General features: G+C 42.7%; 2 protein-coding genes, 1 long non-coding RNA gene and 2 pseudogenes across 4 annotated transcripts; 3 read left to right on the forward strand and 2 right to left on the reverse strand.

Annotated features, from left to right (window-relative positions):
* The first annotated feature begins 6713 nt into the window (after positions 1–6713).
* On the forward strand, positions 6714–20247 carry LOC120457603. 2 transcript variants are annotated; one of them, XR_005617046.1, is made up of 4 exons: positions 6714–6775; positions 6840–7051; positions 7108–7121; positions 18963–20247. It is a non-coding gene; the product is annotated as an uncharacterized LOC120457603 (long non-coding RNA). The 2 variants fall into 2 exon arrangements; XR_005617045.1 differs by lacking the exon at positions 7108–7121.
* A 2313-nt stretch (positions 20248–22560) lies between these two features.
* On the forward strand, positions 22561–23329 carry LOC120457602. Its single transcript, XM_039645114.2, has 2 exons — positions 22561–23124; positions 23189–23329. The coding sequence occupies exons 1-2, from the start codon at positions 22561–22563 to the stop codon at positions 23327–23329; spliced, it is 705 nt and encodes a 234-aa protein (XP_039501048.1).
* Positions 23330–50149: 26820 nt separating this feature from the next.
* On the reverse strand, positions 50150–54852 carry LOC122756592 (annotated as a pseudogene).
* Positions 54853–58129: 3277 nt separating this feature from the next.
* Positions 58130–63099, reverse strand: LOC122756593 (annotated as a pseudogene).
* Positions 63100–68577: 5478 nt separating this feature from the next.
* On the forward strand, positions 68578–70177 carry LOC122756598. Its single transcript, XM_044006688.1, has 3 exons — positions 68578–68596; positions 68675–68900; positions 69941–70177. Exons 1-3 carry the CDS (start codon positions 68578–68580, stop codon positions 70023–70025), a joined length of 330 nt encoding a protein of 109 aa, XP_043862623.1. The 3' UTR covers positions 70026–70177.
* The last annotated feature ends 1912 nt before the right edge of the window (positions 70178–72089 follow it).

Here is a 72089-nt window from a genome sequence, read left to right on the forward strand (position 1 = left end):
TGAAATGTTATCAAAGTTGTTTGAGTTGATTGATATTATGCATACCGCCCTGCTTTTCAAGCCTTTGGAAAAATTGACCTAAGTCAATTTTAATATACATTAATATACAAATCTTCAACATTGTATCTTGCAGTAATTTTTCTTCCATGTTTAAAAAAAAAAACATCATATTATTTGCATGCAATGTCTCTACTTTGCGTACTTCGTCATTATAAATAATTCCGTATACTTTGGGCTTAGAAGGTTCTTGAGTAGTTTGCTTAGGAAATTCTACTTTACCATTATTTCCTTTTCCTGCGCAGGATTTCTGTCTACTTTGATTTCTTGTAGTGACTTTAAGTACTTGCTTGGATATATTTTTTAGTTGGTAGATGGTTATTCTTGATTACGGATCTGCAACATAATTGTCTTTTCCCTTAAGATATTCCACAGTAAATTCATAATTCTCTTCATCAAGCCTCATTCTGTTCAGTTTTGAATTTGGATTAACCTTCGAGAACAGGTATGTTAATGGTCTGTGATCTGTTTTGACAGTGAAGTGTCTACCATATATATATGGTATAAAATGATTTATTGCCCAATGACAACTCTTGCTCTTTTGTTGACTTGCTGCTCTCACCTTTAGTGAAACTGCGGGATGCATAAGCTACTGGCAAGTGGAGACCATTATAGTCTCTGTTATCTATTATATATCATCTGTTATGATACAGAACTCTTTGCTAAAGTCAGGGTATTTCAGCAAAGTGGGATTCATTAGTTCTTTTTTAAGGTGTTCGAAGGCATTCTGACAATCAGCTGTCCATTCGAACTTTACATCTTTCTTACATAATCTTGTTTTGTGACGGGAATAATCTGCGAAATTTTTTATAAAACGTCTATAATAGTTACAAAATGCTATGAATCTTATGGCACTGTCTGCGTCAGTAGGAACTGGATATCTCTGTATAGCATCATATTTAGTATCGTCAGGCAATATGCCTTTATCAGTACATTTGTATCCAAGAAAAGTGACTTCATTCATGAAAAATTAAGTCATCCATGTACAGAAATGCTTGAGATGGTTCCAGACCTGTAAATGACATTGTCATCTTTCGTTGAAAGAAATTTGGAGCTATTTTTAATCCGTATGGTAGTCGAGTGAAGCGATAACAGCCACTGCTCGTAGAAAAGGATGTTATATTTTGAGAGTCGTCATCTAGCTCTATTTGATGGAATCCAGACATAATTGATCAAGTATGTCATCTATTCTTGGCAAGGGGAACTTGTCAGCCAACAACTTTTTATTTATTTGACGATAGCCATTTCTTTTTTTTTGAATCCGATAAGGATTTCTTTTTAACTAGTAATAATGGGCTATTATATTCAGATACAGCTGGTTCTACTATCTTGTCTTCTAATAATTTAGTTACCTGTCTCGATATTTCGGCTTGTTGTGAATGGGGTGTTCTATAGTTCTTAATATAGCTAGGTTCATAATCTCTCAATCCTATCTCTTGTAGTTATGTTTCTTTTGTAGTTAGTTAATGGTTCGAAATTGATTTTGCTAACGTTCAAAATTTTATTGCTGTTAGTTGTGTTTAGTATTCGGATGTATGTGTTTTTTGAATCTGATATCGAATTTCCCACATATACACCATCTTCTATTTCCTGATTAGGTATTAGAATTTGGTTATCCACCAATCTTACGTTAATTCGCCTGATAACCTCACAACGAGATGGTATGGTTATCTCAGTGTTATCAATATTATGAAAAATTGGTATTTGTTTTGATTGTTTAATATTATTTGGTCTTAGAATGAAAAAATCACTTTCTGTAGTAAAATCTAATTGGCAATTGAATGTTTTTATGAAGTCGATTCCAACTATTCCGTCACCAGGGATCGGAAAATTGTCGTCCGCAACATGAAAATTGTGCGGTACTATATAGTTACCGGTTGTCATCTCGAGAAATGTTAAACCTATTGAATTTATTAAACCCTTTCCAATTCCTGTAATTTGTGTTATATTATATTATTATGATCAACATTCAAAAGTTCATCTGAATTTTTTTTATTGACTGATATATCGGCGCCTGTGTCTACTAGAAATGTAAGTATCCTATCTGTGTGTTCATTTTGTACTTTAATGAAAATATTTAGATTGAGATTGATTGATTTTGTTTTACTGTTGCTTTCCTAAGGGAGCCTGCTGGTTTTCCGACGTGCTTTGTGCATGTCTGACATTACCATTTTGGGTATAATTTGAGAAATTGCGGTTTTGGTTGTTATAGTTAACACCACCTCTGTTCTGGTAGTTATTTCCCCTATATCCTCCACGTCCTCTGCCATTGCCATTGTTATTATTATTATAACGGGTGTTTTTTTTAGAGGTATAGAACTTTAAGTTGGCATTACTGTTCAAGATGGCGACCGATTTAACAGCTGTCAAGTGATTTATTCTCAGTTTGGTTTGGCAATTCGTCATGCGTGCTTACAAAATCCAACTCGTGCAAGAATTGAAACCAAACGATCATCAAGCAAGGCGTAGATTCGTCGAATGGGCCCAAAACGAGATTGCTGTTGTTCCCGATTTTCATAAGCCTCCAAGATCTTGTGATTTAACACCGCTAGACTACTTTTTGTGGGGCTATGTAAAGTCATTGGTCTATGCGGATAAGCCACAAACGCTAAACCATTTGGAAGACAACATTCGCCGTGTTATTGCCGATATACGGCCAAATATTGGAAAAAGTCATTGCAAATTGGACGTCCAGATTGGACTACATCCGAGCCAGCCGTGGCGGTCATATGCCAGAAATCATATTTAAAATGTAATGCCACAAGATTATCTTTCATGTCAATAAAATTCATGTCAATCGAATAATCCATCGTTGTTTTATTGCAATTTAAAGTTCTATACCTCTAAAAAAAACACCCTATAGTTGTTGTATTTGCCATTATTGTGGTTATAATTATTTCTATAATTACCACCTCGACCAATTCCTCGTCCTCGGTAGTTACCTCTGTTGTAACTTCCTTGTCCTCTCTTGTAAAACAAAACGGAACTTGCACTTCCTGTCATCTCAGTGCTGCAATGGATGTATTTACTTATAGCTTCGTCCATTGTCTTAAATGTTCCTGCCTCTAGAGTTGTTTTTAGTTTTCCATGATCGCAATTCTTTGTCATTGTATTGATTGCTTCCTTTGTGCTAAATTTGATAGCATGTTCTGGTTACAATCCTTCATCTATATATGAAGTCTCAAGAGACTTTCGTACATTTTCAATTTCATTTGTAAATTGTGTGGCTGTTTTACCTTTTTGGTAAACATTTGTCATTTTTGCTCTTACTACGTCCGTTATTTCTTCTACGACCACTTCTTCTAGTTTCCTGATTATGGCATTAATTGTAACTTCATTTTGGACTCTATAGAGTGTCGTTCCGATTATTTTCGATTTTATCACTTCAATGGCAATAGCTTCATGTGGCCCCTTAGTTAGGTTAACCAACTTGATTGCCGTGATAAATCTACGCAAATTGATCTTTTTACCGTCAAATTCCGGAATCGCCGTTGAAATGTCTTTTATGTATGCCCTCTGGGCAGTTGCTTCGTTTACCATGACGACAGATTTTGTTTATATTTCGTCTATGTCTGACTTAGCCAATTCTTGCTCCGTCAATTCAGCTAGCGTTAATATAGTTTCTGTTTCTGACTTGAAAGAATCTTTTTTTAAATCTGTTTCAGGTTGTTCGTCTGATTCTATTCTTATTGGTTAATTTAAAATGGTTGGTATTGATATATCCAAACCAAGTTTCAATTTTATAGATAACAAGTTCGATCTAAGTTTTATGAGAACTTTTGATACCTGAGACCAATGATCTGGATTTAGTTTTTCCTTGTTATTATACAATAGTATAAAGGAATTTACCAGAATATTCGCATGTTTCTTTATTGTCGATCCCTGAATAGGTCTGTTTTGTGACAAACAAATATGCGATTTTTCAAATTCGTTTCTTATTTTCGTTATGTTTTTACATAACTCGTTCCATTCCATACTATTTTAAATAATCATACTTCATTGGTATATACTTATATACGCATTCTTTATTTTTTTTTTGTTCGATTTTTTTTTCAGTTTCAGTTTTTGTTTTTTTATGATAATATATGTGTATATATTTTTTGTTTGTATAGCTTATTATTTTTTTGTTTAAACCCTGTCTAGATTGTTCGCCCTACTCATATATTTTCTTTTTAATATTTTGTTATGTTGATGTTACTGGTAATTGTCAAAATTAGGAGTAAAACCCACAGTGCTTGAATATCTTCTGTGTGATCTACAATTTTTACGTTGTTCACGACATTAGCCGTGTTGTCTCTGGTCTGACTATCGTCAGATCCAAATCAAGCCATATTTGTTAATTAAACGATTATCTGTTATTGTTATTAAAAATTTTTTTGCTATGATTTCTTCCTACACGTATGTCTGTACAAGAAAAAATTAGTTAGAGGGCATGTGTATGGTTTACAATGTTTTGCTCTATATAATTCAATATCATACACATGATTTTAGTAAAAGCCTAACAGAGACTAGTATTTTTCAAGCTGCGTTTTCACGCATCGGCTTGAAGATTTTACTCCTAATATTAATGCAGATTGGGGCATTGGTAGTAAATACAGCCTCAACTGCGTTATTGCGCACCACTGCGCAATTTGGCTTCAATTGCTTCCAGATTTTTGGTTTGGCTGGTTTTTTCTTCCTCTGTTGTTGCCGTTTTTATGAGGTCCTTTATTAATCTTCTTTGCTGTAGCAACTTTATCCTTTTGCCGCTTCTCTTCTTGATTTTTGGTTTTGGCTGTCTTCTTGCCCTATACTCAGCTATTGTGAGTGGGCGTGGTCCATCGTTTGGATACACCTCTAGTGCCTCTTTTAGAGTAGGTGCTTCCCTTTGCTCGATAGGAGCAGAGTCCTTCAGTTTGCTGCTGCTGTTGTCGTCCGGGTTTGATCAATTAAAATTTTTTTAATAGCATTTTTCCCATACAGAATCTACATTTCTCAATTTTCTCCATTTTTCGAATGGTCATTTTTTTTTTGCATTTTATTTTATTGTCGTTTTGCAGGCTTATGTAACCATGTCACGGTCGCCATGTAATTATTATTTCCCATCATCCTTAGATCCAGTGAATAGTCATATGTATTTTCAGGAGTGATCAATATCTTTATTTGATTTTTAATGCTTCACAATGTATTTTATCATTGATCAAAGACTGATGACTCATTAAAGACTGACTTGTACTTGGTCTTGAAGAGTCCAAGCTAGCCAAATGCAATCCGTCTGCGCCGGCAGAGAAGCCGTCGGCAGAGACGTTGCTTTGTTCTTATGTACTTAACTTAGGCAGCGAAAGCTCCGCTGTTTGAGAGAGTCATGTGCACATAAAGATCGAGCAGTCGCGCATGTTAATTATGCCGACTCTGCACTTCTGGTCTGAATAGCATTCTTGTGTGGTCAGATTACTGAGCACTCGAGATATGCTTGGAAATTGAATAGTCTTACATAAACATTGGTGCAAAAGTGCTACAATGTATATATGCACATTATAGAGCGACTCCTCCAAATCTGTTTGTGGCGGTGTTTTTATGATAGATAGTGTAGTTGATTGGAATAGGTATATTTTGAGTAGAGTTTAGGTGTGTTTCTTGTATGGACATTATCTAAGGGTTGTGTTTTTTTTATAATAATTTGAAATTGGTTGTAGTTGTTAATGTAACCGTTCATGTTCCACTGTATGACTTTAAGCACTTTTTGAGATTGGTTTTTAATTTATTCAGGAACTAAGGGCAATTTATCTGTTTTAATGTGTAATTGCAAAATATATATATATATTTTTTTTTTAGATACTGTCGCTGTTAAGTAGAGGGTTTTTGTTCTTTTCTTTTTTTTATTTTGTTGGTGTTTGTTGGTGTAGATTCTTAGTTTTAGGTCTTCGTGTATGGAGGAGCTCAGTGGTGATGTAGTCAGTCGGGTGATGGACAAGGGACTAACGTGTAGTTTCAGGCTTGCTAGTAGAACGCGACTATACTCTACACGCGAGGGCGGCTGGAAACAGGTCCCCTGGCAAGGTTATGTCCCTGGGGCGTCCCGGGCTTGACTAAGGTGTCACTCGACCCGTGCCTAGAGTCAGCCTGACTGAGGGCCGGGTCACAAAATAGCACAGTCTCAAACGGAGGGCTCAGGGTACCTGGCGATCCCCTGTTCTAAGAAGCCTTACCCGGGCGTCCCGGATCTCCGCCCAGTTGGACCATCCCTTTCTCCGCAACTTGTGGAAATCACATGGAGTCTATAAACAAAAATAAAAAGGAGTCAGGATCTCCCAAAAAACCTACCCAAACAGCAGTGACAACTGAGTCTGGCCGAACAACCTTTAAGGCAGCGAAGTTGGCGAGTGAGCCCACCTGCCTGGCCTCCACCACAGGATCGGGTTCGGGTTCGGAAGCCGAGGACGGCTCCGACCGATGCCTCAATCCTCCGCAGCCTTGCAAATATGGGTCCAATGACTGACCTAGACACATCGGACGAGGAGGGAGCCGATACTACCGTGGTGGAGATGCCCACAGCAGATGTCCGTGAGGCTTCTGCAAATAAACCTGCACCACAGTAAGGCAGCTTCCGCTGCTCTTCAACTCCATCTGGCTGAGGATGGAGTCGACATAGTCCTGATCCAGGAACCTTGGATAGTGGGAGGAAAGGTTTCAGGATTGGGGACTAAGGAATATAAGCTTCTAACAGCTCATAGCGAAGGTAAAGTAACGGCCTGCATCTTATCCAAAAAGCACCTTAGCATTTTTCTGCTCCATAATTACAGCGATGCAGATACCGCGGCAGCCATCGTGGAGAGTCAGCCAACTCCGTTCCGAGTGCTGTCATCGTACATGGCCTACGAAAGGCAAGAACCGCCGGATGAGCTGGTAAGAAGACTGGTACAAGACAGCGAAAAACAAAACATAGGCCTCCTAGTAGGCTGTGACGCAAACGCCCACCACACACAATGGGAAAGTACAAACACAAACGACCGCGGTGAGTCTCTTTTCAACGTTATCGTTCAAAAGTAATGACCCCACCTTTATCATTAGGAACCAAAAGAGAGGTAATAGACCTAACTCTCGTCTCTAAGCCACTATCAGAGTAACTCACTGGAGGGTGCTAGATAAGCACTCTTTCTTGGACCACAGATATATAGAAATGACCCGCACAACCAACCCCTCAAAACTAGCAGTTTTCTCAAGCCCAAGGAAAACATACTGGCAAAAATACAAAAATATTTTAAGCGAAAAAATCTCAACAGATCCCCCTTCATACCCTCAAACAATTTCTAGTCTAGTTTAAATTTTTACAGAAACCTGCCACTATGCATAAAAAAATGCTTGCCCAAATAGCAAGCCCAAAAGAAAAAGAAAACCTCCCTAGTGGCCCTGTGGAGCAAAGCGATCCTCGTGGAATTCCTTCTGTTCAGAAATGGAAAATACAATGGAAGCAGCCAGACCTAGAAAAATCCTCTCCCAATCGGCCACAACCTTAGGCTACCTTAAAAGAGCAGATGGCTCCTGGACCTCGTGCTGGTGAGGAATCTCTGGAGATACTTCTACACACTCACTTTCCAGGAAACAGCCAAAACGCTCTCACCTCCCAACAAAGGTCCTCCATTGGGCCATACGCACCTTTAAACCATAAAAATCTGCGGGTCCAGACAAAATCATACCCGCACAAATCCAACATGCGGAAATAATTTCCATAAACTGGCTTCTAGACATTTTTAAAAGGTCCCTACTTCTTGGACACCTACCGCAATCGTGGCCGAATTGTCTTCATCTCAAAAGCAGGGAAACCATTACACAAGACGCCCATGGATTTCAGACCAATTAGTCTGTCATCCTTCCTACTAAAGACCCTTGAAAGAATCATCGGCCTGCATCTGAGATCAACTCTCAATCCAAGTCTCATAATAGACACACAACAGGCCTACAAGAAAGGGAAATCGACAGAGACTGCACTCAATCAATGTCCCAAAAAGAATAAGTATGTACTGGTAGCCTTCCTGGATATAGAAGAGGCTTTTAACAATGTCATCCCAACGGCGATTACCGGAGCCCTGACAGACCTTGGAGTGGAACGCCACTTGGTGGGACTCATAAACCAACTGCTCACCTGCAGGAAGGTTATGTCTTTACTAGGCGCGTCAACCCTCACTAGGCACGTCAGCAGAGGCACTCCGCAAGGAGACGTCTTCTCCCCACTTCTATGGAACATAGCAGTCAACTCGATACTATGCGACATGGAAGGGGGGGCTGCAGGATAAAAGCCGATGCGGACGACCTTGCTATTATCTTCACAGGTAAATACCTGTTACGCTATGCGATTTCATGAGCGAAAAAGTCAGTGTTTTGTCCAGCTGAACCAAAAATAGCGGACTAGGAATTAACCCTTCAAAGACCGAGCTGGTTCTCTTCACCAAGAAGTATAATATACCAGACTTAGTCCCACCTATCCTCAACAATGAAAGACTTTCCTTCAGTAGCAGCGCAACGTACCTCGGCGTAATACTTGACAGGAAACTAAACTGGAACTTGAACCTCACAGGCAGATACAAAAAAGCTTCAATAGCACTCTTCACGTGCAAAAAAACAATAGGGCTCAAATGGGGCATAACCTATATAGTAAACTGGATATATACGGCCATCGTCAGACCAATACTACTGTATGGGGTCGTGGTATGGTGGCCGGCCCTGAAAAAAAAATCCAGCATAAAAATGCTAGCAAAGATGCAAAGAGCCTCGGCACTCTGCATCAGCAGTGCTTTACGCACCACCCCAAACGAAGCCCTAAATGCCATTCTCAACCTCTCAAGCCCAGAACTAGCTGGCATGAAACAGGCTACAGTAGGCACTCAGGCTTAGAGATACCAAACAGTGGAACCCACAAGAAGCGGGTCCCTCATGTAGCCTAAAACACATTCAAATAGTCCCCTCCAGGACAGACTACTGCACTCCAACGGAGTACATACAATTATCCCAGTGAGGGACGAGTGGAACTCACAGACACCTGGCCCCCAGAATGCTATCTGCTTCTATATGGACGGGTCAAAACTACAGAACAGAGTAGGAGGTGCAGTTTTCACCGAACAGCTATGCTTACGCATCTCGCTTAGACTCCCCGATCATTGCAGCGTCTTCCAATCTGAAATAGCAGCAATAAGGGAGGCCCTAAAACATTTAAAGGCACTAAAACCGGAAAGCTCACACGTAAACATTTTCAGTGATAGCCAAGCAGCTATCAAATCGATTGGCTCAATCTCAAGCCACTCAAAAACAGTATCGAATTGCCGCTCATCTTTACACGAGATAACACAACAATTCGTAATCAGCCTTATATGGGTACCCGGACACAGGGACATAGAAGGCAACTCCATCGCAGATGAACTAGCTCGAGAAGGCACGGAAGAAATTAAATGAAATAATTTTTTCTAAAGTAACTTGTGCCTTCTGAACTCAAATATGCTATTAAAAATAACGCTGAAGCATTCAGCATGCATTTTGTCTGTGATGTTCTCGCACCTTGCTGCAGCTGAAATTTCACACGCGGCGTAACACATGTTCTGCGCAAATGTAAATAAAAAGTACCGTTAAATGCTTCTGAAAGCTTGCAAAGCATGGTGGTTATGCAAAACCGGCCTGAAGTGTGCACTGTCACTGCTAGTACAAGTCATCATGCCCAATTCCCTAAATCATCTCTTCCAAAATTTAGTGGCAAGCATTCCGCTTAAAGGAATTTTAGGTTATCAAAGGTAGAAACCATTTCAATTGTCAGACACTAATTATCAAAAGGCTTTCATGCTGCTTATGATAATAAATGCGTCATTGTTTTTTATACTGTGTGTCAATTGTTTGAATTGCCAAGCATGACCAAGGCATCTTCAGGAGGTCTGCGATCAATTGTTGACACGGTTTCTGCCATTTATTCGTCGCTGTTGCCGCAACTGAAAGGGACATTGCCAAAGCTATGATTATCCATATGGTCATGTCTAAGGTGAACCAAGCGAATAAGTCTAGATACGAAGAACAGCTTGATTACGACTAGCTGCCTTCCTGGTCTGATTGCGCCACTCATTTAAATAAGAGCTATCAATATCAAGCAGCAGAAGAGTATGGTTTCAAATTGCAAAGCTTCGAAGTGTCGGATGTGAACAACGATATGAGTCAAGATATGAGTCAAAAGCTCAACAAATTTCTAGTGTCGCATACACAGGTCACGTGCTTAGCACTGACCAAGTTATTTTAGAGACGGCGAGTGTTGAGGTCAAGGATCGATTTGGCCAAGTTTAAGTGGCTAAAGCCTTATCGCAAATTAATTTTATGTCTTATGCAAAAATTGTGAAAAACAAAAACAAGGTTGTTGAGGCACTAATTGATTTGGGCCTAGGGAGAGCAATAATAAACAACATTTTGTAGAAGTCACTTTATTTTTATTTAATTTATTTTAGCAAAGCGAGCAGCTTTTAAAAACTTTGTTTTTTCTCCATCGCCAGTGTTTCCTGAAGTGTCGTACAAGTGTTGCCCTATCCAATAACCGCAGATCATGGGTAACACTTTTACCAAAGGTTTTCAGGGTTACGCCTTTTTCGCCTAGTTGGCGGTTGCATTTAAATTACGGCGGTAACCGACGTCCAGGATAGCAATCTTGGCCACTGGGTGGACCATGATGCCTTTTGGTGTCCATATTGTAGCTCTGCGTACTTGTTCATCTTTGGCCATCAATACGTCAGTAATACGTCCTTTTGGCCACATGTTCCTCGGCAGTTGATCGTCGACAACGATAACGACATCACCGATAGCTATTGGGGAACGTTTGGTGAACCACTTGCTGCGTCTGGTTAAACTTGGGGTAAATTCCTTAACCCAGCGATTCCAGAATTTGTCTGCGAATAACTGAGTTTGTTGCCAACGCAGCCTTAGATCGGTATTGCCATCTGCCATACACTTATAGCCGTTCGTCGATCCCAGAAGTAAATGATTCGGGGTGAGTGCTTCGTCGTCGGCTGAATCTAAAGAGACAAAGGTTAGTGGTCTGAAATTGATGATACTTTCCGCTTCCATAAGGGCGGTTTGAAGAGTTTCGTCGTTAAAGTTGTTTGTTGGGCAGATTGTTTTCAAAACAGTTTTGACCGATCGGACTAGTCGTTCCCATGCGCCTCCCATATGAGGTGCTGCAGGCGGGTTGAAGTGCCACTTAATTGCTTCGTATTTTATGGTGATTTCATCAAAGTCGATCTTTTGTAGTTCTTCTTTCACCATTTTCTCCGTCGCTTTAAAGTTTGTGCCATTGTCAGAAAAGATTTCTTTTGGAGTCCCGCGACGTGTCATAAAATTTCGCAGACACATAATGCCTGAGCTTACATTGAGTTTGTGGGCTACTTCTATGTGTACGGCTCTCAGCGTCAGGCAGATGAAGAGGAATCCCCACTGTTTTTCCTTGTGTCTGCCAACGTTGACCAGTATGGGACCGAAGTAGTCGACTCCCGTGTATGTAAAGGGCCTCTCAAAGCAGGCTAGTCGGGCGACTGGTAATGGAGCCATTTGAGGTACATCGGGGCCTTTCGAACTGTTTTATACAGCACTTGTAGACGGGGTACGTAGAAGTCGCTTCGAATACGATTTATCGTTGACTCGTGCATCATGTGATGTGATTTTTCATGGTAATATTTTGTAATTAAAAATGCGATTTGGGAGTTCTTTGACAGAACGATGGCGTTGTCAGAATTTTGGTTATCGTTTCTTCCCTGAATGCGTAGTACGCCGTCTTCGTTCAGGTAAACGTTCAGGGCAATCAACGAGCTTGACTTGTCAATGGCTGAATTATTTTTTAGAGCGGTTACTTCAGCTGAATACACCCTGGATTGCGCCTGTTTATATAGCCACGATTTTGCTCTATTTATGATTTCCGGGTCTAACGTTTTCGGTAGTTGATTTCCGAGACATTTGGCACGTACTCTTTGAATGTATAGCACGAATGTTGCTACAGCTCTGTATAGGCGTCTCCAATCAAAGAAGTAGTCTTCTGCAAAATCAAAACACTTTAGTTTGTTTACAACGAAGATATGCTTACGTAGTTCACACGGCTCGCTGTTATCGAGAATAATGTCTTGAAGTGGACATTCGCTTTCTGGCTTGACTAGGAAGTGAGGGCCTTTTAACCAGCGATTAGCGTCAGGAGTTTTGATGAATTTGGTAGCTGAGTCTGCAACGTTTTGCTTTGTGGGAATCCATCGCCTTTGGTTTCGAGTTGTGTTATCGATTGGTGAACCACTTGCTGCGTCTGGTTAAACTTGGGGTAAATTCCTTAACCCAGCGATTCCAGAATTTGTCTGCGAATTACTGAGTTTGTTGCCAACGCAGCCTTAGATCGGTATTGCCATCTGCCATACTCTTATAGCTGTTCGTCGATCCCAGAAGTAAATGATTCGGGGTGAGTGCTTCGTCGTCGGCTGAATCTAAAGAGACAAAAGTTAGTGGTCTGGAATGGATGATACTTTCCGCTTCCATAAGGGCGGTATGAAGAGTTTCGTCGTTTAAGTTGTTTGTTGGGCAGATTGTTTTCAAAACAGTTTTGACCGATCGGACTAGTCGTTCCTATGCGCCTCCCATATGAGGTGCTGCAGGCGGGCTGAAGTGCCACTTAATTGCTTCGTATTTTATGGTGATTTCATCAAAGTCGATCTTTTGTAGTTCTTCTTTCACCATTTTCTCCGTGGCTTTAAAGTTTGTGCCATTGTCAGAAAAGATTTCTTTTGGAGTCCCGCGACGTGTCATAAAATTTCGCAGACACATAATGCCTGAGCTTACATTGAGTTTGTGGGCTACTTCTATGTGTACGGCTCTCAGCGTCAGGCAGATGAAGAGGAATCCCCACCGTTTTTCCTTGTGTCTGCCAACGTTGACCAGTATGGGACCGAAGTAGTCGACTCCCGTGTATGTAAAGGGCCTCTCGAAGCAGGCTAGTCGGGCGACTGGTAATGGAGCCATTTGAGGTACTTCGGGGCTGGCGGTGGAAATTTTGCACAGTTGACAGGCCTTTCGAACTGTTTTATACAGCACTCGTAGACGGGGTACGTAGAAGTCGCTTCGAATACGATTTATCGTTGACTCGTGCATCATGTGATGTGATTTTTCATGGTAATATTTTGTAATTAAAAAGGCGATTTTGGAGTTCTTTGACAGAACGATGGCGTTGTCAGGATTTTTGTTATCGTTTCTTCCCTGAATGCGTAGTACGCCGTCTTCGTTCAGGTAAACGTTCAGGGCAATCAACGAGCTTGACTTGTCAATGGCTGAATTATTTTTTAGAGCGGTTATTTCAGCTGAATACACCCTGGATTGTGCCTGTTTATATAGCCACGATTTTGCTCTATTTATGATTTCCGGGTCTAACGTTTTCGGTAGTTGATTTCCGAGACATTTGGCACGTACTCTTTGAATGTATAGCACAAATGTTGCCACAGCTCTGTATAGGCGTCTCCAATCAAAGAAGTAGTCTACTGCAAAACAAAACACTTTATTTTGTTTACAACGAAGATATGCTTACGTAGTTCACACGGCTCGCTGTTATCGAGAATAATGTCTTGAAGTGGACATTCGCTTTCTGGCTTGACTAGGAAGTGAGGGCCTTTTAACCAGCGATTAGCGTCAGGAGTTTTGATGAATTTGGTAGCTGAGTCCGCAACGTTTTGCTTTGTGGGAATCCATCGCCAATTGTTTCGACTTGTGTTATCGATTATCTCCCCAACTCTATGCATAACGAAGGCTTGATATTTCCGTGGGTCCATATCAAGCCACTGTAGAACGGTCTTAGAGTCTGTCCAGTATGTACTTGAATTGATGTTGAGCCTTCTAACATTCATGGCCTTTTTGGCGAGGCCCACTCCAATTACAGCGGCCAGTAGTTCCATGCGTGGTATTGAGACTGGTTTTAGTGGGGCGACCTTACATTTGGCTGCTACCAGTACTGTGTCGACGTTTGCTCCTCGCTTGATACGAAGATATGTGACTGCTGCGTAGGCGTACGAGCTCGCGTCTACAAACGTGTGTAGATCAATCTGGTCGGCATTCGTCAGCGAAGTGGAGTAGAAGCGAGGAAATTCCAAGCAGGAAGCAGGACCGTTTTCCATTGTTGCCATGACGTGAACAGGGCGTCGGGCAGTTCTTCGTCCCAGTCTATGCCTGCTCGCTATACTTTTTGCAGTAGCATTTTAAGGCCGATCGTGTAGCAGGATAACAGGCCCAAGGGATCAAAAATCGACATTAATACTTGTAGGGCTTCTCGTTTTGTTGCTATGGATTCTCCATTTAAGACGTCTCTTTTAAGTCTCGCGAATCTAAAAGTATACTTAAAAACGTCGTTTGAGGGTTCCCAATACATACCAAGAACCTTCTCCGGGCCACCAAGTTCTTTGGGATGTTGTTCGGCTATTTGGCGCTCTCCAAAATGTTTGAGGATAGCGGTAGAGTTTGAGATCCAATTTCTTATAGTGAATCCTCCCTCAGCATGAATGTCTCAGACTTTTGATGTTACTGCGATCGCCGCAGAGTCGTCGGTGTAGCTGTCTATAAGGTCGTCCACATAATGAGCCTTTGAAATTGACTCGAAAGCTCGGGGACATTGATCCTTAAACTCCTGTGCGTTTTTGTCCCGCACATGGTGAGCAATACAGGGCGCGGGCAAATTCCAAATGTCATTGCCCGCATGACGAATGTGCGGGGAGTTTTGTTGCCCTTGTTAAGCCACAGAAATCGTTGAACATGCATGTCGCTTTGCTGGATTGTTATTTAATGAAACATCTCAGCGATATACGCGCACACGCCTATACGACCTACTCTGAATGCCATAAGAACCTCGGTTAGAGGGTTTAAGTAATCGGGTCCGTTCAACATAAAGTCGTTGAGGGATTTGCCGTGACTCTTTGCAGCTGCATCCCAAGCCAATCTTATTTTATTTGGCTTTTTTGAGTTTAGAGCGATGAATATAGGGAGGTACCATACACGGTTTATGTCCTCTGCTATATCTTTAGTTTCCAGTTCGAATGCGTAGTTTTTGTCGACTAGGTTGTCAATTTGTCCTTGAATTTTATCGAATAGCTCTGGATTCTTGTTAATTTTTTGTCGAAGACATTCGAGTCGTTTAAGTTTGTTTGAGTAGCTGTCTGGGAGAATTACATTTTTGTCTCGCCAGAGCAGTCCAATAGCGACCATTTACTTTCTTGCATGTTTCCTCCAGAATTCCCGTAGCCTTTTTGTCGTCTTTAGAGAAGAGCTCCCGCGGTGTGATAGGGTCTGCGTTGAAGCTTTCTCTTACCGTCTTGTCGATGTCGTCCCAGTTGCAAACGCAGTGATGAAGGGAATAATTTTGGGTGGCATTACTTGCGCCCTGAACACTCCATCCTAGCATACATTTTGAGGAGATAGGCTCGTTGCGTCTTCCTTCACGAATTTTGCGGGGAACAACAAAGGTCCACTTGTTTGCGCCAATTAGAAGCATCGGTGCAGCTTTCCAATATGATTTTATGGGCAATCCATTTAGGTGCTTGTATTTGCTGCAAGGTTTATGTGCGTCAACGGTTTGCTTAGGTAGGGCAAGGTATTTGATTGAGTGCACGTTGTTGAGCCACAGTTTTCTTCCACTCCCCATCTCCGATATTTTTACCTGGGCTTTGAGAGACATTTCCTCCGTACGGGTGGTGTCTCCGGTCCACTGCACACAAAGTGGTTCAGAGGAAACAGGAACCTTGGAGCCCTCGTCCAAAAACGCATACATGTCGCCCTTTCTCCTTTCCCATATAGTGTTACCGGCATGATTCTAAAGTATGATTCTTCGAGGCCAGTTTCTTGATGGTGGGTACTGACGAGTTCGGGCTTAGGAGCTTCTCTGTGAAGGAGAGGGTGGTGTTTTGATTGACAGTTATCAACGCCGCAATCGCGTTTTGAGAAACATTTAAGACGGTGCATCTTTAGGCATCTGTAGCAGGCCTTGGCGTCGTTGATTATATGATGTCGCTCCGGAACTGGTAAACTTTTAAATTTCCCGCATTGGGCGGCGTAATGTTCGGTGGAGTTACACATGACGCATGAAGGGTTCGGTTTGGCGTCTTCCTTCTGATCGTCTTCGGACTCACACATTCCTCCGGTTGATAAGTGCGTGTGGGTATTCACGCTCCATGAATTTTGTGCAAGTATCACTGTGGAGGCTGCTTCTGCTAAATCGTATATCCAATCGCTAAATGATTTTACAACATGGATAGAAGCACTGCGTGGATGCATGGCCCAGCTTAACTTATGATGAGTGGGCAACTTGTCAATAAGCTCGCGCAGAAGCATGTGCGTACAGGTTACAGGCCTCCATTCTGGCGCACGCGTTGCGCACTGCCATCGCAAAGTCGATTAGGGACTCCAATCTATCTTTGTGTATACTTATTTTACGGATTTTGTCGATGAGCCGGTCAAGGATCTGTTCCGGTCGCCCAAAGAAGGTTTTTAGCGTCTTGATAACCTCCGGGACGAGAGCCGGCAGTAGCAGCTTATCACGAACCAATTCGTAGGCTTTCTCTTTGAGACACTTCTGGAGACGAAGCATGTTTTCAGCGTCTGAAAATCCGGCTACCGAGCAGCTGTTCTCGTACATGCTTATGAAAATTGGCCAGTCTGCTGGGTTTCCATTGAAAGTCGGCAGATCTGCTGGTAATATTGGCCTTGCTGCTAGTTGGGATGCAGTTGGTCCAAATGATAGGATGTGTCTTTCCTGTGTCCCCTGCTGCTGTGCAAGTATTGCATATTTCTGCTCGATATATTTCTTTTCCACTTGGCGTGTCTCTTCTAGCATCTCTATCATCAAGTTTTTTGAGCATGGAATATATGATGTCTCAGCTGGCTTATTGGGATTGGATTCGATTTGTATTATGTCGCCATCTTTCGGCAAGGTATTTGTCAGTTCTTTGCGTTGTAAAGCGGCTTGCTGTGAGGTGGAAGGGGTATCGTCGACAAGTTTGCACAAGTCGCACGTCCATTGTGACTGTGCAATAGAGGCATCGACTCCAACGCAGGCGAAGTGGTACCATGCCTTGCATACGTCGCACTGCACCCAGTTTAGTCGGTTCTTATTGCATGAACCGCAAAGAGTTACATCTGTCTCCATTTCCGAGCCCGGTTTCTTCGTCACAGATAATTTCAAAACTAATGGCGTCGGTCCCTGGCGTCCCTACTTCAACAGAGTTCTACACATACATAGCCTTCATACGTGTACGTGTGTATCTTGGCTTATAGGTATGCGTGTGTTCCCTGTGAATTTCACAAATGGTTGGCGTCACTCTTAATTGCGCCTAATATTAAGTACTAACAAAGTTTTTTAAAGACATGTTGAGGCACTAATTAATTTGGGCCTAGGGAGAGCAATAATAAACAACCTTTTGTAGCAGTCACTTTATTTTTATTTAATTTATTTTAGCAAAGCGAGCAGCTTTAAAAAACTTTGTTTTTTCTCCTTCGCCAGTGTTTCTTCAAGTGTCGTACAAGTGTTGGCGGTTGAATTTAAATTACGGCGGTAACAAAGGTTGGATTCAGTTTATAGATAGGTGATCTTAGCAGAATAAAGCTGCCTCGATACGTCTGTAAGAGTCAATACAATCAACTGCAAATTCATGGCTTTGCATACGCGTCGAGTGACGCTTATGGACGTTGCATCTACATATGTACACGATATGAAGATGAAGTAGAGACAGTGTTGGAAAATCTAGAGTCGCAACTAAGACTATTCCTGGTCATGAGTTGTGCGCTGCGCATTTGCTAAGCACTGTGTGGAGACAAATTGCCCCTGTTCTGTAGAAATTTAAAATAGACAGCGTGAACTTCTGTTCCGACTTTCAAGACACTGGTTACAAAGAGAGCCTGATTTACTATTTACCTTTGTAGCTAATAGAGTTGCTGAAATTCAAGAGCGCTCTTATCATGTTATATGTCAACATGTACCGACTGAGTTTAACCCAGCTGATATTGCATCAAGAGGTGCATGTGTAGATGAGCTTATTAAATCATTATGGTTTAAGGGTCATAGCTTCTTACATGACTCTGCCGAGAATTGGCCACAACTCCATAAGTTTGAGCTCAAAGTAGTTTATGAACAGGCAATATTAAATAGAATTTTAGAACTAATTGAACGACGAACTTTCTTCTCTAAAATTATTCGAATAATAACAAATGTCATGCGGTTCTGCTACAGAAATTATATTCCCAATTCTCATATCGTGTCGGCCATTGAAAGAAGACTAGCCATTTGAAAAAAAGGGCAAATAGTGCAAAAACATAGACTTCAACGAGAAATATTGTTTCTTGAAAAATCGCACGTTTTGCAGCCAAGTATTCAGTCGTAAAACCCCTTTATGCATGAATTTGACGAATCTTGAATACATTTTAAAGTCTTTAGTGTATGTGGTAGGTTACTGCAGAGTAACATTCGCTACGATGTAAAATTACCTCTTTTGTTGCCTCGAGACGAAACTTTCGTCAAGATATTTGTACGCAATCTGCACATTAAAAACTATCAAACTGCCAAAAAGTATTGATTGCACTTTTGAGGCAGCGAATTTGGCTGATAAACCCACGAGAAATGTGCTCAGCAAATGTGTTTGCAACTGCGTGCATTGTTTTAAATATAATCCAAAATTATTAGGCCATATCATGGACAACTTGCCTGCAGACCGTTTAAACAAAGGTCGCCCCTTCAGAGTTTGCCGTGTTGATTTTAATGGACCATTCTATGTAAGCTACAGATTTCGCGGTAGACCCCTAGTAAAGGCTTATGTTGCTGTGTTTGTTTGTTTCACGTCAAAGGCTTTTCACCTTGAACTCGTAATTTACTTATCCACTGATGTGTTTTTAAATGTATTTAAAAGGTTCGCGGGCAGAGGAGGACAACGACAATGCGACTAATTTTGTAGGAGCGACAACGTACTGAAGGATCTGCAAACAGCGTTCGAGAAGCAGACGGAGGAGCTTCAGGACTACGCCGCGGAGAGAGAAGAGGAGTGGATCTTCAGCGTCAGGCGTCAGCTGTCGGAGCTCAAGCTGCGGTTTGGGCACAGCTGGTCCAGGGACTATGTGCTCAGCCTCCAGCAGCGATCACAATGCACAACAAAGGCCAACAACTTATAAGTGGAAATAAAGATGCTTATTTAATTACATTGCAACACATACAACAAACAGTTGATCTTGAACAAATGAAGTGTGATCAAATTACACATCAATAATCTGTTTGATACCGGGTCAAATTTATTTAGTTTTTTGTTAAAATTTGTATCTGAAATACTCTTTAAATTTTTCAGATGAATCATTTCTAGACCATTAAAACAGTTTTAAAACCTAACAAAACACATGCAGTTTATACTACTGACACAATTTTTTCAACTAACGGAAACACCTAACAAATCACCAGACATCATACACATAGATTTTCACTCGATTAACCACTACACAATCCCATCTCGGGATTCCATTAACAGCACTAAACACATGACATTCTTCTTCAAGACCCATGGTATCCCTAAAACAATAGTGTGTAAACCAAGCCCTTACTTCGCACGATTTCTCATCAGAAAATTTTGCAACCAATACAAGATAATTCTACATATAACATCTTTTCAATAATCTAGTAGCAATGCCCCAGTAAAGAGATTACATTCATCCCTGAGGGAAATCTATAGGACAATTTTCGATAAGAAAAAAACCTTAGAACTTAATCTAGACCACGACTAGACGGTAGCGGAAACATTTATAACGTATGACAACGCGATACAATCTACCACAAAATTAACACCTTACGAAGTTTTTACAGGACGAACCCACACCTTTGAGCAGAATTACAAGGCAGATAGTCACTAAGACTACCTAAGGGAAATAGACAGCTTCAAGCCCCATTATATAAGTTTGAGAAAAAAAAACTAAGTGAAATCCAAAAATTAAGTGAAACCAGGGCTCAACCGGTGGCGGTAGAAGAGGGAGATACAGCTTTCAGAAAAGAAAACAGAAGGAACAAACTGACACCCCGATTCGCAAGCCACAATGTTGCAAGTGATAACGGGATAACATTCACGACTAGCAAAAGACAAAAGATCCACAAATCCAATATTAAAACAAGAGAGAACGTAAAAGTGAAAAATATCAAAACATTTTTCAAAAGTATGGGCGTGGCCGGTTTTGGACGGTTTGTGAGCGTGGCAACGTGTTTTGCCAATTTGCGCTGCGTCTATGTCTCCGGAATCTGTATGCTTCATATCAACTTTCTAGCTTTTGTAGTTCCTTAGATCCCGACGGCCTTACAGATCGCTATGAAAATAGACGCTTGTTGGTTAACAGCCACTTGAAGATTTTACAAAGCCTCTCAGCTGTCTACCAAGAGTCCGGGACCACCTTAAGACACCTACAGAGCACAATTCAAAGCTGTTTGACAGCCTTAAAGACGTTCTCCATTCCAGTCGAAGTTTGGGATTGCCTCTTGGTGTTTATGGTGTCCGCAAAGCTTCCCAAAACCACACTATTCTTGTGGGAACAATCCATCCACAAAAAGGCCGAAATGCCAACTTGGAATGAAATGGATGCGTTCCTGACCGAGCGCCATCATACTCTGGAGGCCGTCGACGAAGTCCGGCAAAGCGTTTCGGTGCAATTTCCGCCGAGATCGGCAACTGCGAGCGCCCCACCGCGCAGGCTCTGCTCATACGAGACCAGAATGGCTTCCGCCCCGAAAGGGTTGTGATCTCTGTTTCAGGGAGAAACATCCTATTCGCTCATGTCCACGGTTCCTTGAAATGGATGTAAATGGTCGCTCCGACTACATCAGGAAAAGGCAGCTCTGCCTGAACTGTTTCGCACGAGGGCACCAGCAACGGGATTGCACTAGTGCCCACAGCTGTTTCTTATCACACCCTCCTGCACCGCGGTAATCCATTTGCAACCGCTCCAAGTTCGTCTGCGACAGCCAGATCTCGGCCCGCACCTATTCCAGAAGGCACGGGCGCCTCAGAGGATCCCTCAGATGTGCAAGTATGCTTCGCTTCCGGTTCAAGAGCCGTTCTACTGGGCACTGCCCTCATTAACGTGTGCAACTTCCAAGCGCGAGCCCTGATTGACCCTAGGTCCGAAGCAACCTTCATTACAGAACGGCTGTTCAACTTAATCAGACTTCCTTTTAAGGCTATCCAGGCCCAAGTCTCCGGCCTAAGCCAAACCGTGACTGGTCAACTCACTAAGGTGTGTAATTTTTCGATTCAATCGCCTTCCAAACCTTGGAACCGCTACCTATGTTCTTCCGCACCTGTCTGGAAATCTCCCCTCGTATCCAATCCCACAAGATCTTCATACGGATCTTCCGGACATCCCCCTTGCGGATCCCAAGTTCCTTGAGAGCTCCCAGATCAATGTCCTGATACGAGCAGACATTCTTCCGTCTATTTTTCTCGGCAACTTTAAAATTAACATCCCTTTCCGGCCAGGAAACCATTTTTGGATGGGTGTTGACAGGCTCAGTCCGTTCTTCAGACCCCGGAGGGTGTCCGCCTTCTCCACGCGCGTTACCTGCGCCCTCTGGGACTCGCTGGACCTAGAAATTCTGGGGGTGCAGGAAGTGCACAGACCGTCTCCGAGTCTGATTCGTTTTGCGAACAAAATTTCGTAAAAACCACCATAAGGGTCCATCGTGGCAAGCATGTTGTGACGCTCCCCTTGCGCGACCCCGAGCACAAGGGTTCCGACTCTCAAAAGCTGCCGCCATTTATGTCCGAGTTAAGGTCGGGTCCACGGTTGCGGTGAACTTGTTGACGGCAAAGACACGGGTGGCCCCAGTAAAGACGGTGTCGCTCCGCGGCTGGAGTTGTGCGGAACCGTTCTATTGTCCGAGATGGCCAACGTCATTCTTCCGGAGATGCCCGGACCTGCGTCCGCCCTCTATTGTTGGACGGGTTCAACTATTGTTGTCGCCTGGTTGCACAGGCCGGCATGTCATTGGACAACATTCGTGGCTAATCGGGTCTCAAGGATCACGCAGTTCACGGAGGTTGAGAAATGGGCACATGTCGGCTCCGAGCATAATCCGGCTGATCTCGCTACTCGGCTGATCTCGTCTACTGAGATTTCGTCGTCCGAGCGTCTCCTAATTTCCGTCACGCAACGCAGGCATTTCACCCTTGAGGTTGGCTGTTTAAGCCGAAAGCGGCCGGTGCCTGCATCCAGTCCTGTTCAAAACTTGAACCCGTTTCACGATTCTTAAGGGCTCATGAGAGCTTGCGGCCGGGTTACAGCCTCCGAACTTCTCCAACAAGACGAACGGCATCCGGTTATCCTTCCGTACAGCTGCCATCTGTCTCGACTCCTCGTCCATTTTACTCATCGCATAACGCTGCACGGCGGTAATCAATTGATGATCCGTCTGCTCCGTTCCAAATTTTGGATTCCGAAGGTGAGGAATTTGGTCAAATCCGTTATCTATTCCTGCAAGGTATGCGTCATTCACAAAAAGTTTCAAACTCAATTCATGGGAAGGTTACCCAAGGAACGGGCGTCCTTTTCGCGGCCCTTTACCCTTACTGGTATGGACTATGCCGGATCCTTCGACGTCAAAAACTACACGACGAGCCTGCCTCATTACAAAAGGGTATGTGTTGGTATTTGTGCTTCTCCACCAAGGATATCCATTTAGAGCCGACGTCCGACCTCGAAGAGCTGTCCACGTTTTTGGTTAGGATCGAAGTGTGCTTGAATTCGCGTCCGCTAGCGCCAATGTCCGAAGACCCCGCGGACCTGTTGAAACTTACGCTTGGGCACTTTCTTGTTGGAGGGCCCCTTCTCGCAACGGTTGAACCCGAGATAAAGGGGGATACAACGTCCATCATAAACCACTGGCAACACCTGAAGGCTCTCCTTCAGCAATTTTGTCTGCGATGGAAGGAAGAGTACCTTAAAGAATGTAGCAAAGGTCGTCCTTCTTCCGATGGAAGCAGACGGCTGCCCGAAATAAACAGTAGCCTGTCCACTCCAATGTTCCTCGTCACTGTGTGTTTTATAGTAAGTCCAATTCGTAGATTTACCAATACTGATTTTCGCTCCTCTCTCCGTCCTATTCCTCCAGTTATATCAAGCACGATGTCTCCACGTCAGCGCATCGCCACCGCATTGGAAAGCAGATGTACTCGAGGTACCAACTCCTACCGTTGCTAAGTCTGCAGTGGGATCCACCCGTTACGGAAATGCAGCCGATTTCTGCGCTTGAGTGCCGAGAAGCGCCTACGGGCTGCCCTCGCCAATCGGTACTGCCCCTGCACTCCGACGGAACGTGTCGGCGAGGGGACTGCTGCAAAACGTGCGGGCAGAATTATCACACGCTGCTGCACCTCTTCGAGCGCCAGCCGCGTCAGGAGGGGCTCCGGCCGCAGAGCCACGGAACTCGTCAGACACTCCACGGCGTTTTTCAGCCGCTCGTCCGCCTCATCACGGCGTTCCTCAACCTCTCATGAGGCGTCCGTTGCGCCTCGGCAGTTTTCCGCCGCCCGTCCGAGTAGCCCGCCGAGCGCATCCTCCGTTCCGTCGCTGTCGTCCCTGTTACAGCGACACAGCGTCAACCTGCTACCGACTGGGACTCAGGTCTTCGACACGGTGGCCGCCTACGAGCTGCATCGACGCGTCGCTGGCGACAGCGTTCAGACTGCCAACGACCAGAGTTCGGGATGAGCAGGTTTGCTTGGCCACCGTGAGCTCCAAGCTGGACAACAGCTTCCGGTTCGAACTGGTTTTCAAGGTCGAGCCCCACGTGCGCATTCGCACTCCAATCCGGGATCTGAGCGAAACAGTGCGGTCCCACTTCCAGCGTTTCTACCTACACGCTACGATCTTCAACTTTTGCTCTGCGCCGTGGGAAATTTATCGACTTCAACAAGCGTGCTTGACTTATCTCTGGACGACGACGCCCCCTGCAAACACCCTAAAAAGAAATGTAGAACAAGCAAAAGAAAAAATCCATTCCTTGACCTCAAACCAAAGAGAAAAAAAGAGGATTAATATACGACCTCGGTACCGTCACTAAGAAAATCACCAGGCGACGCATCCGTTATAGAAACTAAATTCAGAATTTTTTAATACTTAAAATTAAAATAGCATTTGCCAACAAATAGCCTAATTGTACAGCATAATTGTACATTTGAACAATATGTCACATCATTTAAGTACCGAACAAAAAAAGATCGAAGAATATATTAATAATTTTAAGAATAGTATTTCTAAGGAATTAGAAATAATATAGATATTCTACAAAATCACATAAACAATACAGCCGAAAGTATATTGTTGGCCAAGTTTAATATAATTCCAGATTGCTCAGGTCTTTAAATATCATTCAAAATTGAAGGAACATTAACCACATCAATTGTTTGATAGTAATAGGAGGAACCAAATACGATGACAACAAATTGTTATATGAGAAACAGATCAAGTAATCCTTACCTACAACAAAGAACGAAACAATAAATGCAACGTTAGAAGATGAGCCTGAGCAAAATAGTTTTACATCTTCAGGAAAATAAAGCCAAAATACTTCAAATCGATAAATCTTCAATTCCTGACCTATAAATCTTGTGTTATCCTAGCCATTCTAGTACTGTATGCTCTATTCATGAAAAGAAACAGTACTTACCTACCCAATCCTGCTGACCCAATCAACTACGTTCCGCCCATACCATCACTATGGCCGTCACTTCACGCTAGGGGGGGAGGAAATACCACATCAGCAGTCTCTACGCCAACTTCCCCGCCCCCTTAACCACCACGTCTCAACCGTTAGTTCGTCGCCCTCTCATGTTCCAACATAGTGTAACTTGTGTTGGAACAGCTGAGCAAAGACCAACGAAGACATTCTTCAAAACTACTGGGACAGCAGATTCGCTGTACGACAACTGCGAATAAAACATTATTTCCTTCTGTTAGAGTTTCAGTCTTAAGTTATATGTCAAACTGAGAAGTAATAAACAAAATCTGGGATTAAATATAATATATTTTATAATACATACTGCAGTCGGCTCTCTGCCAACTGTGCTGCTTTAGAACTAAGAACCTTTTTATACATTTGTACATACACATACATGTAAATCAGAATTAAGAATAGGCAGCTCAAACAAGAACTAATAAACTAATACTTTATGAAATCATTTGGACTTAACATGATGGAGCATAATGAACATAACATGGCGAACGTGACACTCGAGCGTACAAGTGGAATACAGTGAAAACACCTTACGACACAAAAAAAGCAGGAGCCACCTGTACACCAGCAACGGCAGCCCGTTTATTAGCAGCAGCAACAGCAATCTATGCAGAAGCAACATGTACACCAGCAACGGCAGCCCGTTTATCAGCAGCAGCAACAGCAATCTATGCAGAAGCAACATGTACATGGACACAACAAACTGGAGAATATGGTTTATTATTGCTGCAATGTATTCTATATGGATTATATAGGGTGTTTTTTTTTAGAGGTATAGAACTTTAAATTGCAATAAAACAACGATGGATTATTCGATTGACATGAATTTTATTGACATGAAAGATAATCTTGTGGCATTACATTTTAAATATGATTTCTGGCATATGACCGCCACGGCTGGCTCGGATGTAGTCCAATCTGGACGTCCAATTTGCAATGACTTTTTCCAACATTTGGCCGTATATCGGCAATAACACGGCGAATGTTGTCTTCCAAATGGTTTAGCGTTTGTGGCTTATCCGCATAGACCAATGACTTACATAGCCCCACAAAAAGTAGTCTAGCGGTGTTAAATCACAAGATCTTGGAGGCTTATGAAAAATCGGGAACAACAGCAATCTCGTTTTGGGCCCATTCGACGAATCTACGCCTTGCTTGATGATCGTTTGGTTTCAATTCTTGCACGAGTTGGATTTTGTAAGCACGCATGACGAATTGCCAAACCAAACTGAGAATAAATCACTTGACAGCTGTTAAATCGGTCGCCATCTTGAACAGTAATGCCAACTTAAAGTTCTATACCTCTAAAAAAACACCCGTTATATAGCTGCAGAAATATAATGTCTAATTAAACAGATTGAATATAAGAACCCTGTTCGCGGAAGAACTAGATCGGTGGCTTCTTTAAGAATCATATACAACGCTTTTTTTTTGCCACTTTTGCTTTAACATCCATCTTTCACTAGCGGTTTTAAAAATAAAGGAGATACACAGTCTGCCCAGCTGCAAAAAGAGCAAAGTGAAAATTTCAGCATTTTTCGTGGGAAAGAAGTTGTACCTTTTCATTTTACGCGTAACGATTAACATACTGAAAATATTAGAAACCGTCCTTATCCATATATAGATGATATGGTTTATGCCTATAAATATATTATAATATATTGCATATTTTAAATAATTTTTTTAATCATTTTTTGGTGATATGAAACACCAGGGTTTTTTTTTGCACTATGATATTTTGTTTCGTATTCAATGGTAAATCACATTAAAATGTATATTTGGTATCAAATTTAATTAATAGTCTTTATATTCTGAAACAATATTTGATTTTGGTAAAAGTTACCTGAATTCCTTGTTGTGATGTTACTTGATATTTCTCCCATTTAGCCATTACATCGCATATTTTCTCCTCCGATGAAATACTTCTTTCCGAGTTTCCTATAACTTCATAAATGGAATATCCCTTTGCATTATCTTGTAAACCGATCTTTTTCTTTATTATTTCTAATACGTCATTTGTTGTGGAGCTTGGTTGAAACTCGATTGAGTAATATTGCCCATCCATAAAATAAAATTTGGCATAGCATGGTCGGCGATTTGTAGTACATAAAATTTCCTCTCGGCTTGGCGTCCACTGTCGACGCCTTGTCCCTTGGGTTCTGAAAAAACACTATCAAATAAAAAATTACTTTGGTTTTATTAATTTTTTCAAGAAATTATCTATTTTTTATTTCTCGTCAAAGTAGTACTAATTGTTCCCTATCGAAACTTTTTGACACTGTCTAGATTATGAGTAATGTGATATAATATATGATTATGGAAAACGTTTAAAATAATTTGAGAGTCCAGAAGGCGGCGGATCGTATGAGCAAATTATATAATAATAACCATATGAATTATATAGTACGGAATTCGTCAAAAAATACCTGTTTTAAAGCGAGGGGAGCCTAATCCGCAATTATGACCATATTATAGTCTAGACTAGAGTATAGTCGTACATGTATGGTGTGTACATCCCTGTACCTGTAAACTAAATTTCAGAATACAATTTAATTTGCTTGTTACGCAAGCCTCTTGCATTTTAATATGAAAGAAGAATATAAGATAGTCAGTTTTTTTTTACCAGTTATTTAAGAATAAGAATAGGAGGAATTTTGAGTTTTTCCAATTTTTAGTCTAAGCTTCGAACTCTTTTACAATCATATTTTCCGACCAAAAATCACTAGAACATATGGTTGTCGGTAGGGACAGTTTTCTTGAAAATCAAAATATCCCTAGCATATAAAAAGTTTGAATATTTGTCACATTTCTGTTACCCGTTTTCATTTTGCCAGTATATAGGTTCATTAAACTGCGAGTCTAGCGCTATGAGGATACAATTAGCTCGATAAAAACTTTCTCTAGCTGTTGGGTCAAAAACCAATAAGTAAAATTTTATTAATATTTAAATGCTGCGCCTTACGAATATTAGTTGACATAACATATGTTATAATGATGCAGAGTGGGTGAGTTAGAAGAGAAGATAGGATAAGAATATATGAAAAAGTTGTAATAGAATTTCAACGCCACGACGAGTTGGAAGTTGTATATTACTAAACTTTGAACTGCCAAATTGTTGGTTATTCGCGCCTCGCGTCGCTGCCAGTCTACCCAAACCCACAACAAATAATATGTGTGATTGGAATAATCCATTCCCTGTCCGATACCCATGTAAGCTGGAACATAATAATAGCTATGCCTGTCAATAAACGAATAACACAGCCTGGGGCCAAAGAGTGCTAGCGTCTTGACAGTGGTATCCGTAGACCTAAAACTATCGTGCTTTCCCTAAGGTAGCGAGCAAACTACGTATGTATGTACGTATTGTTATTGGTTAAGAAATAAAATAAAATTAAGGATTTCTTTTATTTAAATGTACAACATCGGTAATGTATTAATGGTAAGGTTTTTTTTAGTTAGATACACAATGTAAAACTGACTTTAGAAATAAATATGGATTTTATTGGAGACAGCGACGTGAGCAGCGAATCTTTACCAAAATCAGAAGATTTTGATTGGTCAAAACAGTGGACAATTGGTTCCAGGCTACAATAGGTTTCGTTTACTTAATTTGGATTGGTTAAAGCTTTTATGCTAACGAATGGGGTCACAGGAGAGACCTTTTGTTTAAAAGTTTCAAAATGGTTTATGTCTGATGGCAAGGATTTTAAGTGTTTTTATTTTAGTCATTTGAATAATTTATTTATTTATTTTAGTTTTAAAAATCGTATTGGTACTAATATTAATTTATTCGTTGTGGATAACATAAGCTTATATTCTTTTATATGTGATGAAGCATTTTATATATTTTTTAGTTGTATTACCGTATTAACCATATTATTATGGTGTCCCTATATGTGTTTCAGTATATTATATGTGATAATAATGTTAGGTTTAATGTATTCTATAGATTCATTTTTTTATACAATGGGTTATAATATGTTTGCTAAAGATTTTGTCGTATTATCAAATAAAAATATAAAATATTCATATTTATTGTTTATTTCAAATTAATATGCAATGATATTTTCGTATTTTATAATTAGACATTTTTGACTTTCTTTAAATAAAGTGGGTATATGCGCTGGAAAAAAGTGTCTGAAAAACGTGATAATTCTATACGTGATAATTGTTAAATGAGGTAGCGGCACAACTACGACAGAATTCGGCTTGACTTCGGTGTTTTGGTACTGAAGGGTATTTTACATTCACATACGCACCCGTACATACCCTTCAGTACCAAAAATTCCTTACCCGTATTTTTCTTCGCGAGAGTTCGAAAAAACAAAAACAAATCTCAAAGGCGTTTTCTAGCAAAGTTTCGAACACCGAAATCAAGCCGAATTCTGTCGTGGCTCTGCCGCTGCCTAAATTCGAATTTCAGATTTGTTTTTTTTTTTTTTGAATTAGTTCAGAGCAGTGACCGAAAATGAGAGTGAGAGATGTGAGGAGACAAAATCAGAGTATAGAAAAAAACGCTATGTATACCCTTCTGAATACCGTTCTAATAAATGGTGAGATATTTTTTATATATTTAAGTTTATATTTAATTTATATTTTAAATTTAGATAAATTTAGATTTTAAATTGTGTAAGAAATTAAACGGTCGCTATAGGCAACGCCAATGCGTCCGTGTTTAATTATTTGCCTATGTAATTCTAGTTACACGGGATCATTATGGTCGGAAATACCCTGGCACGGGCCTGTCAGAATATTCGGTTTCGTTTTCCGTCACTCCTTTCCTTTTGCTTTTACATTCAATAGTAGAACGGGGCAAGTGGTTTTTTGTCTTAACGGTGTTTCAACGTGAAATATATAAAACCGGTAAGTAGTGTTTCGCATTGGTAAATTAGCATAGCTAATTGCATTCTAAACTACATGATATAAATATAAGTTAACAACGAACTCCCAGGTTAGCATCAGCAGGCGTATTTTTATTCCTCCTATTAATATTAATCATTTTATTACCCATAATTTATTAATATTAAGCATTTAATATTATAATCATTACTACACTCATGTATGGTCCACCCCAAATTGGGTCCACCCTAATTGGCCCGAGAGCTGAGCCAACATATTGCGCCCTTATGGGCCGTGGCTTTGTCCAATTGGCTAGCAGCGATCGTATGACTTCTGCAAAATGTGCATGGTCAGCGGTCTGCCACGGGCATCCGGTCAGGCATGAGCTTTTGTTAGTTCTTAAGTTCAGTTCTGATTTTATATTCAATTAATAAATAGCACAAGCTCATATAACGAAACTACGGCACTTAGCCGTTAAACCTTTTTATTACAAATATACCGGCTGAGTCTCTAGGCCAGCGGTATTGAAGGACAGTCTCCTTCCAACGTAATCATCCTATTTCATCATAGAAACAGGACGGCCAACCGGCCCCCCACTGGACAACCAGCAACAGCCAACCGGCTACCTTCACTAAGAGACAACAGCGAGGGATATATTATTGCCTACCTCCCACTCCACTTAATAACTGACGCCCAACTACTCTTCGAACCTACCCTGAAGATCATAAAATGTAAGTGACTGTGCGACTAAGATAGCACCAGGTCATGATACTGTAACAAACGAATAAATAAAGTGTGCCTGTGAGTTCTGCATACCTCGCCGTACAGTGTAAATCCCGATATATATATTTCATTGCATTTTTGTGTGGCGGTTATGCCCCGCACCTTTCCCCTGGAGTATTCTGTGAATTTACTTAATTTGCATGTGTCTAATTTTAGATAAAGAAACGTAGAAATTTTGTGCCCAGTGTATCTGTGTGTTTGCTAAGCCTGCGCTTCGCTCCAACCATTTCCCAACTGGAATTTTTCTTGGGATGTATAACTCAGCGTTTTTATCGTGATGTTTTCTCGATTTTTCTGTGACTCCACTCTCTGTGCAGCAACTCCAGCAAACGATTGCTAAGTTTTACATATATAAATTCTGCGGGTTTATTATTATATTTTCTCTCAAATTCGTTATACTTCGCCCACTGTGTTGTGACTCCTCTAAAATATTGTACATCGTCGCCAGACCCTGATTTAGCTACAAGTGTTGGCCAACTAAAAGCGGTGCGCGAAACGAAAATTTTACCTTTATTCGCCACCCATATTACTGCCAATTAATTCACTCAGCTTCATTTGCGGCCGATGAATTGGGAATATAGGGAAGTGAAGCAAGAAGTAGACAGTGACGATAGTGAAGAAGTCGGATTTTGCCCCGCAGTGAGACAACCAGACTCATCAGAAATGAATGCAGAAATGGTCCAAGCGCTCATAACAAATGCCGTCAACGCCGCGCTAACCGCACAGGAGCAGCGCTGGCGGGCAGAAATTGAATCAGTTAGAAACCAGGTCAGCTCGTTAACTGTGCAGGCACCCCAAGTAGAAGTTTATGAAAGGGTAACGCCGGACCCCAGCATAAAGTGTGATGTCAAGCTAGATATTGTGAAATCGCTCCCAACCTTTAGCGGCAGCCACGATGAATACGTGTCTTGGAGGCAGGCCGCATCAGATGCGTACGAGGTATTCAAGAGATACAAGGGCAGCGAGGCCCACTATGAAGCAGTGGTAATTATTAAAAACAAAATTTGTGGTAACGCGCGAGCGCTCCTCACGTCACATAATACTGTGCTAAATTTCGATGCAATTCTGGCTAGGCTGGACTGCACATACGCGGACAAAACGTCCCTACGAGTATTACGTCAAAATCTCGAGATGGTTCAACAACGTGATGCCGATCTTATGGCATACTTTGACGAAGTCGAGAGGAAACTCACGCTCGTCACGAACAAAATAATTATGTCGCATAGTGCGGACACGGCAACTATCTTAAATAAGGAGGTTAGGGACGATGCCCTACACGCATTTATTGCTGGGCTGAAAAGACCACTCAAAGCACTGGTGCTACCAGCACAACCAAAAGACCTTACGACTGCGTTAGCGCTTGCGCGGGAGGCTGAAAATAGCATTGAAAGAAGTGCATTCGCGGCGTCATACGCGAAGGCCATCGAAGACAAAGCTCTTGTGCACGATGGCAACAGGCGTACTAATAAATTTCAGGGAAAGCAATGGAAAGGAGAGGATAAAAATCCACACTTCATTCCTAAGCAATTCCAAAGCAAGCCCCAAGAGGACAGCCCCTGGCAGAAGCGCGGGGACCCCGAAATTGTAGACCATAACAAAGTACAGCCTATGGAGATCGACCCTTCGACAGCCAAATTTAGGAAGGAAACAAATTGGGGAAAGCCTCAGAATAATAGCAACAACAAAAGACAGAATTCATCTCAGCGTTATTCGGGACAAAGACGCCAGCGTGTTAATAATATAACTCAATCCCTCGAGCAGGAAGAGTCAGGGTATTCTAACACAGCTGAAGCGGAAGTCGCCAGCATTGAAGAAGGTAACGACTCCGACGAACTTAAAGATCTGCTACATTTTTTAGGGAACGCTCCCGACTGCCGTTCATCGAACGACAGTTGGCTGGTAGAACACTAAAAATACTTATCGACACGGGGGCGGCAAAGAATTACCTTAAGCCCGTAAAGGAGCTAAGAAATGTAATGCCGGTCGAGACCCCCTTTACTGTGAGCTCTATTCACGGCTCCAGTGACGTCAAGAACAAGTGCATAATGCGCATTTTTGGGTTAGACGCCCCATTTTTCCTGTTGGACACACTGAGCACGTTCGATGCTATAATAGGCTTCGACTCGCTAACGCGAGCAGGAGTGGCATTGAACTTAGGCGACAGCGTAATAAAATACGCAAACGTCACTGAAAAGCTCAAATTCTTTGACTGTGAAAACGTTAATTTCACTAAAATTTATGACATAGTGGTACCAAATTCGGTGAAAGCCGAATTTAAAAATGTTATTCTGAAAAGAATAAAGGTGTTTTCGACCTCTAACGAGGCGCTAACTTTCAACACCTCGGTCACCGCCACTATTCGAACTAAGAGTGACGAACCCAGATTATACCCCTACCCCATGGGGGCAGCAGACTTTGTTAACAACGAGATCAAGGAGCTGCTGAGCAATGGCATAATAAGGCCTTCCAGATCCCCATACAACAGCCCTGACAAAAAAGGGACTGACGATAACGGCATCAAAAATAAACGCTTGGTAATCGACTTTAGGAAACTAAATGAACAAACAATTGCTGACCGCTACCCTATGCCAAGCATTCCAATGATTTTAGCGAACTTGGGAAAAGCCAGATACTTTACTACCCTAGACTTAAGGTCAGGGTATCACCAGATATACTTGGCCGAGAAGGACCGGGAAAAAACCTCTTTCTCAGTTAACGGAGGGAAATACGAGTTTTGCCGATTACCTTTCGGATTAAAAAACGCAGGTAGCATATTCCAAAGAGCCATCGATGATGTGCTGAGGGAAGAAATAGGCAAGATATGTTACGTCTATGTCGATGACGTCATTATATTTTCAGAAAACGAAACCGAACATGTTAAGCACATCGATATAGTGCTTAAGCGACTGCTCGAGGCCAACATGAAGGTGGCACGAGAAAAGACAAAATTCTTTAAAGAAAGCGTAGAATTCTTAGGCTTCATAGTCACTAGGGGGGGAACGAAAACAGACCCTGAAAAAGTCAGGGCAATACAAGAGTTCCCCGAACCCAAAAATCTGTTTAATCTTAGGTCTTTCCTCGGCCTGGCGAGCTATTACAGAAGCTTTGTGAAGAATTTTGCCTCCATTGCCAGGCCTCTCACTCATATTCTCAAAGGGGAAAACGGTACAGTGAGTAAAAACATGTCGAAAAAGGTTCCTGTTACATTTGATGAGACCCAGCGCAATGCGTTTGATCACCTGCGTAACATCCTAGCATCAGAAGATGTCTTTTTGACGTACCCCGATTTCAAATTACCATTTGACCTAACCACCGACGCTTTAGGCAGTGGTATAGGCGCGGTATTGTCCTAGAACAAGAGGCCCATCACCATGATCTCTCGTACGCTGAAAGACTGCGAACTGAACTACGCCACCAACGAAAGAGAATTGTTGGCGATAGTCTGGGCAATAGGCAAACTTCAAAATTACCTATACGGTACCAAAGAGGTAAGGATCTTTACAGATCACCAGCCCCTCACATACGCGGTATCCGAGAAAAAGACCAACGCTTAAATTAAGCGATGGAAAGCATTTATTGATGAGAACAACGGGAAAGTATTTTACACACCGGGAAAACAAAACCTGGTAGCGGACGCGCTATCTCGACAACCCCTGAACAACTTAGAGGCTGAGGCCCAGTCCGATGCAGCCTCGGTGCATAGTGAGCTTTCCCTTTCGTACACTATAGAAACCACAGACAAACCTCTGAACTGCTTCAGAAACCAAATCATTTTGGAAGAAGCAAACCAACCGCTTCGGCGAGACTTCATAATCTTCGGAAATAGAACTCGCCATATCATTAACTTTAATGACAAAGACTCGCTTGTAGAATCCGTTAAAGAAATTGTTAACGCCAATGTCGTGAACGCGATTCACTGTGATTTCCCTACCCTGGCGCGTATTCAACATGCCTTGAGGCAGGAGTTCCCTGCGACAAAGTTTTGGCATTGTAAAGCCTTCGTCAGTGATATTACCAACGTCAATGAACCGCTTGAAATCACTAACACCGAGCACAATCGCGCCCATCGGGCTGCACAAGAGAACGCTAAACAAATCCTCCGGGATTATTACTTCCCGAATATGTCTAAACTAGCTAGCGAAGTGGTCGCAAATTGCAGAGTCTGCAATAAAGCCAAATACGACCGCCATCCTAAGAAACAGGAATTAGGAAATAGGAATTAGGAAAATATTCATACGTTGGAGAAATGTTGCATATCGACATATTTTCCACTGACAGAAAAATCTTCTTAACCTGTATTGACAAATTGTCCAAATTCGCCATCGTACAACCCTTAGTTTCTAGGGCAATCATCGATGTACGAGCCCCTATTCTCCAATTGGTAAACTTCTACCCAAATATCAAACCATATACTGCGACAACGAAGCCTCTTTCAACTCTGAGACAATCACGTCGTTGCTTAAAAACCAATACAGCATCGATGTTGTCAATGCGCCACCGCTACACAGTAGCTCCAATGGCCAAATTGAAAGGTTTCACAGTACACTGGCAGAAATCGCCAGATGCCTCAAAATTGATAAGAAAATAGAGGATACTGTGGAATTGATCTCACGGGCTACGATAGAATACAACAGGTCGCTACATTCTGTCATAAAGTTAAGACCAGTGGAGGCAATGACGAGATCATGTTGGCAATCAAAGATAGAATTGACAAGGCACAACAAGTTAACCTGGACAGAATTAACCCTTCTAGACAAAACCGAATCTTTGAAGTTGGTGAAAAGATACACCTACGTAACAACAAAAGGTTAGGTAACAAATTGACTCCGCTTTATTCAGAAGAGCGTGTGGAAGCAGATCTGGGAACATCTGTTCTCATTAGGGGGAGGCTGGTCCATAAGGACAATGTCAAATAGGCATTTGATATTAAATACTGATTATTACTGATATTAAATACATTTGCTATAATTTCCACAGGCTTGCCGTAATATCCATCCATAACCACCGCAAGCGCGCGAGTTACCGACTTCTCGCATGCAAAATACATCCCGGTGTTAGACGGGAATGTATTAGTATGGGAACAGTATGGCCTGATTAGGCACTCGACAAATCTGTCTGAGTTTTCTAGCATAATTGACTCTACAGTCAGAATGCTTGAACTGTTCCCACAGTCCCACATGAGGAAACTTCTGGAAGTCGATATCAACCATGCCCAGAACATGCTGGATGAAATTACCGTGCACCGTAGAATGGCCAGGAGCCTGGATTTCCTGGGCTCGGCACTCAAGGTCGTGGCGGGCACGCCCGACGCGGAGGACCTTTTTAGAATCAAAACTAACGAAGCAGCCCTAATAGAGGCAAACAATAGGCAGGTAGTAATAAACACAGAAACGCAAAAACATATTAACCAACTCACAGACACAGTAAACAGAATCCTCAAAGAGGAAAGGGACGGGTTGGTTGACTCCGGCCACCTTTTCGAGACCCTTTTAGACAGAAATAGAATACTAATTTCAGAAATACAAAATTGCATGCTCACGATCACAAACCATCTGGCTATCAACCTCCTGGACAATAGTGAAACCATCAGGCGCCTCCAGAGGAAACACCCGCTTGATCTCCCCCACTTATAACCCACTACAATGAACCCCCGACCTATCTACATTTAATTATTGTCCACATGGACAGATTTTAAATTAATAAATGTACGATACAACAAAAAAAAAAAAAAAAAAAAAACGATCACACTCGCAAAAAACAATATGATAAATCCAGTTATTTTTAATCACAATGACCTTAAATCTATCTTCGACGAACAGCTCACAGAGGTCCCCATAGTTAGTCTTATGGATGTATCTAAGATTAAGATTTTTCAATCTAATATTTTTATCCATGTAATTGTTCAATATCCTAAAGTTAAGTTTATTTGTAAAAAAGTCCTGCTCTTTCCTGTTGCTCACTACCATACCATGTTAAAAATTGAAGAAAACGTCTTGGCGGAATGTGATGACGGAGTCCTAGCAGTTTCAGATTGCGCGTCTACCAACTTGGCCACGTTCTGCAAAAAGGCGGTTCACGACACCTGCGCCAGGCAGTTACATGCCGGCGGTGTGGCTACATGCCGGATGCAGCCCAGCAATCTACAGCCCCTTACAATCGTGGACGATGGAGTAATAATCGTCAACGAGAAATTTACGAGGATTACTATCGATGACGGTCCTACAACAACCGTAATAGGGACCCACCTTATTACCTTCGAACGGAAGGCAGTCATCAACGGCTCAGTGTATTTGAACCACAATTACGCTGTGGATAAGAGCCCTGGAATCGCGGCCTCCCCATTAATCAACATCACCGGACATGATCAAATACTGAGTCTGCCTCTACTACAGCGGATGAACGAGCACAACCTGTGGCTGATGCAGGAGCTCAGAGAGGACGTGTCCGCGGGAGGTGCACCAAAAATCTGGTTCGTCGCGGGAGTCGCCGTTAGCTTCACGCTATGCGGCTTGGTCCTGCTGCAACAACACTGCAGGCGCAAACGGGAGGCATCCCAGTTGCAAAAATCTATTGACGAATTGGCTGTCACCGAGGACGGCGTCTAATTTAAGGGGGGAGTAGTTAACAACGAACTCCCAGGTTAGCATCAGCAGGCCTATTTTTATTCCTCCTATTAATATTAATCATTTTATTACCCCTAATTTATTAATATTAAGCATTTAATATTATAATCATTACTCCACTCATGTATGGTCCACCCCAAATTGGGTCCACCCTAATTGGCCCGAGAGCTGAGTCAACATATTGCGGCCGTGGCTTTGTCCAATTGGCTAGCAGCGATCGTATGACTTCTGCAAAATGTGCATGGTCAGCGGTCTGCCACGGGCATCCGGTCCGGCATGAGCTTTTGTTAGTTCTTAAGTTCAGTTCTGTTCTGTTATATTCAATTAATAAATAGCACAAGCTCATATAACGAAACTCCGGCACTTAGCCGTTAAACCTTTTTATTACAAATATACCGGCTGAGTCTCTAGGCCAGCGGTATTGAAGGACAGTCTCCTTCCAACGTAATCATCCTATTTCATCATAGAAACAGGACGGCCAACCGGCCCCCCACTGGACAACCAGCAACAGCCAACCGGCTACCTTCACTGGGAGACAACAGCGAGGGATATATTATTGCCTACCTCCCACTCCACTTAATAACTTATATTCTATTTAAATATTTTGTTTTTACAGATAGCATAAGCACATTAGAAGGTCAGCAGGCAGCGCATAAGGCTTTAGCCCACGCACTGGCATGTGTAAAAAACAATGCAGACAAAAAAAGGAAAAAATTAATGTAATAAAAATAAAAATTAAAATTGAATTTAACATTAATATATCGTTTTTAGTTTTTTTTTTACGATTTACAGGTACAGGTACAGGTACTAAAGGAATTGCCCGGGAATTCCTCTAGTATTCCTTTGGAAAAACTGTGCATATTTTTCGATATTCCCCAGGAATTTCCCCGCCGATTTGTATGGAAAATTCCCTGGGATTCCTCGAGAATTCCTGGGAACTACATAGGGATTCCTTAGGGACTGGTCCTGAAGGGTAGCCATATTTTAAAATAAATCAGTGAATAATTATAATGTCTAAATATACATATGTGACCTGTGTTTGCTCTTGTCTGAGAACCCCCCTTACAATGTCGTCTTGGTAGCGATTTACAAAGGCACAACTGTTCATGGTGGCCCTTGAGCGGAATCAACAAGTGTAAATGTTTTAAACTTTAAATTCGACAGTTTTTGTGTGTAAACAGATTACGCTACATCGTGGCCGCGTTTAGTTTGCAAATTGACTCGGAGAAAAGCGGGAAAGAAAGACGGCAATACATAGGCGCCTCAGCAGCAGGAACTTTGCGACGCTTTTCTGTTTTGGGGGCTTCTTTTGGTTGGAATCTGGTGCGCAAGCTGAGTAAGTGAACAAGTTGTGTGAGGAACAAGAATTTTCCTTATTATATGATTATTTGGGGTGGTAAGTTATGCTAAGTTTGTTTTTACACTCGTCATCATGAAATCTGAATTGTACGCTCCGACTTTAGAGCAATTAGTTAATTTTTAGGCAAACGTTGCAGAAGTTTAAGAAGGATTCGCAATCGAGGAAAACGAGGATTTATTTAAGGAAGCGTCTGGAGCAGGTGGAAGAACTACGGAACGCGTAGTAATTTGGATAAGCTGTATTCCGCCGCCGGGGAATCGCAGCACTAGTTGGCTCATTATGTAGCATCGAAGTTGCCCTAGGATACCCACAACGCCACCGTTCCTACTCATGATTTATAATGATTTCTTAATGATCGGTCCAGGATCTACCGACGCAAGCAAACGAGTGCGAGTGCATAATGCACAGAAGCGCCTGTTACCACTGCGACGGCGACCATATTCTGCGTCGTTGGGCAACCTTTCTTGCTTTGGACTGCTACAGGAGATAGGAGATAGTGAGCAGGGCAAAATTATGTATCAATTGCTTAAGCAAATCGCATGCGCTGTCACTAAATTTCGAAACCTAAAGTAATATTAACCCAAGTTTAGGGGTTGATAAAGCATATGTTCTCAATTCGTTTACTTCCTACCTGCCAAATCTAAGCTTCACGGTATTCACAGTATTGGGATCATATTCGAGGGCTCTCATTGGCAGATCCCAACTACGCGCGGCCAAAGCGAGTTGATGGCCAAGAAAACGCAATCATACGGTCCTGAATTGGGACAATGAGACTCCTAATGCTCTCGCGGAACGGTGTGTAGTGTCCAATTTCCTACAGGGGCATTTGTTTCTTTTCTCTTTTTGCTAGTTCCGAAAGCAATTAGCTTAAGCGTGGCTTATCTTGAATTCGGTCACCTTAAATAAGCTAGCGCATCGTTTCTGCGTGCCGACACCCACGCATGTTTGGCTGCACTTGCCGTTGTCGCATGATTGGCTTTGATATATGCCAAGGCCTAGTCTGAGTACAGCTTACTCGAAGAACAGCAGCCGACCAAATAAGTTCAAGTCAAGTGCGTGATATAAATTTATATATTTTGCTGAAATTATTATATACTGAAGTTAATGTATAAAAATACATTTTAAATATAATAATATCAGTTCAAAACCGGCAAACATACGCATAAATTAATTTCTAAGAATTTCATTATTTCTCATTTTCTTATGAACAATTTATAAGAAAATTTTATTTCAGTGCCAATTTAGTGCCAGTGCCTTCTTATATAATATATATTTTTTGGAGAAAATTTATGCATGTTAATAGCAGAACAAAATCCCACCACAAATTGGCACATGAGGTTTTGGCAATTTTGTGACGTCATGGCAAACCTCGTTTGAGTTATTTGCAACTGCGCTGTTCGCAGTGCTGCGGACGTTTTGGTTATATGGAGCTGCGCTGCCGTTGCTTTGGTTAATTTGCTCTGCCTTGGATATTTTCGCTTGGATGTCTTCGAAGTATTTCGACCAATAAGCTAGAATAAAAATTTGACGTCTGCCAATTAAATTAATATTGAAAGTTTCTGAATCGTCTTCAAGGACGATAGCGATGCCAACTCTTTATTGACCAATTCTCCGAAAAATGTGCTAGGTCTTCACAAAGTTTCTTTCTGCGAACCAAACTGGATCAGACTTATAAATATTAAAAGTGGCTAAGAAAAAATGATATAAAAATTTCTACTGTTTCAATAATTCGGACGCTGTGTCCGAATGCCACCAATTTAAATGCTTTCTCTTAAATTTCCTTTTTTGAATTGAAATACTTAAAACTTAAAGTAAATTATTTTTTATTACCTTAAATTTTATAAAATGAAATAAGGAATGATCAAGAGCTAATTAGGTAATAATTTATAATTTTTTTGTGCTTAAATTTAAACTCATGGTCGAAACAAAATGATCCTCTATGTTATAAAGATTTTCAGCGGTCATTGAGCTCAACGACGGGGTCGCAGGGTGAGTGAGATTTATTTGATTTTCCCCTATTTTTCTTTATTACTTTTATTTAATGGTCGATCATAATTTGTTTTATTTTTTTTTAATACTATGATTTACTTATATTTTTTTTTCTTTAATTTTGTTTATCCTTCATTATGATTATTATTTAAGAAGCTCAGTTCAGCTTAAACTTCATTTTTTTTAATCTTTTAATTATAATTATAATAATTATTATATAATTGAAATGAAGGTTTAATTTTTTTTCTTGTGGGTCTGTCTGTAAAAGTAGCTACCTTAACGTTAGCTTAAGGGACAACCCATATATTTTCTCCGGTGTTGTCAAGGTAGGGAGTGTGTAGAATAGGGAAAATTAATATCTTATACCCTAGAGTCAATCGGAACCGAATGTTTCTGTCAATAATCCGGTATATATATTTTTTTATTGGGACTTACAATATTTATTTTATTTTTTTATACATATCCTGTTGATTTTTGTTCATTTGAAACCGTGCACTTAAAGTATTGGGAAAAGGTGCTCCCATGAATTATAGAGTAGGCAAGAACCCCGCCCCATCCGTCGAGCTAATTAGAGCAAATGCTAAAGTGCACACTGCCGAGCTCTGTCATGGCCCTGGCTGCTCAGCTAGGAAGAATTAAACACACCTGTCTAAAATCCTTTAGATATTTATACTCAAAACATCTGTATAAATGTGTTAATAAGCTTCGCGGCTATTTGCTCGCATAACCCACCCATTAAATATTTTGTGTTTCAAACAAGGTTTTCTTTGTAACAAAAGATTTTTAAGACACTCGGAAAATCGTCTTGTGGAATATTGGTCTTAATTTAAATTTACAAATTAAACAACCCAAGCGAACCTGAGATATGAATTTTATCTTTTAGAAGTTTTGTACTCGAGGAGTACGGATTTAATATTGTTGAATTGCGATTGCAATTCGTAATTTTCTGGCTTGATCGACCAAATTAAACCGCCTCTAAAAACATCTACATTTGATTATGAAAATTTAGATTATTAGAAAGATTTTTATAATCTGACCGGATTGATACTCACCTTTTAATACAAATCGGACAATAGAACAACATATTAGAATTCAGTAAGGATACAATTTATTGATTATAAATTTGGCGTTACATTGGCTCAACTTATGTTTTAGGTTTCGACATTTTGTAAGGCGACAGACCACTAGTTTTTATGAATTTTTTGGATATACTTTTATATTATCAAAATGGCAGTTTATCGCTGTAATGAAAATGTGGCATTTGAAATCCCCATTCAAGATCCGTTCTGTGGACTTTGCCACGAGGTAATGGAACATATTGATTTAATTGCAGTTTTGCCCTGCAATCATAAATTCCACAACAAATGCGTTGTAGACAGCTTTAAAGCTTCCCCGCAATGTCCTGAGTGCAAAAGTACTTGTACTCCAACCCAGGTAACTTATCTGAAACAATACACTGGATATTGACGCTACGGTTGTCAGCAAAGCTGTTCCACCTTCTCTTAATTCGATTAGGGATTCTTCGGTTAATCCCAGAGGCACCAAGAAAAAAAGTAGAGGAGCAAATCCGAAAAGGGGTATGAATACTCGAGCAGTGATACGAAATAATGACGAATTTCCTATCGATACTGTTGCATCCAAAAACAAAGAAGATACTCGCTCTTCTGTTTTGAACAGAGATGACGTCACTCATCTCGTTAGAGAGGCTATCGATGCTAGTCAAGACCGACTTCTTCAATCCATAAATGGCTTACTCGCCTCGAACCTCGAAAAGGCGGTCTAAGCTCAACTAGCTGCCCTAAATATAAACCGAGCAGAAACTGTTGAACCACATCAAAGTTTAAGACCCAATAATACACCTTTCATCGTGTCTCCAGCTGCATCATCTTCACTTAATGGGTTAAGCAATCCACAAGATATAAACAGATATATAAAATCGGCAAACATACGCATAAAATTAATTTCTTTGAATTTCAAGTGCATTCATAAGAAGTAGCCAGGTATGAAATTGCTCATTTTCTTATTGTTGGATGAGGGGGTTGCTGGCCTGGAATTTTCCAAATATGCTGAATGATAAAAGCACTCGAATAGGCGAACACTGGACTTTTAGTAATTGCGCGGGCGCGACCGGGCGTATTGTTTATTCGGAGAAAACCAATTAGACACTAATGCTTATTCTAATGCTTAGCTAAGCTCTCCCGAGCGCAGCAGAGAGCTGCCACGGGGAGAGTAGAGTTGGAGATTCTGTGGTGAAGAGCGAGAGAGAGTGAGAGGGAGCGGAGAGCGGGTGACAGTCCAAACCCCGTAATTTGGACATTCCGCCACCCAATCACTGGGGTTTCAACATATCCATCCTACGGCATGCTGGAGGCACCGGACACGATACACCCAAAAACTGTTTTTTGGGCGACCGGCATTCCCTCGTCGAAGGTCAGAAATCCGGATTGGATGACCTTTTGATAAACGTCTGCTCCCAGGACCATGCAGACGGTAGCAGGCCGATGGAACTGGTCATCAGCCAGCAACTTGGAACTTGGACACCACTGTGTCGCCCAACACCCGGAAAGGTGTGCGGATCCGCACACTGGGCGTCGACCCTGGAGCGAATCGTCGTCGTACAGACCTTCTCGTCGCCAACATTGGTCATCGGTAACGAAAAGACTGACGCCAACGAAGCGTCGATCATGGAGGTGCACGGATCGATGAGTGCTGCGGTCTCGAAGGTCTTCGTCCCGGTCTCCAACTTGGAAAACTTTCCAACAACTCTTCAGAAGGAGCTTTTGCGAGATGGACTTTCAGAGCACGCTTCTCCAGATCGGTCACCGGAGCGTTGTCGACCTGAGTTGGCCATTGGTTGCGTGAATTTTACAACCAATTCGGTCCGTGCCACCATAACTGGCTATCGGCTAGATCTTGGAGGGAAACTCCTCTACTTGCCAGGTCTGCTGGATAATGCTCAGATTGAGACCAATTTTCTGTTTTTGTGGCCTGGGCGATCTTCGTCACCCTATTGGCTACAAATGTGGTCCACTGGCACGCTGGCTTGCTTAACCATGCAAGCACTATTGTGAAGTCCGTCCAGCAGTAAAGATCAGAATTGATTGTAGGCATCTGTGGAATGATGGCTGCAGCCACTTCGGAAAGCAATAACGCTCCGCACAGCTCCAGTCTTGGGAGTGAAACCGTTTTGACTGGTGCTACCCGGGTCGGGTGCTCCCCACTTCTAAGCGGACATATATTGCCGCCCCATAAGCCTTTTGCGATGCATCCCAAAAGCCATGATGCTCGACCTTGAAATCTGGATGAAACGAGAGCCAGCGTGGAATGCGTATCTGCTCTAAAACCGAATAACTTTGGAGAAAATTAAGCCATCGCTGAAAAAGCTCATTTGGAATGTCTTCGTCCCACCCAAGCTCCTGTAGCCAAATCTCCTGCATGAAAATTTTAGCTCGAGCGATAAACGGCGATAACCAGCCTGCAGGGTTGAACCATTTGGCAATTCGGGACAGGACTTGGCGTTTTGTGAAGGACGTTTCAATAGCCAATTCTGGCGGAACGAAGAAGAATTCGTCGGAAGTTGCCTTCCAGCGAATACCGAGAGTTTTGGCAGTGCTTTCTGCATCGATCTCGAGAAAATCAGTATTTAAAAGGTGGTTGCTCTGAATGGCCGCTAAAACTTCCTTTTGGTTGGAGGTCCATTTCTTCGATGGAAATCCGGCGGAATTCAAAGCGTCTTGGAGCTTTTGCACCATGAGCTGAGCTTCTTCCGTGGAGTCCGCTCCGGCTAGAACATCATCCACATACATGAAATTTCGAATGATATTGCTAGCTTTTGGATGGCTGAGTTCTACGTCACCTGTTATCTGCTGCAGTACTCGAATGGCCAGGAAAGGCGCGCAATTGACTCCAAAGGTTACTGTTTTCAATTCGAAATCTCTGATTTCCCCTCTATTATTTCGGAAAAGTATTCGTTGGAATGGAGGTGCTTCGGATCTACCCAGATCTGCCGATACATTTTTTCCATATCGACGCTAAACACGTATTGGAAATAGCGCCACTTCAGAATTTGAATGGTCAAGTCGGACTGTAAGACAGGGCCAGCATGAAGGATATCATTTAAACTTGTACCATTCGATGAAGGGCTGGAGTGATGTGGCATATAATAGGCGTTGCAATCATGGGTAGGAAGAACTTGTCGCATGTGCTTTAAGTCGAGATATTCCTGGATCACCGAATCGTATCTCCCTTTTAAGGCCTCATCTCTTTTTAGACGGTGCTCATTTCTTAAAAACTGAGCCAACGCGAAAGACCTGGAATGCCCTAGCCCGGAACCGATATTTTCTGGGTCGCGAAAAGGCAGAGTAACGACATATTTGCCGCACTCGTCTTTCGTGGTCGTTTGAAGGAATTTCTTCTCGCACATGAAATCGGATTCTTTTACCAACTTTATTGGTATATTCTCCACCTCCCAAAATTTTGTGATTGCATCGAAAAGAAGGAAATTCTGCTTTGTGCTGAGGCTGACACTGGCCCAGTTAATACCCAGCCGAAAATGGTTTCTTGCCCCAAGAAAGAGCCACAGATGTTTGTTTTTGCTGCACTCAGAAGCACTGAAGGCAGAATGTCGGCTCCGATAAGGACATCTATTTGAGCGCTCTCATAGAATTTTAGATCCGCCAGTGGAAAATCGGGAAGGTCCCGAAGGAAATTTCTCGGAACTGGGTAGGGAGGAAGATTTTCGGCTAGTTGAGGGAGGACATAGACCGTCGTCTCCAACTGCAACGCGGGCCTAGTCGGAGATCGGATGGTGAAACTGCAGAGCTTCTTGGACTCAGCTGCTACTGTTTGGTTTAAGCCTGAGACTTGGGCTTGAACCACCTGGAATGGCAATCTAATTAGATTGAACAGTCGCTCGGTTATGAATGTTGCCTCTGATCCGGAGTCGATCAGGGCGCGTGCCTTAAAGTTAGTGCCAAGATGGGAAATATTGATTACGGCAGTGCCAAGAAGGATAGCTCTTGAGCCCGTGGCGAAATATTTTTTGAACACCGGCTTGCTCATTAGGAACGAAATTGGCTTGATTAGCAGAAATTGGCCTTGCAGGATTTGAAGGACTTGAATTGCTGGAAAAGGGGTTGTTTCGGTGCAACAACGTGTGATGCCGGACACGGCAAGTAAAACAATTGTGCGTGCTTTTGCACTCACGAAGCTTATGTCCCTTTGCAAAGCAGTTTAAGCATCACTGCTTCCGTTTAATGTAGGCTGACCTGTCGTCAACCAACATTTGGAGAAAACGCGGACATACACGGACAGGATGGTTTTCCTTGTTGCACAAGTCGCAACTTTTCGATTTTGGAGCCACTTTCGTCTCATAGGAATTTAGTTTTCTTGAGGGCCCACTTGAGTTCATCGCTTTGGAGTGCGACTGACTTGGTACGGACGGTCTCACACAATCGATGGCCTCTAGGGTTCGATGACGTTCTGTGTCGGGATGTCGGCTTTCTTATGGAGCAACTGCTCCCATAAGGAGAGAGTTATCTTCGGGAGCTTGGATGATGGGACTAGCGCCAGCAGGCAGTCCCAGTTCTCAGTGTAGATGCCTGACAGTTCTAAGGCAGTCAAGCAACCTTGAACAGTACTTTGCAGTACCTTCAAGGCCGCCCCATATTCCTGTGGTATCGATTGCACATTAAACAGGATTTTCAATTGACTGTTTACCAACAATCGTTTATTTTCGAAACGCTCTGTTAGGTTCTCCCACGCAGAGCGAAAACCCTCGTTGGTGAGAGGCGAAATCGAAACGATGGCATGCGCGTCGCCACTTGTTTTGGCATTTAAATGGAATAACTTTTCAACCGGAGTCAGCTGTGGATTATTGATATAAATGGCTGTGAAAAGATCCCGGAAAGTCGGCCAGCGAAGATAGTCGCCTGCGAAAACTTCTGTATCGCATAGAGGTAACCGACATCCAGAGGAAATGCAGGCCTGGGGCGCAGCGTTTGCGGCTGGGATGGACTGAGACGTGCCCTGCTGGATTTTATCAACGAGCTGGGCAACACACCTTTCATAGACTGAATAGCAATAACTGTATTTAGCCCTGAGAATTGGCATGTTGCCTGCTGCCGCTTCGCCTGCTGACAAAAGGCACTCTGAGCAGAGGTCGAATTTCTTTTCAACCTTGTCCCATAGGGTTCGGACTTGGTCGTGACGGACGCTAAGCATCGTGACGGTTGGAGCTCAAATCTGAGCCTCAAATTCGCTTAAGCGGTCAGAAACCGAAATGAATTTGGCTAGCGCTAGATCGGAAGCAGCCATATTTTTAGCTGTGCGCTGTACTGTGGCTTTGGATGGAGATCTGCGCAGGCGTTTTCACCGAAACGCTTGGGATTCTTGGACTCTTGGGCCCTTGTGGTGAAAAAATAGACCTGGGTTTGTCAGCGGACAATTTCTTCTTATCGTCCCCGATGGGCATAATCGAAGAAATGCGAAATGGAAGGGAAGCGGTTTTGGAGCTCGGTCACACTTTTGAAAATGTAGACAGATTCCTTAGACTGCACTTAATAAATTTAAGCTTGCCGCCGTGAACGGTATAAAGCAGCGGAAAAAGACCGTATAGGATGTAATGGGTGAGAAAGTGGTGTAAAATTTACGAAGTGGAAACGCCGTAGTTTCGACTAATTGGACAGGTGACTCGGAGTAAACAGCGAATTGTATAAATGACCTGTGTCCACCTGATTTACGGTTGGAACACTTGGAATGTTGAACACGGTGAAAAAAAATGTTTATTAGAACGTAGAAAATTTTATTTTTTTGTTTACAACTGGAAACGGAGAAAATGGAATGGTGGAATTGGAGTCTTTTCTTCGCGTTGTAAGTACTTCTAAAACAAACACAAATTAATATCCAAGCAATACAGGAAAAAATATTTGTCGGGTGAACTTATATTTGGCGGTCGTATTGTTTATTTATGGATGAAAAAATTATTGTCTTGCAGTTTTTTTAAATATAATAAATATAATAATTAAAAAATATTTTAATAAATATTGCAAAATTTATTTGTTAAAAAAAGAGAAAAATAACCGCTTTTAATTTATTGCTCGGAAATTAATTTGAAATTTATGGAAAACAAAACGCCTTTTCCGCGTCGGCACTTGGAATAAATTTTATTTGTGGTTTGGATTTGCCGACAGGAAACAATTTACACTGTGGTATATGCTTAAAAGTAATGCATATAATATGCGCAATGTATGTCGGTAATATATGTTGATGAAATATATGTTGATGTAATATATGTAATATATATGGATGTAGTATATGTAGATGTAATATATGCAATGTATATGGATGTGGTATATGTTGATGTAATATATGTTAATGTAATATATGTATTATATATGGATGTAGTATATGTTGATGTAATATATGGAACTGGTTGGTAAATGTTTAATTAATATTTTATTTGGAATGGCCAGAGGGTATGTGTTGTTTGTTTCGTTATTGTATTCTTCGATAGCAAAGCAAATTGTATTAAGTGGACTGCGAAGTTAAAGCAAAAATGTGTTGCGAAAAGAATTTGGCTTGCGTTGGACACAGTGAAACGAGAACAGAATTTTTGCCACTTTTGGCAGAGCTTTGGACTTAGAAATTTTCACTGAACTTGGCACAAATTATTTTCACTTTTTCACATTTGGAATTTTGCACTTTTCGGACTGGATGAATATTTAAATATATTCGGAAATTTGGACCTAGAAATTTTCACGAATGAGGGTGAAAGGAGAACGGTGGGTAATATGGCGGAGCCCGAATATGTATGTATGTATGAATAAGTACTTTTCTTTAATTGCCTTTTGTCGCGGAAATCCGTTAGATTTGACAATAAATCTTACAGCAAATTGAACGAAATTGGATTTTCGAACCTTTTGCTGCAGACCGGCAATTAAAAGGAATGGAAATTTCGTACTTATCTTGTAATTTGTTTGTTGGTGGACTAACTTGAAAATCCAGGTGATCTGGCTCGAATGGATCAAAAATGTTGGGTTGTAGGGGGCTGCTGTCCTGGAATTTTCCAAATATGCTGAAATAGAAACACTCGAAGAAAAGCGAACACTAGACTTTTCGTAATTGCGCGGTCGCGACCGGGCGTATGTTTATTCGGCGAAATTAGTTTTTACACTGAAGCTTATTCTAATTAGCTAGGCTCTCCCAAGCGCAGCGGACACTCCTTGGAGACTCTGTGGTGAAGAGCGAGAGAGCGTAAGAGGGAGCGGAGAGCGGGTGACAGTCCAAGCCCCGTAACTTGGACATTCCCCCCCCCCCCCTTGCAATCACTGGGGTTGCAACATATCCTCCTACGACATGCTGGAGGCACCGGACACGATCCACCCAAAAAATGTTTTTTGGGCGACCGGCGTCGAAGGTCAGGAATCCGGATTAGATGACCTTTTTATAAACGTCTGCTCCCAGGACCATGGAGACGGTAGCAGGCCGATGGTACTGGTTATCAGCCAGCATGATGTCCTGGAACTTGGACACCACTGTGTCGCCCAATGCCCGGAAAGGTGTGCGGATCCGCACACTGGGCTCGATCTTAAGCACGACCTCTAGTTTCGTTTTCGCGTCGACCCTGGAGCGAATCGTCGTCGTACAGACCTTCTCGTCGCCAACATTGGTCATCGGTAACGAAAAGGCTGACGCCAACGAAGCGTCGATGCAGCTCATGGGGGTGCACGGATCGATGAGTGATGTGGTCTCGAAGGTCTTCGTCCCTGTCCCCAACTTGACCAGCGCTGCCGGAAGGATGTTCACGCTGTGGCGCTGCAGCAGCGTCGAGAGCGATGGTCCTGGCGTGGTCGATTCCAGGCATCGTGGCGGTGAACTCCTACGCTGAGTTGGCGGATTTTGCCGGCGGGAACGTTGGGACGAGGCCGAAGCTGCTTGCCGGGTTGGCACCGGTTGGAGACGCGAGCGCGCTCGCGACCGCGACAACGAGCTAACCTGCTCGTGCATGTGGAGCAGCGTGTGGCGGGATCGGTGGCACTTCTTGCAACGATCACCGCTTCGGCAGTCTCCCGTGGAATGCTCGTGAGCGAGGCAGTTGGCGCAGTATTTGTTAATGAGGACTGTTCGCAGACGCTTTTCAGCGCTGAGCTTTAGGAACCTCGCGCATTTCCGAAGAGGATGGATACCTCGGCAGACTCGGCATCGGTAGGATTGAATACCTCGGGTACGTCTGCTCTCCAAGGCACGAGCACTGCGTGCGTTTTGTTGACGAGGGGCCATGCTGTAGTTGAATGTCGAAAGGAGATCGAAAACGAAATGAAAAATAATGGATGATTAGTGCTAGTGAACTACAACTAAGGACGAGAGGAGCGGCTATTATTGTGGAGATTCGGAAGACTCCGTCGGCAAAAGCACCACTTTTGCCACTGGACGTTTAACAACTCCACGTGCAGTACGGATATTTACTAAATGGACGTTGCCGTCGGCTCCTGGGAAGACAGACTCAATTCTGCCGAGCCGCCACTCATTGGAGGGTAAGTTGTCGTCCTTGATGACGACCATATCATCGATGCGAAGATTTTCGGTCGGGGCCTGCCATTTAGTGCGCTAATGGAGTTCTTTGAGGTACTCTTCAGGAGGAGGTACTCACGGAACTTCTGATGGGGTCCCACGACAAGGAAATGACCTGGCGTCAGAGCCAGCAAATCTGTCGGATCCTCAGACATAGGAGAGAGCGGCCTGGAGTTAAGGCACGCTTCTATTTTTGCCAAGAGCGTGGAGAGCTCTTCGAACGTGTATTTTTGTGTGGCAGTGCATTTGTAAAATAGTGTCTTAAAACTTTTTACGCCTGCTTCCCAAAGGCCTCCCATATGGGGTGCCCCCGGAGGAATAAATTGCCATTGCATCTCTTGATGACTATAGGCATTCGTCATCGACTCTTTTACGGCCTGAAGGAAATCGTCTGCTTTCCCGCGTTGGCAGCGCCAACAAAGGTTTTGCCATTGTCTGACAGGACTTGACGTGGACACCCTCTTCTGGATACAAAACGAGCGAAAGCGGCAAGAAACTTTTCGGTCGTTAAGTCAGATGTAGGCTCTAAATGTGTGGCTCTTTGTGATAAGACCTGCTCTTCCCGTATAGTTCTTTATATCGAACATACCGGCGTAATCCATGCCAGTATACGTGAATGGTCGGGAGAACGATGCTCTTTCGTTAGGGAGTACATCCATCAGTTGACTTTGCAACCGCTTTTTGTGGATCAGACATACTTTGCACGAATTTACTACTGCTTTCATCAGGTTCTTAATTCTCGGAATCCAGTATTTCGACCAGATGAGGCGCACCATTAACTGGTTACCACCATGGAGAGTTATGCGATGAGTGAAATTCGCAAGAAGGCGAGAAAGCAGGCACTTATACGGAAGAATCACTGGATGCCGTTCATTGTATTGAAGGCTTTCGGAAGCCGCAACACGGCCGCACGCCCTGATCAGTGCTTGCGGATCTAGGAAAGGGTTCATGCTTAGGATGGAACTGGAACTTGGCACTGGACGCTTTTCACTTAGGCAGTTATATTCCACAGGGAATTCTCTGCGCTGAGTGTTCGAAATTAGGAACCGCTCGGCGGCGGCGATTTCAGTGGCCAGCAAATGCACATCAGATGGAGATGTCTGCTTCCTGCACCGCTGAATGAAGCGATGAACATAAGCCAGGCCCCGTAGAGCTTTCTCAAGCTTGGAGAAACGTGCCAACAACTCTTCAGAAGGAGCTTTTGCGAGATGGACTTTTAGAGCACGCTTCTCCAGGTCGGTCACCGGAGCGTTGTCGACCTGAGTTGGCCATTGGTTGCGTGGATTTGGCAACTAAGTCGGTCCGTGCCACCATAACTGGCTATCGGCTAGATCTTGGAGGGGAACTCCTCTACTTGCCAGGTCTGCTGGATTATGCTCAGATTGAACATGAGACCAATTCTCTGTTTTTGTGGCCTGGGCGATCTTCGTCACCTTATTGGCTACAAATGTGGTCCACTGGCACGCTGGCTTGCTTAACCATGCAAGCACTATCGTGGAGTCCGTCCAACAGTAAAGGAGTTAATCGTAGGCATCTGCGGAATGATGGCTGCAGCCATTTCGGAAAGCAATAACGCTCCGCACAGCTCCAGTCTTGGGAGCGGTTTTCGCGGTTAGGAGTTGCACCATAATGGTGCTGCCCACTTCTACGCGGACATATATTGCCGCCCCATAAGCCTTTTGCGATGCATCGCAAAAACCATGATGCCCGACCTTGAAATCTGGATGAAACGATAGCCAGCGTGGAATGCGTATCTGCTCTAGCTCATTTGGAATGTTTTCGTCCCACCCAAGCTCCTGCAGCCAAATCTCCTGCATGAAAATTTTAGCCCGAACGATAAACGGCTCTTACCAGCCTTCAGGGTCGAACAATTTGGCAATTTGGGACCGGACTTGGCGTTTTGAAAAGGACGTTTCAATAGCCAACTCTGACGGGACGAAGAAGAATTCGTCGGAGGTTGCCTTCCAGCGAATACCGAGGGTTTTGGCAGTGCTTTCTGCATCGATCTCGAGAAAATCAGTATTTAATAGATGGTTGCTCTGAATGGCCGCTAAAGCTTCCTTTTGGTTGGAGGTCCATTTCCTCAATGGAAATCCGGCGGAATTCAGAGCGTCTAGGAGCTCTTGCACCAGGAGCTGAGCTTCTTCCGTGGAGTCCGCTCCGGCTAGAACATCATCCACATACATGAAATTTCGAATGATATTGCTAGCTTTTGGATGGCTGAGTTCTACGTCAGCTGCTAGCTGCTGCAGTACACGGATGGCCAGGAAAGGCGCGCAATTGACTCCAAAGGTTACTGTTTTCAATTCGAAATCTCTGATTTCCCCTCTATTATTTCGGAAAAGTATTCGTTGGAATGGAGGTGCTTCGGATCTACCCAGATCTGCCGATACATTTTTTCCATATCGACGCTAAACACGTATTGGAAATAGCGCCACTTCAGAATTTGAATGGTCAAGTCGGACTGTAAGACAGGGCCAGCATGAAGGATATCATTTAAACTTGTACCATTCGATGAAGGGCTGGAGTGATGTGGCATATAATAGGCGTTGCAATCATGGGTAGGAAGAACTTGTCGCATGTGCTTTAAGTCGAGATATTCCTGGATCACCGAATCGTATCTCCCTTTTAAGGCCTCATCTCTTTTTAGACGGTGCTCATTTCTTAAAAACTGAGCCAACGCGAAAGACCTGGAATGCCCTAGCCCGGAACCGATATTTTCTGGGTCGCGAAAAGGCAGAGTAACGACATATTTGCCGCACTCGTCTTTCGTGGTCGTTTGAAGGAATTTCTTCTCGCACATGAAATCGGATTCTTTTACCAACTTTATTGGTATATTCTCCACCTCCCAAAATTTTGTGATTGCATCGAAAAGAAGGAAATTCTGCTTTGTGCTGAGGCTGACACTGGCCCAGTTAATACCCAGCCGAAAATGGTTTCTTGCCCCAAGAAAGAGCCACAGATGTTTGTTTTTGCTGCACTCAGAAGCACTGAAGGCAGAATGTCGGCTCCGATAAGGACATCTATTTGAGCGCTCTCATAGAATTTTAGATCCGCCAGTGGAAAATCGGGAAGGTCCCGAAGGAAATTTCTCGGAACTGGGTAGGGAGGAAGATTTTCGGCTAGTTGAGGGAGGACATAGACCGTCGTCTCCAACTGCAACGCGGGCCTAGTCGGAGATCGGATGGTGAAACTGCAGAGCTTCTTGGACTCAGCTGCTACTGTTTGGTTTAAGCCTGAGACTTGGGCTTGAACCACCTGGAATGGCAATCTAATTAGATTGAACAGTCGCTCGGTTATGAATGTTGCCTCTGATCCGGAGTCGATCAGGGCGCGTGCCTTAAAGTTAGTGCCAAGATGGGAAATATTGATTACGGCAGTGCCAAGAAGGATAGCTCTTGAGCCCGTGGCGAAATATTTTTTGAACACCGGCTTGCTCATTAGGAACGAAATTGGCTTGATTAGCAGAAATTGGCCTTGCAGGATTTGAAGGACTTGAATTGCTGGAAAAGGGGTTGTTTCGGTGCAACAACGTGTGATGCCGGACACGGCAAGTAAAACAATTGTGCGTGCTTTTGCACTCACGAAGCTTATGTCCCTTTGCAAAGCAGTTTAAGCATCACTGCTTCCGTTTAATGTAGGCTGACCGGTCGTCAACCAACATTTGGAGAAAACGCGGACATACACGGACAGGATGGTTTTCCTTGTTGCACAAGTCGCAACTTTTCGATTTTGGAGCCACTTTCGTCTCATAGGAATTTAGTTTTCTTGAGGGCCCACTTGAGTTCATCGCTTTGGAGTGCGACTGACTTGGTACGGACGGTCTCACACAATCGATGGCCTCTAGGGTTCGATGACGTTCTGTGAGGAAGGTGTTCAGCTCTGCCCATGTCGGGATGTCGGCTTTCTTATGGAGCAACTGCTCCCATAAGGAGAGAGTTATCTTCGGGAGCTTGGATGATGGGACTAGCGCCAGCAGGCAGTCCCAGTTCTCAGTGTTGATGCCTGACAGTTCTAAGGCAGTCAAGCAACCTTGAACAGTACTTTGCAGTACCTTCAAGGCCTCCCCATATTCCTGTGGTATCGATTGCACATTAAACAGGATTTTCAATTGACTGTTTACCAACAATCGTTTATTTTCGAAACGCTCTGTTAGGTTCTCCCACGCAGAGCGAAAACCCTCGTTGGTGAGAGGCGAAATCGAAACGATGGCATGCGCGTCGCCACTTGTTTTGGCATTTAAATGGAATAACTTTTCAACCGGAGTCAGCTGTGGATTATTGATATAAATGGCTGTGAAAAGATCCCGGAAAGTCGGCCAGCGAAGATAGTCGCCTGCGAAAACTTCTGTATCGCATAGAGGTAACCGACATCCAGAGGAAATGCAGGCCTGGGGCGCAGCGTTTGCGGCTGGGATGGACTGAGACGTGCCCTGCTGGATTTTATCAACGAGCTGGGCAACACACCTTTCATAGACTGAATAGCAATAACTGTATTTAGCCCTGAGAATAGGCATGTTGCCTGCTGCCGCTTCGCCTGCTGACAAAAGGCACTCTGAGCAGAGGTCGAATTTCTTTTCAACCTTGTCCCATAGGGTTCGGACTTGGTCGTGACGGACGCTAAGCATCGTGACGGTTGGAGCTCAAATCTGAGCCTCAAATTCGCTTAAGCGGTCAGAAACCGAAATGAATTTGGCTAGCGCTAGATCGGAAGCAGCCATATTTTTAGCTGTGCGCTGTACTGTGGCTTTGGATGGAGATCTGCGCAGGCGTTTTCACCGAAACGCTTGGGATTCTTGGACTCTTGGGCCCTTGTGGTGAAAAAATAGACCTGGGTTTGTCAGCGGACAATTTCTTCTTATCGTCCCCGATGGGCATAATCGAAGAAATGCGAAATGGAAGGGAAGCGGTTTTGGAGCTCGGTCACACTTTTGAAAATGTAGACAGATTCCTTAGACTGCACTTAATAAATTTAAGCTTGCCGCCGTGAACGGTATAAAGCAGCGGAAAAAGACCGTATAGGATGTATTGGGTGAGAAAGTGGTGTAAAATTTACGAAGTGGAAACGCCGTAGTTTCGACTAATTGGACAGGTGACTCGGAGTAAACAACGAATTGTATAAATGACCTGTGTCCACCTGATTTACGGTTGGAACACTTGGAATGTTGAACACGGTGAAAAAAAATGTTTATTAGAACGTAGAAAATTTTATTTTTTTGTTTACAACTGGAAACGGAGAAAATGGAATGGTGGAATTGGAGTCTTTTCTTCGCGTTGTAAGTACTTCTAAAACAAACACAAATTAATATCCAAGCAATACAGGAAAAAATATTTGTCGGGTGAACTTATATTTGGCGGTCGTATTGTTTATTTATGGATGAAAAAATTATTGTCTTGCAGTTTTTTTAAATATAATAAATATAATAATTAAAAAATATTTTAATAAATATTGCAAAATTTATTTGTTAAAAAAAGAGAAAAATAACCGCTTTTAATTTATTGCTCGGAAATTAATTTGAAATTTATGGAAAACAAAACGCCTTTTCCGCGTCGGCACTTGGAATAAATTTTATTTGTGGTTTGGATTTGCCGACAGGAAACAATTTACACTGTGGTATATGCTTAAAAGTAATGCATATAATATGCGCAATGTATGTCGGTAATATATGTTGATGAAATATATGTTGATGTAATATATGTAATATATATGGATGTAGTATATGTAGATGTAATATATGCAATGTATATGGATGTGGTATATGTTGATGTAATATATGTTAATGTAATATATGTATTATATATGGATGTAGTATATGTTGATGTAATATATGGAACTGGCGGGTAAATGTTTAATTAATATTTTATTTGGAATGGCCAGAGGGTATGTGTTGTTTGTTTCGTTATTGTATTCTTCGATAGCAAAGCAAATTGTATTAAGTGGACTGCGTAGTTAAAGCAAAAATGTGTTGCGAAAATAATTTGGCTTGCGTTGGACACAGTGAAACGAGAACAGAATTTTTGCCACTTTTGGCAGAACTTTGGACTTAGAAATTTTCACTGAACTTGGCACAAATTATTTTCACTTTTTCACATTTGGAATTTTGCACTTTTCGGACTGGATGAATATTTAAATATATTCGGAAATTTGGACCTAGAAAGTTTCACGAATGAGGGTGAAAGGAGAACGGTGGGTAATATGGCGGAGCCCGAATATGTATGTATGTATGAATAAGTACTTTTCATTAATTCCCCTTTGACGGAGAAATCCGTTAGATTTGACAATAAATCTTACAGCAAATTGAACGAAATTGGATTTTCGAACCTTTTGCTGCAGACCGGCAATTAAAAGGAATGGAAATTTCGTACTTATCTTGTAATTTGTTCGTTGGTGGACTAACTTGAAAATCCAGGTGATCTGGCTCGAATGGATCAAAAATGTTGGGTTGTAGGGGGAATTTTCCAAATATGCTGAAATAGAAACACTCGAAGAAAAGCGAACACTAGACTTTTCGTAATTGCGCGGTCGCGACCGGGCGTATGTTTATTCGGCGAAATTAGTTTTTACACTGAAGCTTATTCTAATTAGCTAGGCTCTCCCAAGCGCAGTGGAGACTCCTTGGAGACTCTGTGGTGAAGAGCGAGAGAGCGTAAGAGGGAGCGGAGAGCGGGTGACAGTCCAAGCCCCGTAACTTGGACATTCCCCCCCCCTTGCAATCACTGGGGTTGCAACATATCCATCCTACGACATGCTGGAGGCACCGGACACGATCCACCCAAAAAATGTTTTTTGGGCGACCGGCGTCGAAGGTCAGGAATCCGGATTAGATGACCTTTTTATAAACGTCTGCTCCCAGGACCATGGAGACGGTAGCAGGCCGATGGTACTGGTTATCAGCCAGCATGATGTCCTGGAACTTGGACACCACTGTGTCGCCCAATGCCCGGAAAGGTGTGCGGATCCGCACACTGGGCTCGATCTTAAGCACGACCTCTAGTTTCGTTTTCGCGTCGACCCTGGAGCGAATCGTCGTCGTACAGACCTTCTCGTCGCCAACATTGGTCATCGGTAACGAAAAGGCTGACGCCAACGAAGCGTCGATGCAGCTCATGGGGGTGCACGGATCGATGAGTGATGTGGTCTCGAAGGTCTTCGTCCCTGTCCCCAACTTGACCAGCGCTGCCGGAAGGATGTTCACGCTGTGGCGCTGCAGCAGCGTCGAGAGCGATGGTCCTTGCGTGGTCCAGGCAACGTGGCGGTGAACTCCTACGCTGAGTTGGCGGATTTTGCCGGCGGGAACGTTGGGACGAGGCCGAAGCTGCTTGCCGGGTTGGCGCCGCTTGGAGACCGCGACCGCGACAACGAGCTAACCTGCTCGTGCATGTGGAGCAGCGTGTGGTGGGATCGGTGGCACTTCTTGCAATGATCACCGCTTCGGCAGTCTCCCGTGGAATGCTCGTGAGCGAGGCAGTTGGCGCAGTATTTGCTAATGAGGACTGTTCGCAGACGCTTTTCAGCGCTAAGCTTTAGGAACCTCGCGCACTTCCGAAGAGGATGGATACCTCGGCAGACTCGGCATCGGTAGGATTGAATAAGTCGGGTACGTCTGCTCTCCAAGGCACGAGCACTGCGTGCGTTTTGTTGACGAGGGGCCATGCTGTAGTTGAATGTCGAAAGAAGATCGAAAACGAAATGAAAAATAATGGATGATTAGTGCTAGTGAACTACAACTACAACAACGAGAGGAGCGGCTATTATTGTGGAGCACCACTTTTGCCACTGGACGTTTAACAACTCCACGTGCAGTACGGATATTTACTACACGGACGTTGCCGTCGGCTCCTGGGAAGACAGACTCAATTCTGCCGAGCCGCCACTCATTAGAGGGTAAGTTGTCGTCCTTGATGACGACCATGTCATCGATGCGGAGATTTTTGGACGGGGCCTTTGAGTTCTTTGAGGTACTCTTCTTTCCATCCCACACGGAACTGCTGATGGAGAGCTTTCAAATGCTGCCACCGATTAAGAATGGATTTCGTTTCTCCCTTTACTTCGGGTTCCACCGTGGACATAAGGGGTCCCCCGACAAGGAAATGACCTGGCGTCAGAGCCAGCAAATCTGTCGGATCCTCAGACATAGGAGAGAGCGGCCTGGAGTTAAGGCACGCTTCTATTTTTGCCAAGAGCGTGGAGAGCTCTTCGAACGTGTATTTTCGTGTGGCATTGCATTTGTAAAATAGTGTCTTAAAACGTTTTACGCCTGCTTCCCAAAGGCCTCCCATATGGGGTGCCCCCGGAGGAATAAATTGCCATTGCATCTCTTGATGACTATAGGCATTCGTCATCGACTCTTTTACGGCCTGAAGGAAATCGCCTGCTTTCCCGCGTTGGCAGCGCCAACAAAGGTTTTGCCATTGTCTGACAGGACTTGACGTGGACACCCTCTTCTGGATACAAAACGAGCGAAAGCGGCAAGAAACTTTTCGGTCGTTAAGTCAGATGTAGGCTCTAAATGTGTGGCTCTTTGTGATAAGACCTGCTCTTCCCGTATAGTTCTTTATATCGAACATACCGGCGTAATCCATGCCAGTATACGTGAATGGTCGGGAGAACGATGCTCTTTCGTTAGGGAGTACATCCATCAGTTGACTTTGCAACCGCTTTTTGTGGATCAGACATACTTTGCACGAATTTACTACTGCTTTCATCAGGTTCTTAATTCTCGGAATCCAGTATTTCGACCAGATGAGGCGCACCATTAACTGGTTACCACCATGGAGAGTTATGCGATGAGTGAAATTCGCAAGAAGGCGAGAAAGCAGGCACTTATACGGAAGAATCACTGGATGCCGTTCATTGTATTGAAGGCTTTCGGAAGCCGCCACACGGCCGCACGCCCTGAGCAGTCCTTGCGGATCTAGAAACGGGTTCATGCTTAGGATGGCACTTGAACTTGGCACTGGACGCTTTTCACTTAGGCAGTTATATTCCACAGGGAATTCTGAGTGTTCGAAATTAGGAACCGCTCGGCGGCGGCGATTTCAGTGGCCAGCAAATGCACATCAGATGGAGATGTCTGCTTCCTGCACCGCTGAATGAAGCGATGAACGTAAGCAAGGACCCGTAGAGCTTTCTCAAGCTTGGAGAAACGTGCCAACAACTCTTCAGAAGGAGCTTTTGCGAGATGGACTTTTAGAGCACGCTTCTCCAGGTCGGTCACCGGAGCGTTGTCGACCTGAGTTGGCCATTGGTTGCGTGGATTTGGCAACCAAGTCGGTCCGTGCCACCATAACTGGCTATCGGCTAGATCTTGGAGGGGAACTCCTCTACTTGCCAGGTCTGCTGGATTATGCTCAGATTGAACATGAGACCAATTCTCTGTTTTTGTGGCCTGGGCGATCTTCGTCACCTTATTGGCTACAAATGTGGTCCACTGGCACGCTGGCTTGCTTAACCATGCAAGCACTATCGTGGAGTCCGTCCAACAGTAAAGGAGTTAATCGTAGGCATCTGCGGAATGATGGCTGCAGCCATTTCGGAAAGCAATAACGCTCCGCACAGCTCCAGTCTTGGGAGCGGTTTTCGCGGTTAGGAGTTGCACCATAATGGTGCTGCCCACTTCTACGCGGACATATATTGCCGCCCCATAAGCCTTTTGCGATGCATCGCAAAAACCATGATGCCCGACCTTGAAATCTGGATGAAACGATAGCCAGCGTGGAATGCGTATCTGCTCTAAAACCGAATAACTTCGGAGAAAATTAAGCCATCGCTGAAAAAGCTCATTTGGAATGTTTTCGTCCCACCCAAGCTCCTGCAGCCAAATCTCCTGCATGAAAATTTTAGCTCGAACGATAAACGGCGCTTACCAGCCTCAGGGTCGAACAATTTGGCAATTTGGGACCGGACTTGGCGTTTTGAAAAGGACGTTTCAATAGCCAACTCTGACGGGACGAAGAAGAATTCGTCGGAGGTTGCCTTCCAGCGAATACCGAGGGTTTTGGCAGTGCTTTCTGCATTGATCTCGAGAAAATCAGTATTTAATAGATGGTTGCTCCGAATGGCCGCTAAAACGTCCTTTTGGTTGGAGGTCCATTTCCTCAATGGAAATCCGGCGGAATTCAGAGCGTCTCGGAGGTCTTGCACCATGAGCTGAGCTTCTTCCGTGGAGTCCGCTCCGGCTAGAACATCATCCACATACATGAAATTTCGAATGATATTGCTAGCTTTTGGATGGCTGAGTTCTACGTCAGCTGCTAGCTGCTGCAGTACACGGATGGCCAGGAAAGGCGCGCAACTGACTCCAAAGGTTACTGTTTTCAATTCGAAATCTCTATTGTTACGGAAAAGTATTCGCTGGAATGGAGTGTGTTTCGGATCTACCCAGATCTGCCGATACATTTTTTCGATATCGGCGCTGAACACGTATTGGAAATAGCGCCACTTCAGAATTTGAATGGTCAAGTCGGACTGTAAGACAGGGCCAGCATGAAGGATATCATTTAAACTTGTACCATTCGATGAAGGGCTGGAGGCATTGAATACTACACGGAGCTTAGTAGTTACGCTCTCCGGTTTTAAGACGGCGTGATGTGGCATATAATAGGCGTTGCAATCATGGGTAGGAAGAACTTGTCGCATGTGCTTTAAGTCGAGATATTCCTGGATCACCGAATCGTATCTCGCTTTTAAGGCCTCATCTCTTTTTAGACGCTGCTCATTTCTTAAAAACTGGGCCAACGCGAAAGACCCGGAATGCCCTAGCCCGGAACCGATATGTTCTGGGTCGCGAAAAGGCAGAGTAACGAAATATTTGCTGAACTCGTCTCTCGTGGTCGTTTGAAGGAAATTGTGCTGAGGCTGACACTGGCCCAGTTAATACCCAGCCGAAAATGGTTTCTTGCCCCAAGAGAGAGCCACAGATGTTGGTTTTTGCTCCACTCAGAAGCACTGAAGGCAGAATGTCGGCTCCGATAAGGACATCTATTTGTGCGCTCTCATAGAATTTTGGATCCGCAAGTGGAAAATCGGGAAGATCCCGAAGGAAATTTTGCGGAATTGGGTAGGAAGGCAGATTTCCGGCTAGTTGAGGGAGGACATAGACCGTCGTCTTCAACTGCAACGCGGGCCTAGTCGTAGATCGGATGGTGAAACTGCAGAGCTTCTTGGACTGAGCGGCTACTGTTTGGTTTAAGCCTGAGACTTGGGCTTGAACCACCTGGAATGGCAATCTAATTAGATTGAACAGTCGCTCGGTTATGAATGTTGCCTCTGATCCGGAGTCGATCAGGGCGCGTGCCTTAAAGTTAGTGCCAAGATGGGAAATATTGATTACGGCAGTGCCAAGAAGGATAGCTCTTGAGCCCGTGGCGAAATAATTTTGAACACCGGCTTGCTCATTTGGAACGAAATTGGCCTGATTAGCGGAAATTGGCCTTGCAGGATTTGAAGGGCTTGAATTGCTGGAAAAGGGGTTGTTTCGGTGCAACAACGTGTGATGCCGGCCACGGCAAGTAAAACAATTGTGCGTGCTTTTGCACTCACGAAGCTGATGTCCCTTTGCAAAGCAGTTTAAGCATAACTGCTTCTTTAATGTAGGCTGACCGGTCGTCAACCGACATTTGGAGAAAACGCGGACATACACGGACAGGATGGTTTTCCTTGTTGCACAAGTCGCAACTTTTCGATTTTGAAGCCACTTTCGTCTCATAGGAATTTAGTTTTCTAGAGGGCCCACTTGAGTTCATCGCTTTGGAGTGCGACTGACTTGGTACGGACGGTATCACATCATCAATGGCCTCTAGGGTTCGATGGCGTTCTGTGAGGAAGGTGTTCAGCTCTACCCATGTCGGGATGTCGGCTTTTGGAGAAAACGCGGACATACACGGACAGGATGGTTTTCCTTGTTGCACAAGTCGCAACTTTTCGATTTTGGAGCCACTTTCGTCTCATAGGAATTTAGTTTTCTAGAGGGCCCACTTGAGTTCATCGCTTTGGAGTGCGACTGACTTGGTACGGACGGTATCACATCATCAATGGCCTCTAGGGTTCGATGGCGTTCTGTGAGGAAGGTGTTCAGCTCTACCCATGTCGGGATGTCGGCTTTCTTATGGAGCGACTGCTCTCATAAGAAGAGAGTTATCTTCGGGAGCTTGGATGAACACAGATATACTAGCATGCAGTTCCAGTTCTCAATGTTGATGCCTGACATTTCTAAGGCAGTCAAGCAACCTTGAACAGTACTTTGCAGTACCTTCAAGACCGCCCCAGATTCCTCTGGTATCGACTGCACATTAAACAGGATTTTCAATTGACTGTTTACCAACAATCGTTTATTTTCGAAACGCTCTGTTAGGTTCTCCCACGCAGAGCGAAAACCCTCGTTGGTAAGAGGCGAAATCGAAACGATGGCATGCGCGTCGCCACTTGTTTTGGCATTTAAATGGAATAACTTTACAACCGGAGTCAGCCGTGGATTATTGATATAAATGGCTGTGAAAAGATCCCGGAAAGTCGGCCAGCGAAGATAGTCGCCTGCGAAAACTTCTGTATCGCATGGAGGTAACCGACATCCAGAGGAAATGTAGGCCTGGGGCGCAGCGTTTGCAGCTGGGATGGACTGAGACGTGCCCTGCTGGATTTTATCAACGAGCTGGGCAACACACCTTTCATAGACTGAATAGCAATAACTGTATTTAGCCCTGAGAATAGGCATGTTGCCTGCTGCCGCTTCGCCTGCTGACAAAAGGCACTCTGAGCAGAGGTCGAATTTCTTTTTAACCTTGTCCCATAGGGTTCGGACTTGGTCGTGACGGACGCTAAGCATCGTGACGGTTGGAGCTCAAATCTGAGCCTCAAATTCGCTTAAGCGGTCAGAAACCGAAATGAATTTGGCTAGCGCTAGATCGGAAGCAGCCATATTTTTAATTGTACGCTGTACTGTGGCCTTGGATGGATTAGCACAGTCGTCGGAAATCTGCGCAGACGTTTTCATCGAAATGCTTGGAATTCTTGGACTTTTCGGCCCTTGTGGTGAAAAAATAGACCTAGGTTTGTCAGCGGACAACTTCTTCTTATCGTCCCCGATGGGCATAATCGAAGAAATGCGAAATGGAATGGAAGCGGTTTTGGAGAAGGTCCCACTTTTGCAAATGTAGACAGATTCGTTAGACTGCACTTAATAAGTTTAAGATTGCTTCCGTGAACGGTAGAAAGCAGCGGAAAAAGACCGTATAGGATGTTCAGGTGTGAAAGTGGTGTAACATTTACTAAGTGGGAACGCCGTAGTTTGGACTAATTGGACAGCTGCCTTGGAGTGAACAGCGAATTGTATAAATGACCGGTGATTTATGGTAATCAGGTCCACCTGATTTACGGTTGGAACACTTGGAATGTTGAACACGGTCGAAAAATATTTATTAGAACGTAGAAAAAAATTGTATTTGTTCCTTTACAACTGGAAACGGAGAAATTTGGAATGGTGGAATTGGAATCTTTTCCCCGCGTTGTAAGTACTACTAAAAACTCTTGTATTTTATAGATGGAATATAAAACTCCTTTTCCGCGTCGGCACTTGGAACAAATTTTATTTGTTGCTTTGGACTTGCCGACGGGAAACAATTTACACTTTGGTATACGTTTATAAGGAATGCCGATAATATGCGCAATGTATATCGGTAATATATGTAGATAATATACAAATTAAATTTATTGTTGAATAATTATTTAAAAAAATAATTTTTTATTTAATATAATTTTTATTGAAGTGAAACTTTTAAACTTAATTCACAATTACAAGACACTTTTCTTATTTTCAACCTTTCTTTTTCTCGTCCCGAATCATACTGCCCCATAAAGAGTGATTCTTTTCCTCCAAACCTCGGCCAGGAGCTTTTCTTAAAACTTCTTTAACTTTGATTTGTGTTTAGATTAAAAGCTTGGTGATGAAATTGCTTCTCCGCATTGTGAAATTCAAATTTGTTGACCAATGCAGATTGAAGCGCAATAAGTTCTTGGTCACCAAGAGGAGGCTGTGTTTACGTTACGTTAGTTTGTTTATTTAAGTGGCCAAGCTGTGGGCCGGCAACGGCTTGGTTTTCATGACTTGGTGGGAATATTTGGATATGTTTATATAAAGAGTGGCAGGCCGGCGAAGTGCGACTTTTGAGAACAAAGGAAAGTCAATCGTTCAGATTGGATTTCGAAAAACTATTTATAATTTGGGCAAGGGCCCCTGAATCATGGGTTTGATAACTAACATATGTGGGCAGGCACTGGCGTGTAAATGTTTAATTTATATTTTATTTGGAATGGCCAGAGGGTATGTGTTGTTTGTTTTGTTATTGTATTCTTCGATCGCAAATTGTATTAAGTGGACTGCGGAGATTACGCATAAATGTGTTGCGAAAAGAATTTGGCTTGCGTTGTACACAGTGAAACGAGTACAGAATGGTTGCCACTTTTGGCAGAGCTTTGGACCCAGAAATTTTCACTGAACTTGGCACAAATTATTTTTTCTTTTTCACACTTGGAATTTTGCACTTTTTATACCCGTTACTCGTAGAGTAAAATGGTATACTAGATTCGTTGAAAAGTATGTAACAGGCAGAAGGAAGCGTTTTCGACCATATAAAGTATATATATTCTTGATCAGGACGAATAGCCGAGTCGATATGACCATGTCCGTCTGTCTGTCCGTCCGTATGAACGCTGTGATCTCAGGAACTACAATAGCTAGAAAGTTGAGATTAGGCATACAGACTCCAGAGACATAGACGCAGCGCAAGTTTGTCGATTCATGTTGCCACGCCCACTCTAACGCCCATAAACCGCCTAAAACTGCCACGCCCACACTTTTGAAAAATGTTTAGATACTTCTTCATATTTGTATTAGTCTTGTAATTTTCTATCGATTTACCAAAAAACTTTTTGCCACGCCCACTCTAACGCCCACAAACCGCTTAAAGCTGCTACGCCCACACTTTTGAAAAGTGTTTTGATATTTTTTTTATTTTTGTATTAGTCTTGTAAATTTCTATCGATTTTCCAAAAAACCTTTTTGCCACGCCCACTATAACGCCTACAAACCGACAAAAACTGTGTTTAAGACTCTCCTTCTCCCTTCCACTAGCTGAGTAACGGGTATCAGATAGTTGGGGAACTCGACTATAGCGTTCTCTCTTGTTTTAACTTTAATTCTTTTTGCAATTTGAAATTTCGGGATGAATTAGCAGCGCTGCTGCTATGTCTTGGAAGTATTTCGACCAATAAGCTGGAATAAAAATATGACGTCTGCCAATTAAATTTATATTGAAAATTTTCCGAACCGTCTCCAAGGAATATCGATGCCAACTCTTTTGACCAATTTTCCGAAAAATGTGCTAGGTCTTCACAAAGTTTCATTCTGCGATTAAAAGTGGCTAAGAAGAATTGATATAAAAATTTTCATTGTTTCAATAATTCGGACGCTGGGTCGTATTATGCCACTAATTTAAATGTTTTCTCTTAAATTTCCTTTTTTGAATTGAAATACTTAAAACTTAAAGTAAATTATTTTTTATTAACTTAAATTCTATAAAATGAAATAAGGAATGATCAAAAGCTAATTAATTAATAATTTATAATTTTTTTGTGCTTAAATTTAAACTCATGGTCGAAACAAAATGATCCTCTATGTTATAAAGATTTTCAGCAGTCATTGAGCTCAACGACGGGGTCGCAGGGTGAGTGAGTTTTATTTGATTTTCCCCTATTTTTCATTATTATTTTTAATTAATGGTCGATCATAATTTGTTCTATTTTTTTTTTAACTAAACCATGCATTATTTCTTATATTTTTCATTATCTAAAATCCTATGATTCACTTATATTTTTATACCCGTTACTCGTAGAGTAAAAGGGTATACTAGATTCGTTGAAAAGTATGTAACAGGTAGAAGGAAATGTTTCCGACCATATAAAGTATATATATTCTTGATCAAGATCAATAGCTGAGTCGATTTGGCCATGTCCGTCTGTCTGTCCGTATGAACGTCGAGATCTTAGGAACTACAAAAGCTAGAAAGTTGAGATTAAGCATACAGACTCCAGGGACATAGATGCAGCGCAAGTTTGTCGAATCATGCTGCCACGCCCACTCTAACGCCCACAAACCGCCCAAAGCTGCCACGCCCACACTTTTGAAAAATGTTTTGATATTTTTTCATTTTTTTATTAGTCTTGCAAATTTCTATCGATTTGCCAAAAAACTTTTTGCTCGGTTTTGCTTGGTTCGCTCATTTTTATCTATTTAATATTACCTTCCCTTAGTTTTTAAACATTCGCGTGTACTTATGTACGCAGAGGATGTTAAATTATGTCTGCAGTATAAGGACATTTTTTTCCATTCGGACTAACAATTTGATCTAGACAGCTTTCAAAAATGGTGGCGGGATAACTTACAAAACTTAAATGCCTCAATGTGTATGCTCACTTTTTATCGTGACTTACCCGCGACGTACACTTTAAGTGGGTGCTCTTTGGACTGAATTGCACGGGTTCTGTATGCAAGACAATTACGTTTCGTTAATTATTTATAAAACCAGGGGTGTGCCAGATTTAATAAACGGTGGTTAAAGGAATTCGATGATCTCCACATGACTAATACGTACACATTTTGCTAGTCTATCCGATTCTTGAGTATGGAACATCAGTTTTGAGCCCATAATACGGAGTTCACTCGGACAGTATTCAACCGGTTCAAAAAATCGTCTTAATGTTGGTCTTAAAGCTTATTAACTTACCTTCTGAAGCTAAGCTTAGAACGATGCTTAGAACAATTTCTATTTGTAATCTTATTCGTAGTATATGGATAGTTTTTTAGATAGTCCTTCTAATTTCTGATTTTCTAGAAAACACAAATAGTTTGCATACAAAATTTGAAGTCCGTGCGACCACGGGCGGAGGGGCCTCGTAGTGTAGTGGATAGCGCTACTACCTGTTAAACACGAGGTCGTGGGTTCAAACCCCACCCATGACAAGAGCATGGCCACACAAACTTTCCTCTCAAAAAGATACCTTTCTAGCTTTTAGAAAGTATTCTTCCATCCATAATGTGTATATTCATTTAAATGTTAGCAATCAAAGAACTCTATGTAATAAGCACAAATTGTAACAAAATACATTTTTTTAAAAATATAATACATATATATGATAGAAATATAAAAATAATAAATATAAACCAAGAGAGAACGCTATAGTCGAGTTTCCCGACTAAGCTAGTAAAAGTGTGAACAAGATTTTTTAATATTTTCTGGAATACTGTTAGAAATGGAAAAAAAGTGGCAACAAAGAAGACGGCTGGAATGCGAGATGAGTCCAGGGCGGTCAGGTCAAACGGTAAAATAATAGACCTTTGACCCCTGCAAAGCGGAGAGACCGTGATCTAACGGTACCGCGCTGGAGGTCGAACGGTAACGGTGTGGACTTTGAACAAGCACAAAGAGGACACACCGTGAACTAACGGGACATGAGTTGGACCAAAGATATTATAATAACTAGATGCGTAACGGCCATACATTGGTTTTGCACTATGCAGCCACTTTTTTGGTGACGACCAAAATTGCTCTCTTTTCGCTCGCCTAAAATCGTGAGCGTTAAAATCTAAAAATAGAATTGTCTTGCTTGTATGAGTAAAAACAATAAAGGAGATCGTGTAGAAGACGATTTTAGGGCCGAAATCAATTTTGATCTAAGAAACAAATTTGATTAATGTTTTGGTCAATTTCGATTCGTAACTCTTATGGTTTGAAAGAAGTTTTTTATACCCGGTACTCGTAGAGCATTTCTTACCACCCATAATTGCGCGCTTTTTAAAAATATCAAAATAAAATATAAAAAAATAATTTAAGTGAATCTTATTTGCATTTTAAATACTGAAAATTGGTAATTTTTATACTAGTAATTTGACTAAATAACTATAGTAAATAATTAAAATGTATATAAAGTAAATTATTAAAACTACTGTAATTTAAAACAAAGAATTTTCAAAAAAAAAGAAATTACATTTAAAATATTTCATAAAAATAATTCATAAACTCAAATATTAATTATAACATAAATAAAAATATGGAAACTCTTTATTGCAAAATTGATTTCATTGATGCACGAAGTGCGGACATAAGCACCGAAGAATCATCGACGTCTTATATTTTGCACACGTCGCACGCTGAATACTCTAATGAAAACTATTCTAATATAAAATCATATTTGAAAATTATTATGCATTATTAGGTACATAGATTGTGCTATTATTATTTCTATGTTGAATTTAAATAATTGTTATGTTAAGGCAATGCAAAACTAGAGTTTTTAAGTGGTGGCAATTTATAAAAAATAATATTGATTTAAAGTCTAAGAACTTCTAAAATGAAGGGAATATTTTGTCATTTTTACAATGCTTGTGCATACGCGTATGCGTAATGCGTGCAAGAGAGCTGATGGCTCTAGAGCTCTCCGCTCACTGGCTTTTGAACAAAATTTCGAGAGAGCCTGGAGCTACTTGAAAAGCCACCACGAAAAAATCGTGTGCAAAAAAATCGTATGGCGTTACGCATCTTGTTATTCTAATGTCTTTGATTGGACCTTGTAACCGAGCGAGACGTGCGCAAAAAGGGAAATAGCCGGATTCTCGAGGCCTATAAAAGTGCGCGGAGAATAACACAGTCGATCAGGAAAAGTGCGGTCAACCAGAAGAGTACACGGAAGTCCGTACAGTCAGACAGTCAGTCAGTGAAAGTTCGCAACGGACGACAGCACATAGTGAAACGGTCAAAGTACGCGGAACTATACCCGGAACGAGCGAACGACAAGTGACGGTCGAAGAGGGCATCCAGGAGGATCCCTACAAGCGAAGGACAAGCGATCACAAGGACCTAGCCTGGTCAGAAAGGGAAGGTGGAGTCTTTGGTCGGCAAAGGTGGTTCGGGGAGGAGCGCTAGCTTATCTCACGGACAATAATTGAATTGATTAACGGAGCACCCCTAATAGTATCAGTTTCTCATTATTTTAAATTGAGTACGTATTGATTTTTATAGTAAAGTAATGGTATACCAGAGTATGTAACAGATAGAGGGAAGCGTTTCCGTCCATATAAAGTATATACATATACATATGTATATATATTCTTCAAGCATCAAAGCCGTTACGATCCGGCCGTCTTCGTCTGTCCGTATCAGATCTCAGGAACAATAAAAGCTAGAACTAAGCTGAGATTAAGCACGTCGATTCCAGAGACATAGAGGAGCGCAAGTCTGATGTTGCCAAGCCCATTATCACTCCCACACTTGAATTTTTATTTTTAATTATTGTTTTTTTTTTTATATATTTTTTCAATATCTATCGATATGCTTGACAAATATAAAGTTTCTCGTTCGCACTTTTACTACCTAAGAAACGGTTTCTAAAAGTCGGGGAACTCGATTATAGAATTCTCTCTTGTTTTATGTTAGTTATGTTATGTGTCACAACAAATTATCGAATACTGATATATTGTAAATAGTTAGATAATAGCGGTGTTTGTATCTTGGATTTCCAATAAAAATATACAATCCTTTAATTAATATTTTTTTTCGATTACTTATAAATTTTCGAAAGAGACATGCGCTTGAATGTTTTTCTTCCGCTCCCAGAAGAACGCATTAAGTGCGTTGATTAAAAGATTAAGTGTTACTTTGGAATAGATAGTTTGTGATTGCACAGACAAGGCGCTTACAAATTATGTTGCCTATTCCAAGACATTATTTTAAAAGACAAAAAATAACTTTGAATAGTACTAAATCACTCATATCAGGACATATTTAAGGGCCTGTATCCATCCTTATCGTATTTATACTACAATATTTCCAAATTGATTAAGTCAATAGTATAAAATATACTTTTAAAATAATAATAAAACGTGCTATTCTAATAGTTTGTTTAATTTTATTGTAGGTTTTGCAGACATCTAATAAATATTCTGGACTTGACAATGAAGGATCGGAATAAAATATTTGTGTTTCCAATAAATAATAAATAAAAAAAAGAAAACATATATAAATATATATTATAAAATTTACAGCCAAATATACAGTGAGTCATTGGCATTGTTAACAAACGTAAAAAGATATTACCATCTTTCGGTAAACGTTTTTATGAATAAAATACTTCTTGCAGTATATCACACTTTAATGGTACACATAAGGTACACTTTTTTTAGCGACTCAAATCAGTACACAATAACTGAAGCAGTATGACTGCTTTTTAATAAAATATGCAAGTCTAAAAATGAAATCGAACAATTTTTTTTTTACGTGGGCTTGACGTTCGGTATTTTGCAGCCGTTAGAGTTACAAAACGGCACTATTAATAGGCAAGGTCGGTTTGATTGCGTGGCAAACAGGTTCTTAGCAAAACTAATAAATATAAATAAATGAAAAAATATCAAAACGTTTTTTAAAAGTGTGCGCGTGGCACTTTTGTGCGGTTTGTGGGCGTTGAAGTGGGCGCGGCAACATGGGTCAACAAACTTGCGTTGCGTCCCATGTCTCTGGATTCTGTATACTTAATTTTAGCTTTCTAGCTTTTGTAGCTTCTAAGATCTCGACGTTCATACGGGCTCGGGTGATCGACGGCGTCCGACCGCGGAGTTTGGAGAGCGAGAGCGTAAGTGCGGAAAAGAGGGTCGAGCCCGGACGAGAGCAAATGCTCTGTGCGCAGAGGCGATACAGTGGCCTCTCACATTAACATTCCGTCACCCCCTTGCAATCACCCGGGTTGCAACATGGTCCTTGCTATGGCTGATGGCAGGCCCCGGACACGACCCATCCGAAAACGGTGGTCTGGGCCACCGGCAGTCCGTCCTGGAACTTCAGGAAGCCTGGCTGCATCACTCGCGTATACAGGTCCGCTCCCAGGACCACGGAGATTGTAGCGGGTAGGTAAACGCTCGTCGGCCAAGGAAATGTCCCGGAAGTGGGCCCGCACTGTCTCGCTCAGCTCCCGGATTGGAGTGCGAATGCGCACGTGGGGCTCGACCTTGAAAATCAGATCGAACCGGACGCTGATGTCCCGTTTGGAGCTTACGGTGGCCGAGCAAATCTGCTCATCCCCAACTCTGGTAGTTGGCAGTCTGAACGCTGTCGCCAGCAACGACTCGATGCAGCTCGTAGGCGTGCACGGGTCTATAAGTGCCGCCGTGTCGAATACCTGAGTTCCGGTATTAATCCGCACCAGAGCAGTCGGTAGCAGGTTGGCGCTGTGTCGCCGTAACAGGGGCGACAGCGACGGAGCGGAGGCTACGCTCGACGGGCTACTTGGACGGGACGGAAAACTGCCTAGGCGCAACGGACGGACCCTATTGAGAGGCCGAGGAACGCCGTGGTGAGGCGGACGAGGGCCGAGGAGCGGCTGAAAGACGTCGGAAAGCGCCAAGTGATTGTCGACGAGCGGCTGAAGTACGCCGTAGAGCGGCGGACGAGAGCCGAGGAGCGGGTGGGGGCCGCCGTGGAGTGGCGGACGACGGCCGAGGAGTAGCTGGGGGCCACCGTGGAGTGGCGGACAAGGGGCGCAGAGCGTCTAAGGAGTTCCGCGGGCTGTGGAGCTCGAAGAGGTGCAACAGCGTGTGATGATCCTGACCGCACGTTTTGCAGCAGTCCCCTCGCCGACACGTTCCGTCGGAGTGATCGTGGGCCAGACAGCGGGGGCAGTATCGATTGGCAAGGACAGCCCGTAGCCGCTTCTCGGCACTCAAGGGCAGAAATCGGCGGCATTTCCGTAACGGGTGGATCCCACTGCAGATTCGGCAACGGTACGAGTTGGTACCTCGAGCACATCTGCTTTCCAAATAGGCAGCCGGCATCTTATATCGGAAGAAGGACGACCTTTGCTATGGGACGTTTGATGAGCCACCGCGATGTGCGGAAGTCGACCACACGGACATGGCCGTCGGATCCTGGAAACACCGCGTCAATTCGGCCTAATCGCCACTCATTGGACGAAAGGTTGTCTTCCTTGACAACCACCATATCCCCGACACAGAGGTCTCTATTAGGGACTCGCCATTTGTTTCGCTTATGTTCTTCAAGGTACTCTTCCTTCCATC

Source organism: Drosophila santomea, unplaced genomic scaffold (assembly GCF_016746245.2).
Source record: "Drosophila santomea strain STO CAGO 1482 unplaced genomic scaffold, Prin_Dsan_1.1 Segkk5_quiver_pilon_scaf, whole genome shotgun sequence".
Classification (NCBI taxonomy): domain Eukaryota; kingdom Metazoa; phylum Arthropoda; class Insecta; order Diptera; family Drosophilidae; genus Drosophila; species Drosophila santomea.

Excerpts from the sequence above, each read along its gene's own strand:
- LOC120457602 (XM_039645114.2), top strand. The coding sequence starts at position 22,561 with ATGCGTCATTCACAAAAAGTTTCAAACTCAATTCATGGGAAGGTTACC. Across the intron at positions 23,125-23,188 it reads TCGTCACTGTGTGTTTTATA|TTATATCAAGCACGATGTCT; the intron begins GTAAGTCCAATT and ends CTATTCCTCCAG.
- LOC122756598 (XM_044006688.1), top strand. Across the intron at positions 68,901-69,940 it reads GACCTAGCCTGGTCAGAAAG|GTTTTGCAGACATCTAATAA; the intron begins GGAAGGTGGAGT and ends ATTTTATTGTAG.